Below are 72,089 nucleotides of genomic sequence, written 5' to 3'. Positions count from 1 at the left end.
CTTCGCCCACCAGTCGTAGGGCGAAGGGAGATCGGCTTGACGCATCATTCTTTACTAATAACATCGAGTCTAACTCTTTGGGCTCAAACATGGACATCCTAGGCTCCCAATAGTTGACAATGTTCGTCTCAAACCTAGTTTGGATTGTGTAGTGGTCCGTAATAACACGAAACGAGCCTAAAAAGGCCAATTTCTCTTCAAACAACTTGAAATCTCAAGACACACTACATAATACATATTAGTACTCAAAATGGCTCCTAAAAGCTCATTTAACACAAAAACATACTAAGGGAAGGGAGTGAAAACTCTATATAAAATGCATATATCAAACGCATCCTAAAAGATTAATTAATTCCAAATTTTTTAATCCTTAGAATTATTCTAATCAAAAAATAATTTAATTAAAATAAAGTGTCCTACGAAAAATAATTATAATAATTATTTTAAATAATTTCTTTTAAACGACTCCCTCTTAAACCAATATTTGATTTGGACCTTTTAATTTTAAATATTTACACAGCGGCCCGACCCAAGTCAAATGAAATAAAATAATGAAAAAGTCCACCGTTATCCCCTTCGTGCAAAAATAAGCCCACATCCCGAATTGGGCCTTGTATTAAAACCGAAGTAAAATTGCACAAATCGATGCAACGAGGCTCCCTGTGCAGCTCGTTAGCATACGAGTAGCAGCACTCTAGGCCCAATGTAGGCGTTGCTTGGTTGTGTAGCGTGGCCGCATGGGCGCTAGCTTCGTGCCACACCCATCGTTGTGCTATCCAAGCATCAGTGTGCGCAACAATACAGCAACAACATCGAGTCGTACCGTACGTCATCGCATAGCCTCGCCTGGCTCGAGCAAGCATTGCCTCGCCAACATCCCTCGCTGGCTCGCAATCGGTCGCTAATCATACTCGCAGCATCCCTCGCTAGTGTGCGAGATCGCTCACTGGCCCTTAGCTTCCCCTTTGCCTTCGTATCGTCTAGCGCAAGAGATCCCTGGCTGGTGCGGGAGATCCCTCGCTGGTACGCGAGATCCCTCGCTGCCACAGGGCATCTCTCGTTGGTGCTCCCATTTCGACTCGTCCATCGCCCATGGCCCGGCATCCAATCAATGCCATAGCGCGCAGGACAGCAGCACTTGCCCAAGGGCGACGTGCTTGCTCGTTTTTCAAAACCAAAATCCAATTTGTTTCCGAGCCGAAATACGATACAAATTGTAATTTCATAAATTTAACAAAATCGAATCGTCCGAATTACGAAAATAATTAAATAGGGCGATTTATTGAAAATTTCACACAATTCAATTCATGAAATTAATAAATCTAGGCTAACGATTATTCAAAATTAACGAACGATGAACATCAAAAAAAATTTGAATAACTTTGATAATCCAATCCAACATTTAAATAGTTTTAAACATTTAAATTTCAGTTTTTTTTATCAAATTTGGTTTAGGCGAACGATTAAAATTAACGAATCCTATCAAAATTTTAATCCATGAATTTTTAAATATGCCATTTAAACATGAAATCATATTTCCCTTCTTACCTAAATAAAATTTCAGATCTAACCAATTAATAAAATTGATTTTCGATCTAAAAACCATTAATCTAGGTTAAATTAAGATTAGGGTTTTTTATGCGTCCACCTTTATAGAAAACTTACGACAAGAGACCATTTTAAACTTTTACATTCAAGTTCACTTGATAGAAGTTTCTTAGTCACAGGCCGGACTGGTGTAATAACCCTTATTTTTTAAGTAATTATAGATATATTTTATTATAGTTATAAAGCATTTTATAGATTTTATAAATTAAAGTTGTATTTAAATATTGATTTAAATGTATTTTTTAATTAAAAATATTTTTAATTTTTAATTAATTTGGGGAATTTAAATTGGGTTTTATGAAGTAAAATAATTTTTTTATTCAAGCTATCCCATTCTAATTTCAATTTCAAGTCCAAACAAATTAAGCAAGTCCGGTTTATGTTTAATGAAGCCCAAAAGGGAATCATAAAGCGTAGCCCATCTTGAAATTTCCTAAGCCTATAAAGATAGGTGATCATCTTCAAAACCCCTTACTATTATTCATTAAACACAAAAGCAAAACCCTAACCCTAATTCTCTGTTTTTCGTCAAACTTCTATTTGAAATTAATTCACCTACCCGAGTTCGTTTTTAGACAAAAATTACTTCTTAAGAGTTGTAGATCTGAAAAAGTTCTTCAATTTTTTGTAGGGGTTTACAATTAAATACATAACATGATAGCGGAATAACCCCAAACCAGGAAGCATGTATAAAGTACAAATTAAGCATAACTTACGTTTGTAGCGTGTTTTCCCTTTAGTTCAATGAACACGAACAAGAACTCCAAATGTCGTTCCTTTACTTAGTTCACCGACACGTTCAGATCCATCTTGGGATTGATGGATTAGACCTCCTTCAAGATATTTTTGCCTTTTGGGAAGAACACACTAATGGAGGCAAAGAGAGAATTAGGGTTTCTCTTTTCTCCTAGGGTTGTGTGTATAATCTGAATTGTGTGTGTTGGAAAAGTGTACTAAGGTTATTAAAATAAACTAGTAATAATAATAAGCAATCCAACCAACTTGGTCGGCAAGCCACCCAAGGTGGCCGGCCAAGCCCACACGCGCAGCAAACAGCAGGCGCGCATAGTTGAGCCGTGCGTGGGCCGTTGCTGCTCCCTTCTCCTTTGATTAGCGCGCTCCACACAGCCAAAGCCTTTGGGCCAGCGCCGCATTGTCATGAGCGATGCGCCATGGCCTTGCGCTTGTGCGCTCCGGCTCGTGGGTTGTTTTCGTGTTGCGATTAAATTATCCTAGGACAATTTATTTACCGTTTTGCACTTGACGATTCAACGTCGTACGATACGATTATTCGTTTCTCCTAGCTTACGAATACACGCAATACAATATACGATTTCACGAGCCAATGATAAATCGTATAATTATGTTTTCCGAACTAATTTCCCGAAAACTTATTAAATGAATTTCCTATTCATTTAATCCGATGATCTGTTACATGCAATGGTTTGACCTTATAGGTTAAGTCAAAAGTAAGCTGTGAGCCTAATTAGGATTAGTACTCACTAATCGGAAGCATTGCTCCAGCCAGTTATGCCGATCCCTTGATCTCACTGAATTAGTTGTTTGTAAATAATCTGAACCTTGGTATTGGACCAATGCACCTTGGGTGAAGGATATATTTCCTTCATTTTGTTTCAAGAATCATTTGATTTTGAAATATATATTAGGATTTATGGCCGTTTTAAAATCCTGCAGCACTATTTCTTTTCTCTCTCTTTTTCTCTCCTATCCCCTTGGCCGCGAGCCACGACGAACAGCCCAGCCGTTGCTGCTGCCTTCTCGCCTTTGCCTTGCAGTCGTGCACCAGCACTTCTTGCCTTGCCATGCCCCTTTACTGTTGGCCGACCGGTGTGTTTTCTTTCTTCCTAATTTCTCCTCTATTTCAAATTATCAATATTTTAGTTAATTATTTTGGGATTATTAATGTTGATGATTAAAATTATTGTTTTTATGTTAAATTTTGGATATTTAAATTATTTAAAGGAGTTTTAATTTTCAGATTTGGTTAAATTATTAAAGCATGGATTTTAATGATTCTCTAAGGGTTTTAATTATAAACAATGATTAGGGTTTTAATTAAAACTATATGATTGATTGATTAGCATAAGTAGACATTAATTTTAATTATGATAATCGATTATAATTTTCAGATTGGTTTATGAACTTTAAAGTGTTGATTTTAAAGGTTTTATGCATGCCATAAATTAATTTTTATGCTAGGATTTTAAGTAATTAATAAGAATTATTATTTACGTTAATAACGTTTAATTTCTAATGAATTAAGACGACTTAAAGTTAAATAATGTTGCTTAAAGTTTAATGAACATGATGATTCATTAAGATTATTTATTTTATGATAGGAGGAGGTTTCTAGTTAAGTGGAATTAAACAACAAAGTGACCCCACTACTTAGGTACACAAGGTACGTACAAGTCTAGGGCAACCCAAATTATTCATGTGAGTACGTGTTATGTGTATGATGTTGTGATTCATGTTTATTTAGATTTTTAATTCATGTTTATTTGGATTATTAATATATTTTTTAGTATTTGAGCAAGCATGTTAGTATGAATTATGTTTGTTGAATTTAAATAGCAAGCATGTTGTCCAAGTATGAATTATGCATTAAAGATTTTACGCACGTAAGGAGTTTTATTTATTCTTTGTACGTAAGGTCAAGCATGTTAAGAAGTTTTTTTTATTACTAAGTACGTAATATCTAGCATTTAAAGAGCCTAAGTTATTCGTGCCTCGTAGCACAAACCACATGCTTTGATTGTGTCTTGAGTCGCTTTTGAATAAAATATTAATAAACGTAAAGTAAAACCGAAAAAGCTTCAAAACTCTTGGAACATATATACCTTTAGTATGAACATGGGGGAAGTACAAGACCAGAGGGTAGTTGCTTCTAACGGTGATACAAGATGTTGTATTACTATTTTATGCGTAGAGAATTCCGTCATAGAGGTGACACAGGGTTACTATTATATCTTTTAGTGGTTGGTTGGCTCCCAACACTCGTCCACTAGACATTTAATTTTTAGAATCCCGTTCGATGCTTATTATAATTAATTTATAAAGTCAAGAGTCGTGTCATGAGTCGAGTCTTGTCTTTATGATTTAATTTTTATTTAGTGGCTTTTGCATGTGAACTTATTAAGGTATTCAGGAGTGAAGCTTGTTTATTTATAGGCTTTGTTTTAGCTTGTAGTACTCAACTTTTGCTAATTACGTGCTTTCATGTCTTTTGGTCATGACCTTTGCCATAATGGCACTATCATGATCCATCAATTGCACTTGCGTGGTTGTGGAGTAGCATCTTCTAAGCAGGACTCGTAGAGGTGACTTGCAATCCAAGTAATCTTTCAGGAGGGGATTGAATGAGAGAGTTTATATTGCTTGCATTGTTTTAAACTCTACTTTTAATAAATAGTCTAGACTATAATTAGTTAATGGATTGTTTTAAATTGGATTTTGGTTTGGGCCTATACGGTTCTAACTTGTAGTAGAGGCCATTAACTATTTAATTATATTTTAAAAGTTATTTATTTCCGCTGCGTAATTTTGGTACTAGCCTTAACCATTATCACGGTGGCGGTAATATTCTACTAATTCCTTAATTTAAGTTGGAAAATAGTTTTGTAAAAGCAAGGAATACTATTAGGGTGTTACAACTGGTCCTGATAGTCTATCTTGAATATATTGTCAAAATGAAAGGACTCATCATTCAATACTAAACCAAGATTAAATGGAATATGAAAATTACATTTATGTTAATACCCCGAATGTTTTACAACCACGGGCCTCTAACCCATCTTTGAAACATTTAATGAAATTCAACGCTATGCTTGATTTCCGGTGCCACCATGTGAGTGTTACATCTCACTTGTTGCATATGTTTAGTTATCATGCTTTGCCAATCTTAATATCTTTTCATAGAATGCATATTGAGATAGGATGATAAGATATTTGAGTCTACTTGTTTTGTAATCTTGTCTTTCTTGCTTCATTAGTAATTCTACACATTTTACAATGAAGAATAATCAAGTTAGTAGATGTTTGATTCACACAAATTCAGTTAAGAACTCATAAACAACTATTTTATTACTTCTTAGGCAATAATTACTTTACTTCAACTATATAGGTTACTAGTGAAGATTTGTTTGGATTTTACTTATCCAAGCAGTTCACAAATATGTGGAAGACTCTCCATCTGTATCTTAGAACATAGAAATTAATTAATATTTTATTTCCTAAGCAACAACACATGGTCTTCAATTCATGTTGCCATTTCAAACCACGGTGCATGTAGCTCGTCTTTTCCAATGGTTACCTCCAACGAGATCTTGCTTGATCCTTTGCCAGGGTTATGCATGTAGCATCGATCATTACTTAGCCTATCTTCATTTCCTTGAATCAAGAACTATTCCTATTGCCTTTTCAAGTACCGTAGGATTTTCTTGATCTTAATCTAGTTGAACTTGACTTAGATCAATTAGAGATTGATATATGTTCGTCATGCCTAAAGCCACACAACAAATTTTTGGCGATCCTCATATTATATCATACATGATACATTCTTTTGCAGAATAATTCCCAATTGAATCCATGTGAATTTAGCTCATCCAGTTTCAGTAGATACTGAATCCAACTAAATTCTTTGGCATATAATATGGGTGAAGAATCTCATTTAGATCATTTGATGTTTAACTAAGTAAATGCTTATACATAGTTCAAATATTCAGTACTTAGATTTATTCACATGGGTCGAATATCTCCAATAGAGTCTTTCATGTTTGAGTTAGTAAATGTCATTACTTAATCCAAAACAATTTTAAGATCTTTGTAAATAGATCTTAAATACCCAATATTTACTAAGTTTATCCTTGGTCCTACATTGATAAATAATTTCAAATCTAAGTCATTAGCATTTGATTGTTATTTTACAATAGAGAGATATGTGTGATACACATATGGCCAATTGAGTTTTACTCCAACTAAACTTCTTACACGTCTATAAGATTCATGTACATTTTATGAAACTAGAATGCTTATTAGTTTCACTAAAATACAGTTCCAATTCCAAATTGCTTGCTTAAATCCATGAGGTTTCAACACAATACAGTTCCAATTCCAAATTCGCTGACTGAAGCTTTTCGATTATGCATGAGGTTTCAACACAATCAACACAGTGGATTTGTTTGTAACCTTTAGCAACTAATCTAGCTTTGTGTGAAAACACAATTCCATGTTTGATGGTTTTAATCCTTAAAACCAATTTTCAACCAATAGGTGTAAATCCATTCTTGTAAATCAACAAAATTTCAATTTTGTCATCAAAACACTGATTGTGTTTCATAGCCTCTAACTATTTAAAACATTGAGTCTATAACCTCTTGTTAGGTTATGATACATATGACAATTCATAAATCATGCAGAAAAACCATAAAGCCAGGAAAGCATATTATTTACACATAATCATTTAGCATAGTTTAGATGCATACACTTTGTTGCGTGCCTTCCCTAGCTGCGCCCGAACCGAACAAGAACAAGTCTTTAGGACTCCAAGTGTCGTCCCTCCGTAGATAGTCCACAACACGTCCGGATCCGACTTAAGCTTGACCAACTAGGATCGCCCTTAAGGTAATTAGAATTTTCGGCACATATAGGCAATTGTATGACTGAATTTTTGCTCTCAAAAATCACTTTGAATACTTGAATACTCGATATAAATTGTGAGCATTGATCACCTATTTATAGGGCATGGGTATCGGATATTAGAATCCTACTAGGAAACGATTTAGTGAATCTGAATTAATCAAAAATTCAATCACTTAATTTATCTAGTAGACTTAGGAAATCAATCTTATACGAATCCTAACCGATCAAGGTTTCGTACGCACGCACAAACACACACGCAGGCGCAGCAGCCCATGAGGGGCGCCATGCGCGCGCGCGCGCTGAGCCCAGGCCCAGCAAGTGCTCGCAGCCCACGAGGGGCGCGCGCCTGCTGGCCTTGCTCTAGCGTTTGGGCTTTGCTTGCTTTGGTCGCGCGCGGGCTTTGCTAGGCGTTGGGCCTAGCTTCGTGCTAGGCCTTGCGTCTAGCAAGCTCGTCCGATGTTTATTCGTACAATACGCTTCCGATTAAATTCCCGGTTCCGGAATTCATTTCCGATACGAACAATATTTAATATTTCCGATTCCGGAATCAATTTCCGTTTCGAACAAATATTTAATATTTCCGTTTCCGAAATTATTTTCCGATTCTGATAATATTTCCGATTCTGACAATATTTCCGTTTCCGGCAATATTTCCATTTCCGATAATATTTTCTGATACGTACCATGTTTCCGTTTCCGGCAACATCTACGACTTGGATAATATTTATATTTCCGATACGATCCATATTTCCGTTTCCGGCAATATTATCGTTTCCGGAGTATTCATTTCTTGCCTGTGACGATCTCAGCTCCCACTGAAACCAAGATCCGTCGATTCCGAATATCCATAGATGGAGTATTTAATGCCATTAAATACTTGATCCATTTACGTACTATTTGTGTGACCCTACGGGTTCAGTCAAGAGTAAGCTGTGGATTAATATAATTAATTCCACTTGAACTGAAGCGGCCTCTAGTCAGGCATTCAGCTCACTTGATCTCACTGAATTATTAACTTGTTAATTAATACTGAACCGCACTTATTGGACTTAACATAGAATGCATACTTGGACCAAGGGCACTATTTCCTTCAGTCTCCCACTTGTCCTTAGGGACAAGTGTGTATTTCCTAATTCCTTTGTCGCTCGATGCTTGCTCTTGAACATAAGGTAAGAGTTGTCATCCTTATTATGTCCAGAGGTGTTCCTCGGTTTCAGAGTTCAACTGATCAAATAAACAGATAATCATAGCCTATGATTCATCCGAGCACGGCCATGCATTTCACAGTTTCTAGCTCTCCGAGTGGCCTTGTACAACTTTTAAGCATCTCATCCCGATTTATGGGAGGACAATCCCAATCTTGCGATCTTGAGATTAGACTTCGTTTGATAGGTGATTACCTGAGCGTTGCCTTTATAGCCTCCTTTTACGGTGCGACGGTTGGTCAACGTCAAAGCAACCAGTTCTCAAACAAGTAATCTCAAATCACTCAGGTATTGAGGATTTAGTGTCTAATAATTTTAATGAAATTTACTTATGACAGATTTTCATCTCTTACATTAAAGTTTCATAGGTCTGTCCGATACTACTCTTCTCAAAGTAAGTATCTATGCAAATGATTATGACATTGCCATGTCCACATAGTTCAAGAAACAGAACTACTAGTCATCTTGCATTCTAGTCGTCTAACGTTTTCTATGCGTCCAATTTTATAGAAAACTCCGACCAGGGAACATTTTCAACTTTTGACATTCAAGTTCACTTGATAGACATTTCTTAGTCACAGGACTGGTCCTGACAGTCTATCTTGAATATTTCGTCAAATTGAAGGGACTCATCATTTAATACTAAACCAAGATTAAATGGAATATGAAAATACATTTCATATATGATAAATGTTCAACCCCAATGTTTTATAACCATGGGCCTCAAACCCATCTTTAAAACAGTTCATGGAATTTCAAAGCTATGCTTGATTTCCAGTGCTACCACGTGAGTGTTGCTTCTCACTTGTTGCATAGGTTTAGTTATCATGCTTTGCCAATCTTAATATCCTTTTTATCGAATGTTCTTCGAGATATGATGATAAGATGTTTTGAGTTTGTTTATTATGTGATCTAGTCTTTCTTACTTCGATAGTGGTTCTACGCATTTTGCAATGAAGAACCATCAAGTTAGCAGACATGTGATCCACCCAAGTTCAATGAAGAACTCATTAATATAAACAATTCTGTTTTATTGTTTCTTAGGCAATAAGTACTTTTACTTCAACTGTTTAGGTTGCTAGTGATGCTTTGTTTGGATTTGCTTATCCAAGCAGTTCACAGATATGTGGAAGACTTTCCAGCTGTATCTTAGAACATAGAAATTAATATTTAATTTCCCACGCAACAATTCATGGTCTCCAATCCATGTTGCCATTTCAAAACACGATGCTCTATAGCTCGTGTTTGTCAATGGTTAACTCCATAGGGTCTTGCTTGATCCTTTGCCAGTGTTTATGCGTGTAGCATCAATATTTAGCACATCTTTATTTACTTGAATCAAGAACTATTCCTATGTACCTTTTTAAGTACCATAAGTATTCTTGATCTCAATCTAGTTGATCTTCACTTAGATCAATAGAGATTGGTATATGTTCGTCATACCTAAAGTCATACGATACATTTTTGGCGATCCTCATATTATATCATGTATGATAAATTCTTTTGCAGAATAATTCTCAATTGAATTCTATTCATATAACTTTAGCTCATTCAATTTCAGTAGATACTGAATCCAGCTAAATTCTTTGACATATAATATAGGTTAAGAATCTCACTTAGATCCTTTGATGTTTTAACTTAGTAAATGCTTATACATAGTTCAAACATTCTTTACTTAGATTTATTCACATGGGTCGAATATCTCCAATGAAGTATTTCGTGTTTGATTTAGTAAATGCCATTACTTAATCCAAAACAATAATATAAAATCTTTGTAAATAGATCTTAATACCCAGTATGTACTAAGTTCCGCCATGGTCCATCATTGATGAATAATCTCAAATATAAGTCATTAGCATTTGAATGTTATTTCTCAATAGAGAGATATGTGTGTGATACACATAGGACCAATTAAGTTTTACGTACTCCCACTAAACTTCTTATATATCTATAAGAATCATGTATATTTTATGAAACTAAAATACTTATTAGCTTCACTAAAATACAATTCCAATTCCCAATTGCTTGCTTAAATCTGTACTTAGATTTTATAAGCTAGCTTTCCTTTTCAAGCATTTATTTGGATCCACAAATCCTATGACATACCATGTACATAGTTTATTCCAACATTTGATTGAGGAATACGTTTTGTCATCCAATTGCTATATGTACCAATATGCAATCATTGCTTGAATTATAGACTTGAGCATTACGATTATGCATGAGGTTTCAACACAATCCATGTCATGAATTTGCTTGTAACCTTTAGCAACTAATCTAGCTTTGTGTGTAAACACAATTTCATGTTTGATGGTTTTTATCCATAAAACAAACTTGCAACCAATAGGTGTGAAACTATTCTTGCAAATCAACCAAATTTCAATTTTGTCATCAAAACATTGGTTATGTTTTATGGCCTTTAACCATCTAAAACATTTGAGTCTATATATGGCCTCTAACCATTTTAGGGAATCTGGGTCTCGTCATAGCTTTCTTACAGGTCACAAACTCATTAATAGTTTGACTGCAAGTTGTAGGTTTCTTCACTATTAATAGAAGAATCTCATAGTTTCATTGACCTGAACTCTATGCCTACTTGGGTATAGAACATCAAACAATAGAATATCAACAGGCAATTTGAGAGTCCTTTGAATATTCTGTTCTCCTTGAAGCACTTGTAAAGTCTTCTAAGAGATGTCTATTCTTTAAAGCCACTTCTAAAGTCCTTAAAGAATACGTGTTCGGATTTTCTAAAGAACTTCGAAAAGCCTCCGGAATGTCCGTTTATGTTTGTTGTTCGCCTCGAAGACTTTCGAGGTCTATTTTCTCCCACTTGTCATTTTGGAAACGAATCTCCAAAAGGACATTATTTCGAGCAAACAAACATTATGTTCTCAAAAATTTGTGGTAGAAACAATACCCTTGTGTCTCATTTGAATAAATCACAATGAAACATATATCTATACTTGGGCCTTAGTTTGTCGAATGACAAACACTAAGCTCCCACTGAGTTTCTCTAGATATATTTTATGAAAAGTTATTCTGAAATTACTTTTCAATAGCTTTGACGAATTTGGTTTAGTTTGGTGGTAGTTGAGCATTTTGTTTTAGAAATTATAGGAAAAGTCCTTATGATTCATCATTAATCGAATCAAGTACTAATTGACTTCGATTATTCCAACTAAGATATGCCATATCTTATGGACCTAGGTTGTGAAATTACAACACACAACCATTGATGATCATATTTGGTCTCAAGTAATCATCAACATGATCTAACCTAGATCTTTATGATTTCTTGCCAAGTGGATTTTATACTTCTGAATCTTGGAACTACCCAAACAGATTCAACTTATATCACACTTGAGTCAATAAACCTATATTCACTCAAATCCATGTGAAATAATAAAGTCATAAAATCTTTCTTTAGCTTTGAACTCTATTGTCTAGGCGTTCTAACAATAGTTCATATCTTTTGTTACTTTCAACAAGTAAGACTAGCTTGTCTTGAATGATCTAGAAATCAATAAACTTTCAAAAAGTCCATCAAAATAGAGCTTATGAATGTTAACTTGTTGATATGGTCTAAGCAACAATGCCAAAGGTTAGTGGAACTCAAATCAAGAGATTGATTTGAACCTAGTAAAGTTTTATTGTTAAAGATTTGTTTGTTTTAATCAAGCATAATGACTCAACCCGTAAATGACCATTTCATTCAAATAAACAAACAAACATTGTTTTTGTTCTTCTGAATGTGAGTCTTTCTGTGTTTGAAAACAGAAATTTAGGTATGCTGATTGTGGAACAAAATAGCCATTAAGTTCCAGCCTTTGAAAGGACTTTAAAACAAACTAGATGACCCTACAACTAATGTAGCATTGCCATGCTTCATTTCCTACTTGTAGGCCATTAGTGTACACTAGCTTCCATTGTTTGAGTTATTACGGAAGTAAGAACCTCAAGCGGTATATGATACCAAGGAAGTTTGATTGCTAGGTCACTTCTCTTTAAACATTAACTTTTAGGTAGAAACGGAATTGTAAATTCCTTTCATTTGTTCCTTTGTTTTCCTATTTCTTGTACCCTTTCTTATAGTCTTAAGAATTGAATTCTCTAGTGTTTACTTTTATACTTTGTTAGACATGTCCAATGTCATTTTATCAAAGTTCTTACCATTTATGTTGAATATTCTGTTTCAACTAGATGATCTTACCAGAAGCTTCTAAAGTTCTCTAAGCATCGATCTATTCGAATGTCTAGGAACTAGACTCATTCGAGAATTAAATGGGAAAAGGATTTTAGGTTGTTAACCATTGGTAAAGCTGAGCGTTTAAACTCAATGCTTTATGATCTCAAAACTACATTGTATTTTGAATTCACAAGCACCAATCGGTTTGTCATTCGACTTTGATACTCGAAAACAACCATAAAAGTCGATATAAGAAACGTACATTTTAAATTGCTCACTTTCTCTCATTTCCGTGAATCGTTCTTAGATTCACTACCAATCGAGGAAATTTACTGTTACCTTTCTAAAAGGATTTATCGCAGTGCAAGATATTCAATTATAAACAATAATTAAAACATACATTGAAGCATGCAAAGTCTAAACATTTATCATGAGTAATAACTTGAAAAGCAATCATGTAATTTAAACAAGTTATTAGCATTTTATTCGAATTTATTGTTCCGGCAGGTGTGAATAAAATGATTCCAAGACCCTAAAATCATTGAAGAATTAAGCACAGTTTGTCGACTCAATCCTAAAACATTTTAGGTAAGCAAAAACCTTTTGCTAATAGTCTAGAAACTATTCTTGGTTGATAGGTACGTCTAAGAACTTATTAGGTAAACCTATCGATTTTGCCACGACATAAAAGGACTCCTTACTTATATCGTTGAGTTTCACCAAAACTAACATGTACTCACAATTATTTGTGTACCTTGCCCCTTTAGGACCAATAAGTAACACCTCGCAGAGCGAAAACTATTACTAGATTGATGTAAAGGATATCCAAGCAAGTGTATATTTTGGCATGGCACCTTTTAACTCAATTTTTAAGTTTGGAACTTAAGGCTCTTACTATGTTGGTTAGATTTTAAGTGAACTAAAATCCTTAATCATGCAACATAATCAAGCTTTGATCTCATGCATTTGAAGACATATTTAAAAGCAATAAATAACTTAAAACATGCATAAGATAAATGTGATCTAGTATGGCCCGACTTCATCTTGAAGCTTTAACTTCAAAGTCCGTCTTGAAAATCTCCGTGGGAGGCACCATTTTCTTCAAATAGGATAAGCTATAATTAAAACTAATTACAACTATTTGATGGTACACAGACCATATTTGTATTGAAAAACAACTTTGGTACTTTAGACCAATTACATTCAAATTAATGGTACGCAGACCATATTTTCTATCCTATTTGGGCCATACTAGTCACTTCATAACCTGCAAAACAGTACATATACAATATATACCATTCACCCATTCATTATCATGAATGGCCCACATAGCTGGTTAGTAAAACACATTATGCATCACATAAACATTTGCAGCAATTAATCAAGGGCACCAATAATCTACAAATTATTCAGTTCTTATTAATTCTAATCAAGTTGTTTTAACCTTAAGGATTTGTAGACCTAATCAAGAGTTTATGACTAAAAGGGGCTCCCACTTAAACTAATAAATTCATATGCTTTACTAATTTTAAACATAAAAATGTATTTCTAGTCTAACCGGAAACATACAAATTTAATTAAAATTTAAAGCTCATATAAATTTATAATTGAATCCAAAAGTTTAATTTAATTTCAGTCGTATTTAAATTAATTCATGATTTTAATTTTAGTAAAATAATTAGAATAAATAAAATTTATTATAATTACAATATTCAAAATTAAAATCCAAGAAAATAATTTAAATTATCAATTTTAAAATTAATTAAAATTACATAAACTGAAAATTTCAAATTAAAATTTCAAAACGATCTAATCGCAACGCAACAATCCCACGCATCGCACGCCCATGGGCCACACGCACACAGCCATCGCTGGCCATGTACGCGCAGCCCATGCGCTGCGTCGCATCGCTGCTGCTCACCATCGCAAGGCATCACGCGAGCTGGTGCTCGCTGCGCGCGCCAGCGCGCGACGCACGAGCATGCTGCCGCAGCCCATCGCTGGGCGCAGCGCTCGTCGCACGTCGCAACAAGCAAGCTGCTTGCCATCGCTGGGCGCAGCGCTCGTCGCACGTCGCAACAAGCACGCTGCACGCTATCGCCGGGCGCAGCGCTTGTCGCACGCACAATAGCGCTCGCTGCGCGCGAGCGACCGATGCTCGGGCGTAGCATTCGTGGCACGCGAGCTTGCGCTCGCTGCGCGCGAGGCTCCTCACGCTTGCGCGAGGCTGTGCGCGCTGTGGCGCAGCTCGCTTGCTGCCCACACGCGACTGCTCGTGCCTTGCTCTCGCCCTCGCCCATTCGCCCATCGCACACAGCCCACGACACAAGGCAGGGCTGCTGCCTTGTGCTCGTGCACCATGGCCTTGCTCATTGCATTCGTACCGCATGGGCGACGAGCTCCCTTGCTCGTCGTCACATGCCCGCACTTATACAACACCCCTTAAGGGTAACACGTAGCGTCCATTCCTTTGTGCGTGCAAGTTATATGAGCGAATCGCATAAAAAATTAAAATTTATATTCAAAATTAATGACAAATTAATAAATAATATTAATTTCATAATTTTAGGGCGAAAATTCGAAAATTTTGTTATTCAATTGATTTCCGATTAACATGGATTCAAGTCTAGGTCATAAAAATTTAAAATTTAACATAAATTTACAATTTTTATGGTGGTTTTTAATCATAGGTATCTAATTAAATTATAACTAATTATGAAAATCAAATTAAATCTAAATTATTTCAATTTTGAACAAATTAACCATAATTACAAATTAGATTGCATAATTAACAAGGCTAGGCATTCAAACTTGTTAAACATATACAGTAGGTCAATCAAAAATTCAAGATTTATCAACAAGAATCGCAAATATTTAATTTAACATCTTAAATTTACGAAATTTTGCATTCGAAAAACTAAAACCTCCGAAAAGTCATAGTTAGGCTTCGAATTTGAGAATTCTGGGTTCGGCCGAAAATGTAGAATGCCTTTTACATGCGGAATTGACACAAAAATCACTCGATTTGGATGAGTAACGAAGAAACTGCCGAAAAACTGCGTACGTATAATTAAATAAACGCAATTTGCAATTAATTAACAATTATGAAAACTAATCACCCCTTTTAATTCTTGCAAATTTGTAATATTTAACCATGTTCATGCAATTTAGATTATGAAAATAATAAGAGGCTCGTGATACCACTGTTAGGTTATGATACATATGACAATTCATAAATCATGCGGAAAAACCATAAAGCCAGGAAAGCATATTATTTACACATAATCATTTAGCATATTTTAGATGCATACACTTTGTTGCGTGCCTTCCCTAGCTGCGCCCGAACCGAACAAGAACAAGTCTTTAGGACTCCAAGTGTCGTCCCTCCGTAGATAGTCCACAGGACGTCCGGATCCGCCTTAAGCTTGACCAACTAGGATCGCCCTTAAGGTACTTAGAATTTTCGGCACATATAGGCAATTGTATGACTGAATTTTTGCTCTCAAAAATCACTTTGAATACTTGAATACTCGATATAAATTGTGATCATTGATCACCTATTTATAGGGCATGGGTATCGGATATTAGAATCCTACTAGGAAACGATTTAGTGAATCTGAATTAATCTAAAATTCAATCACTTAATTTATCTAGTAGACTTAGGAAATCAATTTTATACGAATCCTAACCGATCAAGGTTTCGTACGCAAGCACAAACACACACGCAGGCGCAGCAGCCCACGAGGGGCGCCATGCGCGCGCGCGCGCTGAGCCCAGGCCCAGCAAGTGCTCGCAGCCCACGAGGGGCGCGCGCCTGCTGGCCTTGCTCTCGCGTTTGGGCTTTGCTTGCTTTGGTCGCGCGCGGGCTTTGCTAGGCGTTGGGCCTAGCTTCGTGCTAGGCCTTGCGTCTAGCAAGCTCGTCCGATGTTTATTCGTACGATACGCTTCCGATTAAATTCCCGGTTCCGGAATTCATTTCCGATACGAACAATATTTAATATTTCCGATTCCGGAATCAATTTCCGTTTCGAACAAATATTTAATATTTCCGTTTCCGGAATTATTTTCCGATTCTGATAATATTTCCGATTCTGACAATATTTCCGTTTCCGGCAATATTTCCGATTCCGGCAATATTTCCATTTCCGATAATATTTTCCGATACGTACCATGTTTCCGTTTCCGGCAACATCTACGACTTGGATAATATTTATATTTCCGATACGATCCATATTTCCGTTTCCGGCAATATCATCGTTTCCGGAGTATTCATTTCTTGCCTGTGACGATCTCAGTTCCCACTGAAACCAAGATCCGTCGATTCCGAATATCCATAGATGGAGTATTTAATTCCATTAAATACTTGATCCGTTTACGTACTATTTGTGTGACCCTACGGGTTCAGTCAAGAGTAAGCTGTGGATTAATATAATTAATTCCACTTGAACTGAAGCGGCCTCTAGTCAGGCATTCAGCTCACTTGATCTCACTGAATTATTAACTTGTTAATTAATACTGAACCGCACTTATTAGACTTAACATAGAATGCATACTTGGACCAAGGGCACTATTTCCTTCACCTCTAACCATTCTATTAAATATGGGTTTTGTCATCACTTCCTTACAAGTTACAAACTCATTACTATTCATGATAATAGTTTGACAATAAGTTGTAGATTTCTTCACTATCTAATAGAAGAATCTCAAAGCTTCAGTGACCTGAACTTTATGCCTACATGGTATAGAGCATTAAACAATAGAATATCAAAAACCACTTCGAAATTCCTTTGAATATTCTATTCTCCTTGAAGAACTTGTAAAGTCTTATGAGATGTATTCTTTAAATGCACTTATAATGTCCTTAGAGAGTATTCGGATTTTCTGATGAACTTCTAAAAACCTCCAGAATGTAAGTTTATGTTTGTTGTTCGCCTCAAAGAATCTTAAGGTCTATTTTCTCCCACTTGTCATTTTGGAAACTATTCTCCAAAAGGACACCATTTCGAGCAAACAAACATTATGTTCTAAAAAATCATGGTAGAAATAATACCCTTCTGTCTTATTTCAATGAAACATATATCTATAAAAATTACTCTTCAATGGCTTTGACGAATTTGATTTAGTTTGGTGGTAGTTCAACATTTTTTTTAGAAATTATATATAGGAAAAACATTTATGATTCATCATTGATCGAATCAAGTACCAACTGACCTCGATTATTCCAATTTTGACATACCATGTCTTGTGCAGTTGGCAGGCTTAAGTCGAATCACCTAATCAAAGATAAACCTAAAATCACTAGCTAGGTAGAAATGGAACTCAGGATCGAATCCACAGGGAAACAACGTTCTTTCTACTACTAATCGGCAAGTCTAGACTATTGGGAAACAAGAGTTTGGTTGATTTGTGTACTAAGACTACGACAATAATTAAACAAATAAGAATTCAGATATTAAAAGATCTAGGGCATAGGTTCACCAACGAATAAAAGTCTAGGATAATAAACAATCGACAATAATCAATAAAGCAATTAATTAGACTAGCATGTTCTCTCGAATCGATACTAATCATAGACTTAGACTTAACGGGCTCTCGCTACGTATTAATCCTAATTCCACCTATTGACACAAGCCTAAACATCAAAATGCATCTCTCGAATCTTAACTTGATATTACTTGACTAATACAATTAAACCTGCGCAAATCTAATTGCATAGTAAATGAAACCAATCAATAGGAATTAATCACAATACCAACAATCAACAATATTCAATCATCCCTTCATATTAATTCATGGATCCCCAAACCCTAGAAAATAGACTACTCACACATATTATCAATGAACAAAACAATTAATATTATGGAAAACATGATCAAAGCAAAATAATGATTCAAGGTAAGAAGAAATACCTAAATGAAGAACAATAGAAAATGAAAGCTTGAATTTTGATTGCAAATAAAAACTAAGTCTTCGAACCAATTTAGAGAGTCAAAACTAGATTAAGAGAAATAAACTAAGGGTTCAATACTAGAATGAAAGATGTCTCTAAAATTAATTAAGGCTAGTATATATAGTTTTCCTAAAATAAAGCCCAAAAACCGGAAAACAAAGCACGCGCATAACAGCCCAGGGTTGTCGTTGCCCGGTCGGGCAGACGGCCGCCCGCCGGGCAAAAAGCTCGAAAACCGCCCGTCGGGCGCAGGTCTGCCCGCCAGGCGGACTGTGACGTTCCATGCATTTTCTCTTCTCGCCCGCCGGGTCGACGCACGCCCATCGAGCGGTTGAAAGTCCTTGGTTTCTTCAGTTTTGCTCACCGCCCGATGGCAACCGGGCGAAGGCTGCCCGTCGGGCGCCCATCAAGATCACAGCGGCTGACTATCCTTGCCCGGTGGGCAAAAGGAGATCGACCGGGCGGAAAGCTAAATGTACTGTTCTTCGCCCGTAACACCGAGTCTACTTCCGGGGCTAAACCGTAACCATCTAAGGCTCCCGCAAGTTGACGATAGTCGTCCCGAACTCCCTCGGGATCGCGTAGTGGCCTAAATCACCATGAAACGAGCCTAAAAAGGCCAATTTCTCACCAAGTAATCCTGAAACTCAAGGCACACTTAATAACATATATTAGTATTAAAAACGGCTCCTAAGAGCTCATTTGATGCATAAAAAGTACTAAGGGACGGGGGAAAAGCTCTATATAAAATGCACATATCAGCAGTTCTATCGTGAAATTACAAAAATCACTAGTAGAAAAAACCTCATTTGCACCATATCAAGTGCAAGCGCCAGCCCATCACTCGACATGCCAGCACACGAGCAAGCGCAGCACCTGGCACAAGGCCCGTCTCTAGTGCGCAAGGCACAAGCCCTACGTGCTAGAGCCAGCGCAGAGGCCCAGCGCCCAACGTGCCAGTGCCAGCGCACAAGCCCAGCGCCCGCGCCAGCGCACAGGCCTAGTGCCTAATGCGCATGGGATGTGCACTTGCCTTGTGTGCCAAGTTTACTTGCACGATAAGTAACTTGGGCCATAAGCCTTGTGTTGGCCAGCTTTGTTAGTGAATTAGGGTTTTGGGACTCTTCCTAAAACTGCCTAATTCTAAACTATGGTTTTGGCCTCCTAGGGTTTTTATATTTCCTATAAATATACGTTCTATGATCATAGAACACACACGAGTTTTCATACTTTGCCTATCACATTAAAAGTGAGATCCCCGATTCCTTATACCTTAAATTGAGATCCTAGTGGTTAAATTTAAGGCGGATTCGAACATATTATGGACTTTTTACGGAGGGACGACACTTGGAGCCCTTGAACTTGTTCTTAAAGGGAAGGCATGCAATCATTTATTGTATGTCGCCTAAATTATGCTAATTGATTATGTGATTTACATGGATTATGGAAATTATGGTTTTTCTGCATGTCAATTAGATTGTTCATACCTAAAAGTGGTATCAGATCCACTTGTTTTATTGCATAATAAATAATCAACATGTATTAAAGTTTATAAATTTGCAAGGTATTAAAGGGGTGAATTGATTTAAATTCGTGGTAATTAATTGCAAATTGTATGCGATTATTTAATTATATGTTCGCAGGAATATCGACAGTTTTGTCAATAATCATCAGAATCTTATGATTTTATGGTGAATTCCGCATGTAAACGATATTTTAAAATTTTGACAAAAAGGATTAATTTTCGACCAAACCGAGAATTCCCAATTTCGAAGCCTAACAATGACTTTTCGGAGGTTTTAGTATTTCGAACGCAAATTATGAATGTTTACTGATGTTGGTTTAATATTTGCGAATCTTGATTTAAGAATTTACCTATTACATACATATGATTAACAATTTTAAGTTTCAAATTCGTTAATTATGCTACCTAATTTGTAATTATAATTAATTTGTTGAATTTACGAAAAATTGGATTTTGATTCGATTTCCACAATTAGTTGATAATTTAAATCGGATTTAAAGAACAAAAGGCCACGTAAAATTGTTAAAGGTTAAAACTTTTAAAATTTTACAAACCCTAATTTTAATCCGTAAAATTATATGTAATCGGAAATTAATTGATTAATGAACTTTTGCCCCAAATTCATGAAATTTATATGATATTTATTTGTCACGAATATTTAAAATTTTAAAAAATTTTGATTTTTGTAAATACGTTCACGAATTTACACACACAAGCAATGGAAGCAAGTGTGGCCCTAGGGGCTGTTGTGATGGTACTGTTAGGTTATGATACATATGACAATTCATAAATCATGCGGAAAAACCATAAAGCCAGGAATACATATTATTTACACATAATCATTTAGCATAGTTTAGATGCATACTCTTTGTTGGGTGCCTTCCCTAGCTGCGCCCGAACCGAACAAGAACAAGTCTTTAGGACTCCAAGTGTCGTCCCTCCGTAGATAGTCCACAGCACGTCCGGATCCGCCTTAAGATTGACCAACTATAATCGCCCTTAAGGTACTATTATTTTCGGCACTTTTAGGCAATTGTGTGACTGAATTTTTCTCTCAAAAACTCACTTTGAATACTTGAAAAATCGATGTAAATATGTGACCCTAGGCACTTATTTATAGAGTTTATGGAAAGGAATTATAATCCTATTAGAATACAAATCTATTTAATTATAATCCTATTAGGACTCTAATTAAACAAACTTTATCTATTAGGATTAGATTTAATCATATTCCGAATCCCGGTAGCCTTAGGATTCGAGTAGCACACACGAGTGGCGCACAAGCACCGCACACCCGCACGCAGGCCTTGCGGCCCACGCCGAGCGCACAGCGCAATGCCCACTGTCGCAGCCTTGTCCGCGCGCGCGCCCAAGCTTCGGCTGGGCCTGGCTTTTGCGCTGGTCCTGGTCGTATGCTTGGCGTGTGGTTGTTGCGCTTGGCTTGTTGGGCGATGGCCCGGCTTCGTGCTGGGCCTTCGTCTGGCAGGCCTCGTCCGATGCTAAATCGTACGATACGCTTCCGATTAAATTCTCGATTCCGGAATTCATTTCCGACACGAACAATATTTAATATTTCCGATTTAATTTTCGTTTCGAACAAATATTTAATATTTCCGTTTGCGGAATTATTTTCCGATTTCGATAATATTTCCGATTCTGACAATATTTCCGTTTCCAGCAATATTTCCGATTCCGGCAATATTTTTATTTCCAATAATATTTTCCGATACGTACCATGTTTCCGTTTCCGGCAACATCTACGACTTGGATAATATTTATATTTCCGATACGATCCATATTTCCGTTTCCGGCAATATCATCGTTTCCGGAGTATTCATTTCTTGCCTGTGACGATCTCAGCTCCCACTGAAACCAAGATCCGTCGATTCCGAATATCCATAGATGGAGTATTTAATGCCATTAAATACTTGATCCATTTACGTACTATATGTGTGACCCTACGGGTTCAGTCAAGAGTAAGCTGTGGATTAATATCATTAATTCCACTTGAAATGAAGCGGTCTCTAGCTAGGCATTCAGCTCACTTGATCTCACTGAATTATTAACTTGTTAATTAATACTGAACCGCATTTATTAGACTTAACATTGAATGCATACTTGGACCAAGGGCATTATTTCCTTCAGTCTCCCACTTGTCCTTAGGGACAAGTGTGCATTTCCTAATTCCTTTGTCGCTCGATGCTTGCTCTTGAACATAAGATAAGAGTTTTCATCCTTATTATGTCCAGAGGTGTTCCTCGGTTTCAGAGTTCAACAAATCAAATAAACAGATAATCATAGCCTATGATTCATCCGAGCACGGCCATGCATTTCACAGTTTCTAGCTCTCCGAGTGGCCTTGTACAACTTTTAAGCATCTCATCCCGATTTATGGGAGGACAATCCCAATCTTGCGATCTTGAGATTAGACTTCATTTGATAGGTGATTACCTGAGCGTTGCCTTTTTAGCCTCCTTTTACGGTGCGACGGTTGGTCAACGTCAAAGCAAGCAGTTCTCAAACAAGTAATCTCAAATCACTCAGGTATTGAGGATTTAGTGTCTAATAATTTTAATGAAATTTACTTATGACAGATTTTCATCTCTTACAGTAAAGTTTCATAGGTCTTGTCCGATACTAGTCTTCCCAAAGTAAGTATCTATGCAAATGATTATGACATTGCCATGTCCACATAGTTCAAGAAACAGAACTACTAGTCATCTTGCATTCTAGTCGTCTAACGTTTTCTATGCGTCCAATTTTATAGAAAACTCCTACTAGGGACCATTTTCAACTTTTGACATTCAAGTTCACTTGATAGACATTTCTTAGTCACAGGACTGGTCCTGACAGTCTATCTTGAATATTTCGTCAAATTTGAAGGGACTCATCATTTAATACTAAACCAAGATTAAATGGAATATGAAAATACATTTCATATATGATAAATGTTCAACCCCAATGTTTTACAACCATGGGCCTCTAACCCATCTTTAAAACATTTCATGGAATTCAAAGCTATGCTTGATTTCCAGTGCTACAACGTGAGTGTTGCTTCTCACTTGTTGCATAGGTTTAGTTATCATGCTTTGCCAATCTTAATATCCTTTTCATCGAATGTTCTTCGAGATATGATGATAAGATCTTTTCGAGTTTGTTTATTATGTGATCTAGTCTTTCTTACTTCGATGGTGGTTTTACTCATTTTGCAATGAAGAACCATCAAGTTAGCAGACGTTTTTCTTGCTTCAAGAGTGGTTCTACGTATTTTTCAATGAAGAACCATCAATCCAGCAGATAGGTGATCTACCCAAGTTCAGTGAAGAACTTTAAACAACCCTGTTTTATTGCTTCTTAGGCAATAATTACTTTTACTTCAACTGTATAGGTTGCTAGTGATGCTTTGTTTGGATTTACCTATCCAAGCAGTTCATAGATATGTGGAAGACTCTCCAACTATATCTTAGAACATAGAAATTATTATTTTAATTTCCCACGCAACAACTCATGGTCTCCAACCCATGTTGCCATTTTCAAAACACGATGCTCTATAGCTCGTCCTTATCAATGGTTAACTCCAAAGGGTCTTGCTTGATCCTTTGCCAGTGTTTATGCGTGTAGCATCAATATTTAGCATATCTTTATTTTCTTGAATCAAGAACTATTCCTATGTACCTTTTCAAGTACCATAAGTATTCTTGATCTCAATCTAGTTGATCTTTACTTAGATCAATAGAGATCGGTATATGTTCGTCATGGCTAAAGTCATACGATACGTTTTTGGCGATCCTCATATTATATCATACATGATAAATTCTTTTGCAGAATAATTCCCAATTGAATTCTATTCATGTAACTTTAGTTTATCTAGTTTCAGTAGATAATAAATCTAGCTAAATTCTTTGACATATAATATAGGTTAAGAATCTTATTTAGATCCTTTGATGTTTAACTTAGTAAATGCTTATACATAGTTCAAACATCCTTTACTTAGATTTATTCACATGGGTCGAATATCTCCAATGGAGACTTTCGTGTTTGATTTAGTAAATGCCATTTACTTAATCCAAAACAATATCATAAGATCTTTGTAAATAGATCTTAATACCCAGTATGTACTAAGTTTCGCCATGGTCCATCATTGATGAATAATCTCAAATCTAAGTCATTAGCATTTGAATGTTATTTTACAATAGAGAGATATGTGTGTGATACACATAGGACCAATTAAGTTTTACGTACTCCCACTAAACTTCTTATATATCTATAAGAATCATGTATATTTTATGAAACTAAAATGCTTATTAGCTTCACTAAAATACAGTTCCAATTCCCAATTGCTTGCTTAAATCTGTACATAGATTTCATAAGTTAGCATTCCTTTTCAAGCATTTATTTGGATCCACAAATCCTATGACATGCCATGTACATAGTTTTCTTCCAACATTTGATTGAGGAATACGTTCTGTTATCCAATTGTCATATGTACCAATATGCAATCATTGCTTGAGTTATAGACTTGAGCATTACGATTATGCATGAGGTTTCAACACAATCCATGCCATGAATTTGCTTGTAACCTTTAGCAACTAATCTAGCTTTGTGTGTGAACACAATTCCATGTTTGATGGTTTTTATCCTTAAAACAAACTTGCAACCAATAGGTGTGAAACTATTCTTGCAAATCAACAAAATTTCAATTTTGTCATCAAAACATTGGTTATGTTTTATGGCCTTTAACCATCTAAAACATTTGAGTCTATATATGGCCTCTAACCATTTTAGGGAATCTATATTTCGTCATAGCTTTCTTACAAGTCACAAACTCATTAATTTATATGATGATAGCTTGACTGCAAGTTGTAGGTTTCTTCACTATTTAATAGAAAAATCTCATAGTTTCATTGACCTGATCTCTATGTTTCTTCACTATCTAATAGAAGAATCTCATAGTTTCAGTGACTTGAATTCTATGCCTACTTGGGTATAGAACATCAAACAATAGAATATCAATAGCCACTTGAAAGTCCTTTGAATATTCTGTTCTCCTTGAAGCACTTGTAAAGTCTTCTAAGAGATGTCTATTCTTTAAAGCCACTTGTAAAATCCTTACAGAATAAGTTCGAATTTTCTGAAGCACTTCGAAAAGCCTCCGGAATGTCCGTTTATGTTTGTTGTTCGCCTCGAAGACTTTCGAGGTCTATTTTCTCCCACTTGTCATTTTGGAAACGAATCTCCAAAAGGACATTATTTCGAGCAAACAAACATTATGTTCTCAAAAATTAGTGGTAGAAACAATACCCTTGTGTCTCATTTGAATAAATCACAATGAAACATATATCTAGACTTGGGCCTTAGTTTGTTGAATAACAAACACTAAGCTCCCACTGAGTTTAGCAACTCTTTAGATATATATAATTGAAAAGATATCCTGAAATTACTTTTCAATAGCTTTGACGAATTTGGTTTAGTTTGGTGGTAGTTGAGCATTTTGTTTTAGAAATTATAGGAAAAGTCTTTATGATTCATCATTGATCGAATCAAGTACTAATTGACTTCGATTATTCCAACTAAGATATGCCATATCTTATGGACCTAGATTGTGAAATTACAACACACAATCATTGATGATCATATTTGGTCTCAAGTAATCATCAACATGATCTAACCTAGATCTTTATGATTTCTTGCCAAGTGGATTTTATACTTCTGAACCTTTGAACTAGCCAAACAGATTCAACTTATATCACATTTGAGTAAATAAACCTATATTCACTCAAATTCATGTGAAATAATAAAGTCATAAAACCTTTCTTTAGCTTTGAACTTTATCGTCTAGGCGTTCTAACAATAGTTCATATTCTTTGTTACTTTCAACAAGTAAGACTAGTTGTCTTAAATTGATTTAGAAATCAATAAACTTTCAAAAGTCCATCAAAATAGAGCTTATGAATGTTAACTTGTTGATATGGTCTAAGCAACAATGCCAAAGATTGGTGGAACTCAAATCAAGGGATTGATTTGAACCTAGTAAAGTTCTTTTAAAGAGTTGTTTGTTTTAATCAAGCATATTGACTCATCCCGTAAATGACCATTTCATTCAAATAAACAAACAAACAAGCATTGTTTTTGTTCTTCTGAATGTGAGTCTTTCTGTGTTTGAAGCAGAAATTTAGGTATGCTGATTATGGAACAAAATAGCCTTTTAGTTCCAGCCTTTGAAAGGTCTTAAAACAAACTAGATGACCCTACAACTAATGTAGCATTGCTTTGCTTCATTTCCCACTTGTAGGCCATTAGTGTAGCCTAGCTTCCATTATTTGAGTTATTACCGAAGTAAGAACCTCAAGCGGTATATGATACCAAGGAAGTTTGATTGCTAGGTCACTTCTCTTTAAACATAAACTTATAGGTAGAAACGGAATCGTAAATCCCTTTCATTTGTTCCTCGTTTTCCTATTTCTTGTACCCTTTCTTATAGTCTTAAGAATTGATTTCTTTAGTGTTGACTTTTATACTTTGTTAGACATTCCAATGTCACCAACAAGGTTCTTTACCATTTTAATTTATGTTGAATATTTTGTTTCAACTAGATGATCTTACTAGAAGCTTCTAAAGTTCTTCTAAGCATCGATCTATTCGAATGTCTAGGGACTAGACTCATTCGAGAAATAAATTGACAAAGATATTAGGTTGTTCCATTGGTAATGCTGAGGGTTTAAACTCAATGCTTTATGATCTCAAAACTACAGTGTATTTTGAATTCACAAGCACCAATTGGTTTGCCATTCGATTTTGATATTCGAAAACAACCATAAAAGTCGCTATAAGAAACATACATTTTAAATTGCTCACTTTCTCATTTTCCTTGAATCGTTCTTGGATTCACTACCAATCGAGGAAATTTACTGTTACCTTTCAAAAAGGATTTATTGCAGTGCAAGATATTTAATTATAAACAATAATTAAAACATACATTGAAGCATGCAAAGTCTAAACATTTATCATGAGTAATAACTTGAAAATTAAAGCAATCATGCAATTTCAACAAGTTATTAGCATTTTATTCGAATTTATTGTTCCGGCAGGTGTGAATAAAATGATTCCAAGATCCTAAAATCATTGAAGAACTAAGCCTAGTTTGTCGACTTAATCCTAAAACATCTTAGGTAAGCAAAAGCCTTTTGCTAATAGTCTAGAAACTATTCTTGGTTGATAGGTACGTCTAAGAACTTATTAGGTAAACCTATCGATTTTGCCACGACATAAAAGGACTCCTTACTTATATCGTTGAGTTTCACCAAAACTAACATGTACTCACAATTATTTGTGTACCTTGCCCCTTTAGGACCAATAAGTAACACCTCGCTGAGCGAAAACTATTACTAGATTGATGTAAAGGATATCCAAGCAAGTGTATATTTTGGCATGGCACCTTTTAACTCAATTTTTAAGTTTGGAACTTAAGGCTTTTACTATGTTGGTTAGATTTTAAGTGAACTAAAATCCTTAATCATGCAACATAATCAAGCTTTTGATCTCATGCATTTTAAGACATATTTAAAAGCAATAAATAACTTAAAACATGCATAAGATAAATGTGATCTAGTATGGCCCGACTTCATCTTGAAGCTTTAACTTCAAAGTCCGTCTTGAAAATCTCCGTGGGAGGCACCATTTTCTTCAAATAGGATAAGCTATAATTAAAACTAATTACAACTATTTGATGGTACGCATACCATATTTGAATTGAAAAACAACTTTGGTACTTTAGACCAATTACATTCAAATTAATGGTACGCAGACCATATTTTCTATCCTATTTGGGCCATACTAGTCACTTCATAACCTGCAAAACAGTACATATACAATATATACCATTCACCCATTCATTATCATGAATGGCCCACATAGCTGGTTAGTAAAACACATTATGCATCACGTAAACATTTGCAGCAATTAATCAAGGGCACCAATAATCTACCAATTATTCAGTCCTTATTAATTCTAATCAAGTTGTTTTAACCTTAAGGATTTGTAGACCTAATCAAGAGTTTATGACTAAAAGGGCTCCCACTTAAACCAATAAATTCATATGCTTTACCAATTTTAAACATAAAAATGTATTTCTAGTCTAACCGGAAACATACAAATTTAATTAAAATTTAAAGCTCATATAAATTTATAATTGAATCCAAAAAGTTTAATTTAATTTCAGTCGTATTTAAATTAATTCATGATTTTAATTTTAGTAAAATAATTAGAATAAATAAAATTTATTATAATTACAATATTCAAAATTAAAATCCAAGAAAATAATTTAAATTATTAATTTTAAAATTAATTAAAATTACGTAAACTGAAAATTTCAAATTAAAATTTCAAAACGATCTAATCGCAACGCAACCACCCTACGCGACGTACGCCCATGGGCCACACGCACACAGCCATCGCTGGCCATGTGCGCGCAGCCCATGCGCAGCGTCGCATCGCTGCTGCTGCTTTCCTTCGCAAGGCCTCATGCGAGCTGGTGCTCGCTGCGCGCGCGCCAGCGCTCGATGCACGCGAGCCATCGCTCGCTGTGTTCGCTCGCCAGCGCTCGCTTGATGCGAGCCAGCGCTCGCTGCGCGCGCTCGCCAGCGCTCGCTTGATGCGAGCCAGCGCTCGCTGAGCGCGCTCGCCAGCGCTTGCTTTGTGCGAGCCAGCGCTCGCTGCGCGAGGCATCGACGCTGGGCGCAGCACTCGTGGCACGCGAGCTTGCGCTTGCTGCGCGCGAGGCTGCGCGCGCTTGCGCGAGGCAATGCGCGTTGTGGCGCAGCTCGCTTGCTGCCCACATGCGACTGCTGTGTCTTGCATTCGCCCTCGCCCATTCGTCCATTGCTCATAGCCCACGACACAAGGCAGGGCTGCTGCCTTGTGCTCGTGCACCATGGCCTTGCTCATTGCATTCGTGCCGCATGGGCGACGAGCTCCCTTGCTCGTCGTCACATGCCCGCACTATACAACACCCCTTAAGGGTAACACGTAGCGTCCATTGCTTTGTGCGTGCAAGTTATATGAACGAATCGCATAAAATTTTAAAAACTTATATTTAAAATTAATGACAAATTAATAAATAATATTAATTTCATAATTTTAGGGCGAAAATCGAAAATTTATTATTCAATTGATTTCCGATTAACATGGATTCAAGTCTAGGTCATAAAAATTTAAAATTTTATCATAAATTTACAATTTTTATGGTGGTTTTTAATCATAGGTATCTAATTAAATTATAATTAATTATGAAAATCAAATTAATTCTAAATTATTCTAATTTTCAACAAATTAATCATAATTACAAATTAGATTGCATAATTAACAAGGCTAGGCATTCAAACTTGTTAAACATATACAGTAGGTCAATCAAAAATTCAAGATTTATCAATAAGAATCGCAAATATTTAATTTTACATCTTAAATTTACGAAATTCTGCATTCGAAAAACTAAAACCTTCGAAAAGTCATAGTTAGGCTTCGAATTTGAGAATTCTGGGTTCGGCATTCAAACTTTTGCCCCAAATTCATGAAATTTATATGATATTTATTTGTCACGAATATTTAAAATTATAAAAAATTTTGATTTTTGTGAATACGTTCACGAATTTACACACACAAGCAATGGAAGCAAGTGTGGCCCTACGGGCTGCTGTGATGGTACTGTTAGGTTATGATACATATGACAATTCATAAATCATGCGGAAAAACCATAAAGCCAGGAATACATATTATTTACACATAATCATTTAGCATAGTTTAGATGCATACTCTTTGTTGCGTGCCTTCCCTAGCTGCGCCCGAACCGAACAAGAACAAGTCTTTAGGACTCCAAGTGTCGTCCCTCCGTAGATAGTCCACAGCACGTCCGGATCCGCCTTAAGATTGACCAACTAGAATCTCCCTTAAGGTACTATTATTTTCGGCACTTTTAGGCAATTGTGTGACTGAATTTTTCTCTCAAAAACTCACTTTGAATACTTGAAAACTCGACGTAAATATGTGACCCTAGGCACTTATTTATAGAGTTTATGGAAAGGAATTATAATCCTATTAGAATACAAATCTATTTAATTATAATCCTACTAGGACTCTAATTAAACAAACTTTATCTATTAGGATTAGATTTAATCATATTACGAATCCCGGTAGCCTTAGGATTCGAGTAGCACACACGAGTGGCGCACAAGCACCGCACACCCGCACGCAGGCCTTGCGGCCCACGCCGAGCGCACAGCGCAATCCCCACTGTCGCAGCCTTGTCCGCGCGCGCGCCCAAGCTTCGGCTGGGCCTGGCTTTTGCGCTGGGCCTGGTCGTATGCTTGGCGTGTGGTTGTTGCGCTTGGCTTGCTGGGCGATGGCCCGGCTTCGTGCTGGGCCTTCGTCTGGCAGGCCTCGTCCGATGCTAATTCGTACGATACGCTTCCGATTAAATTCTCGATTCCGGAATTCATTTCCGACACGAACAATATTTAATATTTCCGATTTAATTTTCGTTTCGAACAAATATTTAATATTTCCGTTTGCGGAATTATTTTCTGATTTCGATAATATTTTCGATTCTGACAATATTTCCGTTTCCGGCAATATTTCCGATTCCGGCAATATTTCCATTTCCAATAATATTTTCCGATACGTACCATGTTTCCGTTTCCGGCAACATCTACGACATGGATAATATTTATATTTCCGATACGATCCATATTTCCGTTTCCGGCAATATCATCGTTTCCGGAGTATTCATTTCTTGCCTGTGACGATCTCAGCTCCCACTGAAACCAAGATCTGTCGATTCCGAATATCCATAGATGGAGTATCTAATGCCATTAAATACTTGATCCGTTTACGTACTATTTGTGTGACCCTACGGGTTCAGTCAAGAGTAAGCTGTGGATTAATATCATTAATTCCACTTGAACTGAAGCGGCCTCTAGCTAGGCATTCAGCTCACTTGATCTCACTGAATTATTAACTTGTTAATTAATACTGAACCGCATTTATTAGACTTAACATAGAATGCATACTTGGACCAAGGGCATTATTTCCTTCACTCTCCCACTTGTCCTTAGGGACAAGTGTGCATTTCCTAATTCCTTTGTCGCTCGATGCTTGCTCTTGAACATAAGGTAAGAGTTGTCATCCTTATTATGTCCAGAGGTGTTCCTCGGTTTCAGAGTTCAACTGATCAAATAAACAGATAATCATAGCCTATGATTCATCCGAGCACGGCCATGCATTTCACAGTTTCTAGCTCTCCGAGTGGCCTTGTACAACTTTTAAGCATCTCATCCCGATTTATGGGAGGACAATCCCAATCTTGCGATCTTGAGATTAGACTTCATTTGATAGGTGATTACCTGAGCGTTGCCTTTATAGCCTCCTTTTACGGTGCGACGGTTGGTCAACGTCAAAGCAACCAGTTCTCAAACAAGTAATCTCAAATCACTCAGGTATTGAGGATTTAGTGTCTAATAATTTAATGAAATTTACTTATGACAGATTTTCATCTCTTACAGTAAAGTTTCATAGGTCTTGTCCGATACTAGTCTTCCCAAAGTAAGTATCTATGCAAATGATTATGACATTGCCATGTCCACATAGTTCAAGAAACAGAACTACTAGTCATCTTGCATTCTAGTCGTCTAACGTTTTCTATGCGTCCAATTTTATAGAAAACTCCTACTAGGGACCATTTTCAACTTTTGACATTCAAGTTCACTTGATAGACATTTCTTAGTCACAGGACTGGTCCTGACAGTCTATCTTGAATATTTCGTCAAATTTGAAGGGACTCATCATTTAATACTAAACCAAGATTAAATGGAATATGAAAATACATTTCATATATGATAAATGTTCAACCCCAATGTTTTACAACCATGGGCCTCTAACCCATCTTTAAAACATTTCATGGAATTCAAAGCTATGCTTGATTTCCAGTGCTACAACGTGAGTGTTGCTTCTCACTTGTTGCATAGGTTTAGTTATCATGCTTTGCCAATCTTAATATCCTTTTCATCGAATGTTCTTCGAGATATGATGATAAGATCTTTTCGAGTTTGTTTATTATGTGATCTAGTCTTTCTTACTTCGATGGTGGTTTTACTCATTTTGCAATGAAGAACCATCAAGTTAGCAGACGTTTTTCTTGCTTCAAGAGTGGTTCTACGTATTTTTCAATGAAGAACCATCAATCCAGCAGATAGGTGATCTACCCAAGTTCAGTGAAGAACTTTAAACAACCCTGTTTTATTGCTTCTTAGGCAATAATTACTTTTACTTCAACTGTATAGGTTGCTAGTGATGCTTTGTTTGGATTTACCTATCCAAGCAGTTCATAGATATGTGGAAGACTCTCCAACTATATCTTAGAACATAGAAATTATTATTTTAATTTCCCACGCAACAACTCATGGTCTCCAACCCATGTTGCCATTTTCAAAACACGATGCTCTATAGCTCGTCCTTATCAATGGTTAACTCCAAAGGGTCTTGCTTGATCCTTTGCCAGTGTTTATGCGTGTAGCATCAATATTTAGCATATCTTTATTTCCTTGAATCAAGAACTATTCCTATGTACCTTTTCAAGTACCATAAGTATTCTTGATCTCAATCTAGTTGATCTTTACTTAGATCAATAGAGATTGGTATATGTTCGTCATGGCTAAAGTCATACGATACGTTTTTGGCGATCCTCATATTATATCATACATGATAAATTCTTTTGCAGAATAATTCCCAATTGAATTCTATTCATGTAACTTTAGCTTATCTAGTTTCAGTAGATACTAAATCCAGCTAAATTCTTTGACATATAATATAGGTTAAGAATCTTATTTATATCCTTTGATGTTTAACTTAGTAAATGCTTATACATAGTTCACACATCCTTTACTTAGATTTATTCACATGGGTCGAATATCTCCAATGGAGACTTTCGTGTTTGATTTAGTAAATGCCATTTACTTAATCCAAAACAATATCATAAGATCTTTGTAAATAGATCTTAATACCCAGTATGTACTAAGTTTCGCCATGGTCCATCATTGATGAATAATCTCAAATCTAAGTCATTAGCATTTGAATGTTATTTTACAATAGAGAGATATGTGTGTGATACACATAGGACCAATTAAGTTTTACGTACTCCCACTAAACTTCTTATATATCTATAAGAATCATGTATATTTTATGAAACTAAAATGCTTATTAGCTTCACTAAAATACAGTTCCAATTCCCAATTGCTTGCTTAAATCTGTACATAGATTTCATAAGTTAGCATTCCTTTTCAAGCATTTATTTGGATCCACAAATCCTATGACATGCCATGTACATAGTTTTCTTCCAACATTTGATTGAGGAATACGTTCTGTCATCTAATTGTCATATGTACCAATATGCAATCATTGCTTGAGTTATAGACTTGAGCATTACGATTATGCATGAGGTTTCAACACAATCCATGCCATGAATTTGCTTGTAACCTTTAGCAACTAATCTAGCTTTGTGTGTGAACACAATTCCATGTTTGATGGTTTTTATCCTTAAAACAAACTTGCAACCAATAGGTGTGAAACTATTCTTGCAAATCAACAAAATTTCAATTTTGTCATCAAAACATTGGTTATGTTTTATGGCCTTTAACCATCTAAAACATTTGAGTCTATATATGGCCTCTAACCATTTTAGGGAATCTATATTTCGTCATAGCTTTCTTACAAGTCACAAACTCATTAATTTATATGATGATAGCTTGACTGCAAGTTGTAGGTTTCTTCACTATTTAATAGAAGAATCTCATAGTTTCATTGACCTGATCTCTATGTTTCTTCACTATCTAATAGAAGAATCTCATAGTTTCAGTGACTTGAATTCTATGCCTACTTGGGTATAGAACATCAAACAATAGAATATCAATAGCCACTTGAAAGTCCTTTGAATATTTTGTTCTCCTTGAAGCACTTGTAAAGTCTTCTAAGAGATGTCTATTCTTTAAAGCCACTTGTAAAATCCTTACAGAATAAGTTCGAATTTTCTGAAGCACTTCGAAAAGCCTCCGGAATGTCCGTTTATGTTTGTTGTTCGCCTCGAAGACTTTCGAGGTCTATTTTCTCCCACTTGTCATTTTGGAAACGAATCTCCAAAAGGACATTATTTCGAGCAAACAAACATTATGTTCTCAAAAATTCGTGGTAGAAACAATACCCTTGTGTCTCATTTGAATAAATCACAATGAAACATATATCTAGACTTAGGCCTTAGTTTGTTGAATAACAAACACTAAGCTCCCACTGAGTTTAGCAACTCTTTAGATATATATAATTGAAAAGATATCCTGAAATTACTTTTCAATAGCTTTGACGAATTTGGTTTAGTTTGGTGGTAGTTGAGCATTTTGTTTTAGAAATTATAGGAAAAGTCTTTATGATTCATCATTGATCGAATCAAGTACTAATTGACTTCGATTATTCCAACTAAGATATGCCATATCTTATGGACCTAGATTGTGAAATTACAACACACAATCATTGATGATCATATTTGGTCTCAAGTAATCATCAACATGATCTAACCTAGATCTTTATGATTTCTTGCCAAGTGGATTTTATACTTCTGAATCTTTGAACTAGCCAAACAGATTCAACTTATATCACATTTGAGTAAATAAACCTATATTCACTCAAATTCATGTGAAATAATAAAGTCATAAAACCTTTCTTTAGCTTTGAACTTTATCGTCTAGGCGTTCTAACAATAGTTCATATTCTTTGTTACTTTCAACAAGTAAGACTAGTTGTCTTAAATTGATTTAGAAATAAATAAACTTTCAAAAGTCCATCAAAATAGAGCTTATGAATGTTAACTTGTTGATATGGTCTAAGCAACAATGCCAAAGATTGGTGGAACTCAAATCAAGGGATTGATTTGAACCTAGTAAAGTTCTTTTAAAGAGTTGTTTGTTTTAATCAAGCATATTGACTCATCCCGTAAATGACCATTTCATTCAAATAAACAAACAAACAAGCATTGTTTTTGTTCTTCTGAATGTGAGTCTTTCTGTGTTTGAAGCAGAAATTTAGGTATGCTGATTATGGAACAAAATAGCCTTTTAGTTCCAGCCTTTGAAAGGTCTTAAAACAAACTAGATGACCCTACAACTAATGTAGGATTGCCTTGCTTCATTTCCCACTTGTAGGCCATTAGTGTAGCCTAGCTTCCATTATTTGAGTTATTACCGAAGTAAGAACCTCAAGCGGTATATGATACCAAGGAAGTTTGATTGCTAGGTCACTTCTCTTTAAACATAAACTTATAGGTAGAAACGGAATCGTAAATCCCTTTCATTTGTTCCTCGTTTTCCTATTTCTTGTACCCTTTCTTATAGTCTTAAGAATTGATTTATTTAGTGTTGACTTTTATACTTTGTTAGACATTCCAATGTCACCAACAAGGTTCTTTACCATTTTAATTTATGTTGAATATTTTGTTTCAACTAGATGATCTTACTAGAAGCTTCTAAAGTTCCTCTAAGCATCGATCTATTCGAATGTCTAGGGACTAGACTCATTCGAGAAATAAATGGACAAAGATATTAGGTTGTTAACCATTGGTAATGCTGAGCGTTTAAACTCAATGCTTTATGATCTCAAAACTACAGTGTATTTTGAATTCACAAGCACCAATTGGTTTGCCATTCGATTTTGATATTCGAAAACAACCATAAAAGTCGCTATAAGAAACGTACATTTTAAATTGCTCACTTTCTCATTTTCCGTGAATCGTTCTTGGATTCACTACCAATCGAGGAAATTTACTGTTACCTTTCTAAAAGGATTTATTGCAGTGCAAGATATTTAATTATAAACAATAATTAAAACATACATTGAAGCATGCAAAGTCTAAACATTTATCATGAGTAATAACTTGAAAATTAAAGCAATCATGCAATTTCAACAAGTTATTAGCATTTTATTCGAATTTATTGTTCCGGCAGGTGTGAATAAAATGATTCCAAGATCCTAAAATCATTGAAGAACTAAGCACAGTTTGTCGACTTAATCCTAAAACATCTTAGGTAAGCAAAAGCCTTTTGCTAATAGTCTAGAAACTATTCTTGGTTGATAGGTACGTCTAAGAACTTATTAGGTAAACCTATCGATTTTGCCACGACATAAAAGGACTCCTTACTTATATCGTTGAGTTTCACCAAAACTAACATTTACTCACAATTATTTGTGTACCTTGCCCCTTTAGGACCAATAAGTAACACCTCGCTGAGCGAAAACTATTACTAGATTGATGTAAAGGATATCCAAGCAAGTGTATATTTTGGCATGGCACCTTTTAACTCAATTTTTAAGTTTGGAACTTAAGGCTCTTACTATGTTGGTTAGATTTTAAGTGAACTAAAATCCTTAATCATGCAACATAATCAAGCTTTTGATCTGATGCATTTTAAGACATATTTAAAAGCAATAAATAACTTAAAACATGCATAAGATAAATGTGATCTAGTATGGCCCGACTTCATCTTGAAGCTTTAACTTCAAAGTCCGTCTTGAAAATCTCCGTGGGAGGCACCATTTTCTTCAAATAGGATAAGCTATAATTAAAACTAATTACAACTATTTGATGGTACGCATACCATATTTGAATTGAAAAACAACTTTGGTACTTTAGACCAATTACATTCAAATTAATGGTACGCAGACCATATTTTCTATCCTATTTGGGCCATACTAGTCACTTCATAACCTGCAAAACAGTACATATACAATATATACCATTCACCCATTCATTATCATGAATGGCCCACATAGCTGGTTAGTAAAACACATTATGCATCACGTAAACATTTGCAGCAATTAATCAAGGGCACCAATAATCTACCAATTATTCAGTCCTTATTAATTCTAATCAAGTTGTTTTAACCTTAAGGATTTGTAGACCTAATCAAGAGTTTATGACTAAAAGGGCTCCCACTTAAACCAATAAATTCATATGCTTTACCAATTTTAAACATAAAAATGTATTTCTAGTCTAACCGGAAACATACAAATTTAATTAAAATTTAAAGCTCATATAAATTTATAATTGAATCCAAAAAGTTTAATTTAATTTCAGTCGTATTTAAATTAATTCATGATTTTAATTTTAGTAAAATAATTAGAATAAATAAAATTTATTATAATTACAATATTCAAAATTAAAATCCAAGAAAATAATTTAAATTATTAATTTTAAAATTAATTAAAATTACGTAAACTGAAAATTTCAAATTAAAATTTCAAAACGATCTAATCGCAACGCAACCACCCTACGCGACGTACGCCCATGGGCCACACGCACACAGCCATCGCTGGCCATGTGCGCGCAGCCCATGCGCTGCGTCGCATCGCTGCTGCTACTTTCCTTCGCAAGGCCTCATGCGAGCTGGTGCTCGCTGCGCGCGCGCCAGCGCTCGATGCACGCGAGCCATCGCTCGCTGTGTTCGCTCGCCAGCGCTCGCTTGATGCGAGCCAGCGCTGGCTGCGCGCGCTCGCCAGCGCTCGCTGAGCGCGCTCGCCAGCGCTTGCTTTGTGCGAGCCAGCGCTCGCTGCGCGAGGCATCGACGCTGGGCGCACCACTCGTGGCACGCGAGCTTGCGCTTGCTGCGTGATATATGCGTTTTATATAGAGTTTTTACCCCCGTCCCTTAGTACTTTTTGATCTCAAATGAGCTCTTCGGAGCGATTTTAGTACTAATGTGCTCCTTGTAGTGTGTTTTTAGTTTCAGGTTCATCATTGTAGGAATTAGCATATTTTTGTGCATTTCCTACTCGTTTGAATCAATACAAGAGATTATATACTTTCGAGAGCGCAAACATTGAGTTGGAAGAATTTTCATGCAAAGCGAATAGTGAAAGAAGTAGAAAACTGAATGTCGTCCACTCTTTTGATCATAACTCGAGTTATACAACTCCAAATGCAGCGATTCAAATTGGTTTGGATTCTAGACTTCAAGAGCTTTCCAACGAGTGGTCACTCGCCTCATTCCGACTTATAACAAAGGAGATATGGTGTTTTTAAGATAGAGGATCGTGCAGTTTCAACACGCGCCCGATCGGGCGGGCTTCGCCCGATCCGGATCGGGCGGTCATTCTGGGCGCTGTTCTGGGCATTTTGCAACCGCCCGATCGGGCGGAATTTCGCCCGATCGGGCCGACTATCGAGCACATCGCCCGATCGGGCGAAGCGTCGCCCGATCGGGCCACGCCAACCTCCAGCGTATTTCGCGAGATTTTATTTCCGATTTTGGGCTCTATTTTGGGTAAACTATAAATACTAGCCCCTTATATTTTTAGTGACATCTTTTAATTCTAGTTTTCTAATTACTTAGTCTATTTTAGTTCTCTCTATTTTCTCCAAACACTTAGTTTTAATTTTAATCAAAGATTCAAGCTTTATTATTCCATTGTTCTTCAAGTCGGTATTGTTTCTTGCTTTAATTTATCTTATTGCTTGATCATGTTTTCTATTATGTTAATTGCTTTGTTATTTATTATCATGAGTGAGTAGTTTAATTTCTAGGGTTTAGGGGATCCATGAATGCATGATTGGGATTATATGTGGACTTGATTATTGATTGATTGATTATAATTTCTATAGCTTATTATTATTGCTCGTCGATTCTGTTCGGCCGGACTATTTTGATTTGAGTTTGATTAACCTTGGATTATGCGCCGAGAGGTATAAATCTGATGTTTTTGGTCTGTGGCTATTAGATAGGAATTATTTCTAGTACGTAGCGAGAGCCCGCTAGTTGTTCTATCCTAAGGAATTCATAAGATTCGAGAGATGCATGTTTTCCTAATTATGATTGTTCATAGATTGTTATTGTCCGTTGTCCAATCCCGCTCTGCATTTATGGTGAACCGTTGCCCTAGATTCCTTTAATATTGTTATTTTCCGATTTGATTATTTGCTTTAGTTTAATATACAAACCAATCCAACTCTTTGTTACCAGTAGTCTAGATTAGTTAATTAATAGTAGAAAGAACATTGTTTCCCTGTGGATACGATCCCTGCTTCCCTTACTATATTTTTAGTTGGTGAACGTTAGGTTTATCTTTGATAGGAGTGCGATTTAGCCTGTCAAATTTTGGCGCCGTTGCCGGGAAAACGGTTTAATTTTCTGCTACTAATTTTATGATCTAGATTATTTTCTTGAGTCTCATAGAACTTCCTGTTCTTTGAGACCATGTGTATATTTTATTTTCTTTAGTTTATTTTTTTATTATATTTTTCTTTTAATTTTTTTAATTTTTTTTTTCCCTGAAAAAAATGGATTATTATTCTTTCCCTCAATTCTTAAATGAGCCTTTTTGGGTGTATTTCGATAGGCTAAATGATTTTATTGGTTACCACAATTTTAATCTTTGGGATTCTTGTGGTTTTGCTTATGGTGGTTTAAATGAGTATACAAGGAATGTGATAGAAAGTAGATTTAATGGTGATTTTCGAGCCTTGTCTTTGGATGATACGTGGGATTACTATATGTGGTTTGCAAGGGATTTGTATGAGCGTGAAATGGCGATTCATGTTACATGTGCTAATCCAAATTATGAGCATAATCTACATGTTTCTACCCCCTCTCCCTTGAATGCTTGTTATAATGAGGTGCATTCTAATGTTTATGATAATCATGTATATTCTAACGACTTATCTAACCCTTGCATGGATATCAATGTTTTGCCTCATAATTCCACTGTTGCTTCTCCCGTGTATTATTGTGAACCCTTGCTCAATCCTGTTCAACCCGAATCAGAAATCAGAGATAGCTTCTTAGAGGAATTAAGAAGATTAAACTCTGAGATTGAGATTCAGTGTACTAGATCTCAAGAGGCTACTAATGAGATTATTAAAGCTAGTAAGGCTACTCTTGAGAGATTTAGAAAAGTTCAAGAAATTATTGAAAATAATGATTCGAGTTGTGTTGGGGATGGGGGTCAACTGAGTGAACCCATAGGCAACCAAGAGTGGGAGGAGCTTATAACAGAGGCTGAGGATGAGTGGGAGGATGATGATTTGACGGTTGGATCAATGGATGAAGGATTTGTTGAAACTGAAAAGCCATATGTCATAGAGCAATTCCATGAGGAAGTTGAAGTTGATAAAACCCTTGTTGTTGTGTCAACCCCTACCCCTCATATTCCAAGTCCAAGAAGGGTTATTCTTAGCCCCGTTTACACCGTCTCACTCCCCTTCTCTTTCCCCATAAAACCTTTACTTGAGTATCTTCCTCCTCCCCATGAAAATCAAAAGCCCAATGACCCAATAGAGTATGTTCCTCTTTGTGAATCTTTCGCAGGTACTTACAATACTTACAAAGAAGAGGTGGATGCTTTGCAGAGAGCTCTATATGGTGAAGAGCCTATCCACCATGAATTCCAAAACACAGAGAGAGCTATTTCATTGATCATTGAGGTTGAAGAATCAATAGTCCGTAAAAACAACTTCCATAAGGAGAGTATGCCTACTTTCTCTTTTCCTTCCTTTTCTTATTCTTCTTTTATTGTTATTTTTTCTTTTTGTTCTTCTTCCTTTAGGCATCCTATTCCTTACTGGCATAGAGTTCATTCGGACTTTATGCAAATGTTGTTGTTGATTATCGTGCATGTCTTGTTGCACGAAAGTTGTGCGAGTGCGCATGACAAGCTTCTGCGCTCGTTCGTTGGTTATTTACTAACCAATCTCTTTGCGGGAGGCACGATTTGATGATGCTGAGACCCGAAAGGCCGAAAGCTCGGTGAACGGTGGGCACCGTATTCATGATCGGGGTCGTGGTCTGTCACTTCCCGCGCCACATAGCTCATCCAAGGCAATTGATTCGACACCAGATGGCACCATCTTTGGTGCCCCCATTCGATGAGTTGTCGTGGCTCTCATCCCCTTCCTTTCGTTGTCTGTACATAAACTAAGATTGTGTAATGGGGACATTGCATCAATCTAATAGGAGATGAGTATTTCACTATCCATTTATTGCTTTTCGTAGTGTATTTTTCGCTTTTGTTTGTGTGTTTTAGTATAATTTTTGAGCAAGTGTGTGTTTCATTGTAGTTTTTGGTGTTAGAGAGGTGAGAAGAGGGTATTTTACGGTTTGGACGTTCAATGCTGTGCAGGTCTAAGGCTCCAAGTTCGAAAAAGTTGAATTCAAGCTCAAACGGAGTAGTCTGCGTTTTGCCCGATCCGGATCGGGCGAGGAGCGCCCGATCGGGCGCGTGTCGATTCAAGGAAAATGTTGGAAAATCGCCCGAACGGGCGACGGTTGCCCGATCCACACAAAAGGCGAGTGAAATGCCCGATCGGGCGAAATTCCGCCCGATCGGGCGGTTGATGATGACGTCGTAGGAAGGTCAAGGAAGGATTCTGGGCTGAGAAAAGTCAATAAAAAAAGGCATTGCATTTCGCCCGATCCGGATCGGGCGAGGTGCGCCCGATCGGGCGCGCACAGATTCAACGGAAAGGTTCGAAATTCGCCCGATCGGGCGATCTGCTGCCCGATCGGGCGAAATGCTGCCCGATCGGGCGATCTGCTGCCCGATCGGGCGATTTGCGAATCAGCGACAAATAAGCCACGGTTTGCTCACTTTCCTCATGATACCCCTTGAGCCAATGAGGACATTGTCTGATTTAGCTTGGGGGGTGTTTCACTCACTTGTACATATTAGGTATGTTTTTCCTTTTATTTTTGCATTTACTTATTTTTGTGTGTTTATTTTGGTGTGTTTAATGTTTTCTAGAGTAGTTTATTGCTTTGAAAAAAAAAAAAAAAATACAAAAATACGTTCCGATGAATACAATATCATGCTTCCCTGTGCCCCTTGAACGAAAATTGTTTTGATTCTTGGTATTTGATGATGGGCAATGTAGATGTGTTAGCCATGATTTGATATTCGATTGCTTTGATGCCTTAACATGAGTCAACTCCGACTAACTATTTGTGGACTTGGTGCTTGACTAGTTGATTTGGTTAGGATGTGTGATAGCTTCCTGGTGTGTCATTGATTTTGAGTATTGATTTGCAACTATTAGTAGTGTTTTATGACTCATATACATGCACATTGTGGAGGACGAAGGCATTTTTCTATTTAGGTAGCCTTCAGATGAAATTAGATACATTTGTCCCCTCCTTTTCTACCCATGTTGTTGCTTGTGCCCTTTTATTCGGTGACTAGCCATATTACAAGCCCATGAAAAACCCCATTGGTTACTAGTCCCAAGCCTAGCTTGGGGGAGCTAATAGTAGTGAGGTGAGGGAGTTGTAATGTGCTACATTTTGAGCACAAAGTAGGTATTGAAAAAGGAGTTCGTCTTATCATGTTTGTTGTTGAAAATGAGTTGAAAATGAAAAGAGATGAAAGAACAAAACAAATGTGAAGGTTTCTAAAAAGAAAGAAAAAAAGAGAGATTGAAAAGGAAAAGAAAGAGAAAAATCTATTACTCTCATAAAAAGTTCAAAGTGTTGTTTCAATCAAGTTCTGCAAATTCATATCCTTATGAGTGATTGGTTACAATTGTGAAAAAAAAAATGCAAGAAAGTATGGTGTTGGCTATTTGTTGTTTTGTCATGTGTTGAGTGGGAGATTATGGTCATTATGTTGATTGATCACGGTTGTTTTTAGGATTTATGCTCCCCAAAGCCAAGGCTTTAAAGCTCACATTATACCCAAATTTACCGCACCTCTACCTAAGCCTATCATTACAAGCTTTGAAGACCTTCCGACCTTTGTGCATAGAGTCATATTAATGTGAAAGTAGTTGTTTATCAATGCAAGTTATGACATGACACATTCCGAGTCGACTACTAGGTTGAGTGCATGTTTTTCTAGACACACGAGTGTTGTGAGTTTGGGAGGGCATTGTATACATATATGTTGGGAGGGGAGCGAACGGGTACAATTTTTATCCGCCACATGAATGAGTGACGAGTGTGTGAGCACTAGTCTTGAATTCCATTGTACACTTGTGGTTCGCTTTGCGTGACGATTGTTGAGGTGGATTGGCGGCTGAATGAATTTGATTGGTTGACATTGATGCATGCTTGTTGGATTTTGCCTTGAATCGTATCCATTGTTTTAAGATGTGTTTGGGGTGAAGTTGATTTATGTATTCATCGATGATTTCTTTGCTTAGGGGCAAGCAAAGATCTAGCTTGGGGGAGTTTGATATATGCGTTTTATATAGAGTTTTTACCCCCGTCCCTTAGTACTTTTTGATCTCAAATGAGCTCTTCGGAGCGATTTTAGTACTAATGTGCTCCTTGTAGTGTGTTTTTAGTTTCAGGTTCATCATTGTAGGAATTAGCATATTTTTGTGCATTTCCTACTCGTTTGAATCAATACAAGAGATTATATACTTTCGAGAGCGCAAACATTGAGTTGGAAGAATTTTCATGCAAAGCGAATAGTGAAAGAAGTAGAAAACTGAATGTCGTCCACTCTTTTGATCATAACTCGAGTTATACAACTCCAAATGCAGCGATTCAAATTGGTTTGGATTCTAGACTTCAAGAGCTTTCCAACGAGTGGTCACTCGCCTCATTCCGACTTATAACAAAGGAGATATGGTGTTTTTAAGATAGAGGATCGTGCAGTTTCAACACGCGCCCGATCGGGCGGGCTTCGCCCGATCCGGATCGGGCGGTCATTCTGGGCGCTGTTCTGGGCATTTTGCAACCGCCCGATCGGGCGGAATTTCGCCCGATCGGGCCGACTATCGAGCACATCGCCCGATCGGGCGAAGCGTCGCCCGATCGGGCCACGCCAACCTCCAGCGTATTTCGCGAGATTTTATTTCCGATTTTGGGCTCTATTTTGGGTAAACTATAAATACTAGCCCCTTATATTTTTAGTGACATCTTTTAATTCTAGTTTTCTAATTACTTAGTCTATTTTAGTTCTCTCTATTTTCTCCAAACACTTAGTTTTAATTTTAATCAAAGATTCAAGCTTTATTATTCCATTGTTCTTCAAGTCGGTATTGTTTCTTGCTTTAATTTATCTTATTGCTTGATCATGTTTTCTATTATGTTAATTGCTTTGTTATTTATTATCATGAGTGAGTAGTTTAATTTCTAGGGTTTAGGGGATCCATGAATGCATGATTGGGATTATATGTGGACTTGATTATTGATTGATTGATTATAATTTCTATAGCTTATTATTATTGCTCGTCGATTCTGTTCGGCCGGACTATTTTGATTTGAGTTTGATTAACCTTGGATTATGCGCCGAGAGGTATAAATCTGATGTTTTTGGTCTGTGGCTATTAGATAGGAATTATTTCTAGTACGTAGCGAGAGCCCGCTAGTTGTTCTATCCTAAGGAATTCATAAGATTCGAGAGATGCATGTTTTCCTAATTATGATTGTTCATAGATTGTTATTGTCCGTTGTCCAATCCCGCTCTGCATTTATGGTGAACCGTTGCCCTAGATTCCTTTAATATTGTTATTTTCCGATTTGATTATTTGCTTTAGTTTAATATACAAACCAATCCAACTCTTTGTTACCAGTAGTCTAGATTAGTTAATTAATAGTAGAAAGAACATTGTTTCCCTGTGGATACGATCCCTGCTTCCCTTACTATATTTTTAGTTGGTGAACGTTAGGTTTATCTTTGATAGGAGTGCGATTTAGCCTGTCACTGCGCGCGAGGCTGCGCGCGCTTGCGCGAGGCAATGCGCGTTGTGGCGCAGCTCGATTGCTGCCCACATGCGACTGCTGTGCCTTGCATTCGCCCTCGCCCATTCGTCCATTGCTCATAGCCCACGACACAAGGCAGGGCTGCTGCCTTGTGCTCGTGCACCATGGCCTTGCTCATTGCATTCGTGCCGCATGGGCGACGAGCTCCCTTGCTCGTCGTCACATGCCCGCACTATACAACACCCCTTAAGGGTAACACGTAGCGTCCATTGCTTTGTGCGTGCAAGTTATATGAACGAATCGCATAAAATTTAAAAAACTTATATTTAAAATTAACGACAAATTAATAAATAATATTAATTTCATAATTTTAGGGTGAAAAATCGAAAATTTATTATTCAATTGATTTCCGATTAACATGGATTCAAGTCTAGGTCATAAAAATTTAAAATTTTATCATAAATTTACAATTTTTATGGTGGTTTTTAATCATAGGTATCTAATTAAATTATAATTAATTATGAAAATCAAATTAATTCTAAATTATTCTAATTTTCAACAAATTAATCATAATTACAAATTAGATTGCATAATTAACAAGGCTAGGCATTCAAACTTGTTAAACATATACAGTAGGTCAATCAAAAATTCAAGATTTATCAATAAGAATCGCAAATATTTAATTTAACATCTTAAATTTACGAAATTCTGCATTCGAAAAACTAAAACCTTCGAAAAGTCATAGTTAGGCTTCGAATTTGAGAATTCTGGGTTCGGCATTCAAACTTTTGCCCCAAATTCATGAAATTTATATGATATTTATTTGTCACGAATATTTAAAATTATAAAAAATTTTGATTTTTGTGAATACGTTCACGAATTTACACACACAAGCAATGGAAGCAAGTGTGGCCCTACGGGCTGCTGTGATGGTACTGTTAGGTTATGATACATATGACAATTCATAAATCATGCGGAAAAACCATAAAGCAGGAATACATATTATTTACACATAATCATTTAGCATAGTTTAGATGCATACTCTTTGTTGCGTGCCTTCCCTAGCTGCGCCCGAACCGAACAAGAACAAGTCTTTAGGACTCCAAGTGTCGTCCCTCCGTAGATAGTCCACAGCACGTCCGGATCCGCCTTAAGATTGACCAACTAGAATCGCCCTTAAGGTACTATTATTTTCGGCACTTTTAGGCAATTGTGTGACTGAATTTTTCTCTCAAAAACTCACTTTGAATACTTGAAAACTCGACGTAAATATGTGACCCTAGGCACTTATTTATAGAGTTTAAGGAAAGGAATTATAATCCTATTAGAATACAAATCTATTTAATTATAATCCTACTAGGACTCTAATTAAACAAACTTTATCTATTAGGATTAGATTTAATCATATTACGAATCCCGGTAGCCTTAGGATTCGAGTAGCACACACGAGTGGCGCACAAGCACCGCACACCCGCACGCAGGCCTTGCGGCCCACGCCGAGCGCACAGCGCAATCCCCACTGTCGCAGCCTTGTCCGCGCGCGCGCCCAAGCTTCGGCTGGGCCTGGCTTTTGCGCTGGGCCTGGTCGTATGCTTGGCGTGTGGTTGTTGCGCTTGGCTTGCTGGGCGATGGCCCGGCTTCGTGATGGGCCTTCGTCTGGCAGGCCTCGTCCGATGCTAATTCGTACGATACACTTCCGATTAAATTCTCGATTCCGGAATTCATTTCCGACACGAACAATATTTAATATTTCCGATTTAATTTTCGTTTCGAACAAATATTTAATATTTCCGTTTGCGGAATTATTTTCTGATTTCGATAATATTTCCGATTCTGACAATATTTCCGTTTCCGGCAATATTTCCGATTCCGGCAATATTTCCATTTCCAATAATATTTTCCGATACGTACCATGTTTCCGTTTCCGGCAACATCTACGACTTGGATAATATTTATATTTCCGATACGATCCATATTTCCGTTTCCGGCAATATCATCGTTTCCGGAGTATTCATTTCTTGCCTGTGACGATCTCAGCTCCCACTGAAACCAAGATCCGTCGATTCCGAATATCCATAGATGGAGTATTTAATGCCATTAAATACTTGATCCGTTTACGTACTATTTGTGTGACCCTACGGGTTCAGTCAAGAGTAAGCTGTGGATTAATATCATTAATTCCACTTGAACTGAAGTGGCCTCTAGCTAGGCATTCAGCTCACTTGATCTCACTGAATTATTAACTTGTTAATTAATACTGAACCGCATTTATTAGACTTAAGATTGAATGCATACTTGGACCAAGGGCATTATTTCCTTCAGGTACGGGCATGAGGTAACGAGCAAGATCGCTTATGCGGTGATGTACAACATGCAACAACACAGGGTTGTGCGCGGTGTGTGGGCTTCAGCCTACGGGCTGCCCTTTGCATCGTGCAACAACATGGGGTGCGCGCGGTGTGTGGGCTAAGGCTGCACGATGCATGTGCGTGTGTGTGTGGGCGAGAAACTGGGCAGGCGAGGCATGAAGCCATGCACACTGTCCAACACTGCTGCGATGGCTTAGGCCTTGCGCCTTGGGCCATGTACGGCGGTGCTGTTGTTGCTGCCTTGGCGAGGCATGGACTTTGCGCCTATGGGCCTACATTGGCAGCACGCGCATTCGTGCTATGGCTTGGGCCATCGTGCACGTGTGTGTGATTTTGATTTTCCTTTGAGCGACAAACTTAATTATTTTTTAAATCGTGCTTATAGTTTTTCGCGAAATTTAATTTTATTATTTTAATTATTATAATCAATTTTATTCTAATTATTTAAGAAAATTAAAACCTTGAATAAATTATAATTAATTCAATATTAATCAACTAAAATCAAATAATGGGATTAAAGTAAATATGAGCTTTAAATTTTAATTAAATTTGTGGTTTCCGATTGAACTTGGAAAAATAATTTTATGTTTAAAAATTAGTAAAGCATATAATTCTTGGTTTGAGTGGGAGATTTTATTCATGATTGGTTAAATCCTTGATTGGGTCCTTATTTCCTTAATATTAACAACTTGGTTAGAACTAATAAGGTCAAATAATTGGTAGATTCTTAAACCTTAATTAGTTATTGCGAATATTATGTGATGCGTTTGTGAGGGGGCCAAAAAAAGACGAGGCACTTTTCCTAAGGAATGGATGAATCAACTGTCATCGAGGATGTGGAAATCATATTAAGTAAAATGGGACTAACTATGGGCATTAGCCTCTTTTTTACTAGACTTTGGAGTTGCCATTTAGTTTTCAACGACATTGAGGAAAACTAACAAAACCGGTTATTGTCATACGCAAGTCAAGTCGAAGCCCATGCGAACGTATTTGACCACAACAACCTTAGGTTCCCATGTGATCCCTGTTATGGAGATCGCTCAACGTACATCCTACGGATTAGAGATTGAGAGTTTGGGGGACGTTTACTAATACGGGGAGTGCCAAGTATTAGCCCACGCGGTCCTTACTAGTTCAATGCGACGACGAAAGGGACATGCGTTAGACTACATTACTAATGAGTTGATTTTAATGAAAATATATTAACTAAACTGAAGGAAATAATGCCCTTGGTCCAAGTATGCATTCTATGTTAAGTCTAATAAATGCGGTTCAGTATTAATTAACAAGTTAATAATTCAGTGAGATCAAGTGAGCTGAATGCCTAGCTAGAGGCCGCTTCAGTTCAAGTGGAATTAATGATATTAATCCACAGCTTACTCTTGACTGAACCCGTAGGGTCACCCAAATAGTACGTAAACGGATCAAGTATTTAATGGCATTAGATACTCCATCTATGGATATTCGGAATCGACGGATCTTGGTTTCAGTGGGAGCTGAGATCGTCACAGGCAAGAAATGAATACTCCGGAAACGATGATATTGCCGGAAACGGAAATATGGATCGTATCGGAAATATAAATATTATCCAAGTCGTAGATGTTGCCGGAAACGGAAACATGGTACGTATCGGAAAATATTATCGGAAATGGAAATATTACCAGAATCGGAAATATTGCCGGAAACGGAAATATTGTCAGAATCGGAAATATTATCGGAATCGGAAATATTGCCGGAAACGGAAATATTAAATATTTGTTCGAAACGGAAATTGATTCCGGAATCGGAAATATTAAATATTGTTCGTATCGGAAATGAATTCCGGAACCGGGAATTTTAATCAGAAGCGTATCGTACGAATTAGCATCGGACGAGGCCTGCCGGACGAAGGCCCAGCACGAAGTCGGGTCATCGCCCAGCAAGCCAAACGCGCGCCACAAGCCCAGCCAAGGCAGCGCCCAGGCCTACCGCAAGGCAGGCCCAGCGCGCGCCAAGGCCACGGCTGCGTGGGCCTCGCTGCGTGGGCTGCTGCTCGCACGCACACGCATGGGCGGCCCTTGTGGCTGCCGTGTGTGTGTGAGTTTGTGTTCATGCATGATTCCTAAAACTATTAGAATTAGTATATGATTAAATTCCTATTCCTAAAAGGATAAATTAATTAATTAGAGTTCTTGTAGGATTCTAAGTTTAATTAATTCGTATCCTACTAGGATTCCAATTCCCTTTCCATAACTCTATAAATACGTGCCTAGGGTCACATATTTTCAAGAGATTAATTCAAGTATTCAAAGTGAGTTTTGAGAGAAAAATTCAGCCACATTCCTTGCTCAATAGTGCCGAAAATTCTAGTACCTTAAGGGCGATTCTAGTTGGTCAATCTTAAGGCGGATCCGGACGTGCTGTGGACTATCTACGGAGGGACGACACTTGGAGTCCTAAAGACTTTTTCTTGTTCGGTTCAGGCGCAGCTAGGGAAGGCACGCAACAGAGAGTATGCATCTAAATTATGCTATATGATTATGTGTAAATAATATGTATTCCTGGCTAAATGGTTGTTTCCGCATGATTTATGAATTGTCATATGTATCATAACCTAACAGTGGTATCACGAGCCCCTTATTATTTTCATAATCTAAATTGCATGAACATGGTTAAATATTACAAATTTGCAAGAATTAAAAGGGGTGATTAATTTTTGTAATTGTTAATTAATTGCAAATTGCGTTTATTTAATTATACGTACGCAGTTTTTCGGCAGTTTCTTCGTTACTCATCCAAATCGAGTGATTTTTGTGTCAATTCCGCATTTAAAAGGTATTCTAAAATTTTGACAAAAATAGTGTTTTTCTGCCGAACCCAGAATTCTCAAATTCGAAGCCTAACTATGACTTTTCGAAGGTTTTAGTTTTTCGAATGCAAAATTTCGTAAATTTAAGATGTTAAATTAAATATTTGCGATTCTTGTTGATAAATCTTGAATTTTTGATTGACCTACTGTATATGTTTAACAAGTTTGAATGCCTAGCCTTGTTAATTATGCAATCTAATTTGTAATTATGATTAATTTGTTGAAAATTAGAATAATTTAGAATTAATTTGATTTTCATAATTAATTATAATTTAATTAGAAACCTATGATTAAAAACCACCATAAAAATTGTAAATTTTTGATAAATTTTAAATTTTAATGACCTGACTTGAATCCATAACAATCGGAAATCAATTGAATAATAAATTTTCGATTTTTCGCCCTAAAATTATGAAATTAATATTATTTATTAATTTGTCATTAATTTTAAATATAAATTTTAAAATTTTATGCGATTCGTTCATATAACTTGCACGCACAAAGCAATGGACGCTTCGTGTTACCCTTAAGGGGTGTTGTATAGTGCGGGCATGCGACGACGAGCAAGGGAGCTCGTCGCCCGTGCGGCACGAATGCAATGAGCAAGGCATGGTGCACGAGCACAAGGCAGCAGCCCTGCCTTGTGTCGTGGGCCACGAGCTATGAACAAGTGGGCATGGGCGAAAGGCAAGCCAAGGCAGTCGCGTGTGGGCAGCAAGCGAGCTGCGCCACAACGCGCACTGCCTCGCGCAAGGCCGCGCAGCCTCGCGCGCAGCGAGCGCAAGCTCGCGTGCCACGAGCGCTGCGCCCAGCGTTGATTGCGCGGAATTGCTCGCGCACAGCGAGCGATGGCTCGCGCGCACAGCGAGCGATGGCTCGCGCGCACAGCGAGCGATGGCTCGCGCGCACAGCGAGCGATGGCTCGCGCGCACAGCGAGCGATGGAGCGCGCGCAGCGAGCGGTGGCGAGCGCGCACAGCGAGCGATGGCTCGCGTGCGTCGAGCGATGGCGCGCGCGCAGCGAGCACCACTTGTGCGATGGCTTGCGATGGGAAAATGCAGCAGCTATGCGACGAGCGCATGGGCTGCGCGCACATGGCCAGCGATGGCTGTGTGCGTGTGGCCCATGGGCGTGCGATGCGTAGGGTGTTTGCGTTGCGATTAGATCGTTTTGAATGTTTAATTTGAAATTTTCAGTTTACGTAATTTTAATTAATTTTAAAATTAATAATTTAAATTATTTTCTTGGATTTTAATTTTCAATATTGTAATTATAATAAATTTTATTTATTCTAATTATTTTACTAAAATTAAAATCATGAATTAATTTAAATACGACTGAAATTAAATTAAACTTTTTGGATTCAATTATAAATTTATATGAGCTTTAAATTTTAATTAAATTTGTATGTTTCCGGTTAGACTAGAAATACATTTTTATGTTTAAAATTGGTAAAGCATATGAATTTATTGGTTTAAGTGGGAGCCCTTTTAGTCATAAACTCTTGATTAGGTCTACAAATCCTTAAGGTTAAAACAACTTGATTAGAATTAATAAGGACTGAATAATTGGTAGATTATTGGTGCCCTTGATTAATTGCTGCAAATGTTTACGTGATGCATAATGTGTTTTACTAACCAGCTATGTGGGCCATTCATGATAATGAATGGGTGAATGGTATATATTGTATATGTACTGTTTTGCAGGTTATGAAGTGACTAGTATGGCCCAAATAGGATAGAAAATATGGTCTGCGTACCATTAATTTGAATGTAATTGGTCTAAAGTACCAAAGTCGTTTCTCAATTCAAATATGGTATGCGTACCATCAAATAGTTGTAATTAGTTTTAATTATAGCTTATCCTATTTGAAGAAAATGGTGCCTCCCACGGAGATTTTCGAGACGGACTTTGAAGTTAAAGCTTCAAGATGAAGTCGGGCCATACTAGATCACATTTATCTTATGCATGTTTTAAGTTATTTATTGCTTTAAATATGTCTTAAAATGCATGAGATTACGGCTTGATTATGTTGCATGATTAAGGATTTTAGTTCACTTAAAATCTAACCAACATAGTAAGAGCCTTAAGTTCCAAACTTAAAAAAAATTTGAGTTATAAGGTGCCATGCCAAAATATACACTTGCTTGGATATCCTTTACATCAATCTAGTAATAGTTTTCGCTCAGCGAGATGTTAGTTATTGGTCCTAAAGGGGCAAGGTACACAAATAATTGTGAGTACATGTTAGTTTTGGTGAAACTCAACGATATAAGTAAGGAGTCCTTTTATGTCGTGGCAAAATCGATAGGTTTACCTAATAAGGTCTTAGACGTACCTATCAACCAAGAGTAGTTTCTAGACTATTAGCAAAAGGCTTTTGCTTACCTAAGATGTTTTAGGATTAAGTCGACAAACTGTGCTTAGTTCTTCAATGATTTTAGGATCTTGGAATCATTTTATTCACACCTGCCGGAACAATAAAATCGAATAAAATGCTAATAACTTGTTTGAATTGCATGGTTTCTTTAATTTCAAGTTATTATTCATGATAGATGTTTAGACTTTGCATTCTTCAATGTATGTTTTAATTATTGTTTATAATTAAATATCTTGCACTGCAATAAATCCTTTTAGAAAGGTAACAGTAAATTTCCTCGATTGGTAGTGAATCCAAGAACGATTCACGGAAATGAGAGAAAATGAGCAATTTAAAATGTACGTTTCTTATATCGACTTTTATGGTTGTTTTCGAGAATCAAAATCGAATGGCAAACCGATTGGTGCTTGTGAATTCAAAATACAATGTAGTTTTGAGATCATAAAGCATTACCAATGGTTAACAACCTAATATCTTTGTCCATTTAATTCTCGAATGAGTCTAGTCCCTAGACATTCGAATAGATCGATACTTAGAGAACTTTAGAAGCTTCTGGTAAGATCATCTAGTTGAAACAAAATATTCAACATAAATTAAAATGGTAAAGAACCTTGTTGATGACATAGGACATGTCTAACAAAGTATAAAAGTCAACACTAAAGAATTCAATTCTTAAGACTATAAGAAAGGGTACAAGAAATAGGAAAACAAAGGAATAAATGAAAGGAATTTACAATTCCGTTTCTACCTAAAAGTTAATGTTTAAAGAGCAGTGACCTAGCAATCAAACTTCCTTGGTATCATATACCGCTTGAGGTTCTTACTTCCGTAATAACTCAAAAATGGAAGCTAGTGCACACTAATGGCCTACAAGTAGGAAATGAAGCATGGCAATGCTACATTAGTTGTAGGGTCATCTAGTTTGTTTTAAGTCCTTTCAAAGGTTGGAACTTAATGGATATTTTGTTCCATAATCAGCATACCTAAATTTCTGTTTTCAAACACAGAAAGACTCACATTCAAGAAAAACAAAAACAATGTTTGTTTGTTTATTTGAATGAAATGGTCAATTACAGATTGAGTCAATATGCTTGATTAAAACAAACAACTCTTTAAAGAACTTTACTAGGTTCAAATCAACTTCTTGATTTGAGTTCCACTAATCTTTGGCATTGTTGCTTAGACCATATCAACAAGTTAACATTCAAAAGCTCTATTTTAATGGACTTTTGAAAGTTGGTTGATTTCTAGATCAATTTAAGACAAGGTAGTCTTACTTGTTGAAAGTAACAAAGAATATGAACTATTGTTAGAACGCCTAGACGATAGAGTTCAAAGCTAAAGAAAGGTTTTATGACTTTATTATTTCACATGGATTTGAGTGAATATAGTTTTATTTACTCAAATGTGATATAAGTTGAATCTGTTTGGCTAGTTCAAAGATTCGAAGTATAAAATCCACTTGGTAAGAAATCATAAAGATCTAGGTTAGATCATGTTGATGATTACTTGAGACCAAATATGATCATCAATGATTGTGTGGTGTAATTTCACAATCTAGGTCCATAAGATATGGCATATCTTAGTTGGAATAATCGAAGTCAATTAGTACTTGATTCGATTAATGATGAATCATAAAGACTTTTCCTATAATTTCTAAAACAAAATGCTCAACTACCACCAAACTAAACCAAATTCGTCAAAGCTATTGAAAAGTAATTTCAGAATAACTTTTCATAAAATATATCTAGAGAGTTGCAAAACTCAGTGGGAGCTTAGTGTTTGTCATTCGACAAACTAAGGCCCAAGTATAGATATATGTTTCATTGTGATTTATTCAAATGAGACACAAGGGTATTGTTTCTACCACGAATTTTTGAGAACATAATGTTTTTTTGCTCGAAATAATGTCCTTTTGGAGATTCGTTTCCAAAATGACAAGTGGGAGAAAATAGACCTTGAAAGTATTCGAGGCAAACAAACAAACATAAACGGACATTCCGGAGGCTTTTCGAAGTGCTTCAGAAAATCCGAACTTATTCTATAAGGACTTTACAAGTGGCTTTAAAGAATAGACATCTCTTAGAAGACTTTACAATTGCTTCAAGGAGAACAGAATATTCAAAGGACTTTCAAGTGGCTATTGATATTCTATTTGTTTGATGTTATATACCCAAAGTAGGCATAGAGTTCAAGTCACTGGAACTATGATATTCTTCTATTGGATAGTGAAGAAACATGGAGTTCAGGTCACTAAAGCTATGCGATTCTTCTATTAGATAGTGAAGAAACCTACAACTTACAGTCAAACTATTATCATGTAGATTAATGAGTTTGTGACCTGTAAGAAAGCTATGACGAAACCCAGATTCCCTAAAATGGTTAGAGGCCATATATAGACTCAAATGTTTTAAATGGTTAGAGGCCATAAAACATACTCAATGTTTTGATGACAAAATTGAAATTTTGTTTATTTGCAAGAATAGTTTCACACCTATTGGTTGCAAGTCTGTTTTAAGGATAAAAACCATCAAACATGAAATTGTGTTCACAACACAAAGCTAGATTAGTTGCTAAAAGGTTACAAGCAAATTCATGGCATGGATTGTGTTGAAACCTCATGCATAATCGTAATGCTCAAGTCTATAAATCAAGCAATGATTGCATATTGGTACATATGGAAATTGGATGACAAAACATATTCCTCAATCAAATGTTGGAAGAAAACTATGTACATGGCATGTCATAGGATTTGTGGATCCAAATAATGCTTGAAATGAATGCCAGCTTAGGAAATCTAAGTACAGATTTAAGCAAGCAATTGGGAATTGGAATTGTATTTTAGTGAAGCTAATAAGTATTTTAGTTTCATAAAATATACATGATTCTTATAGATATATAAGAAGTTTAGTGGGAGTACGTAAAACTTAATTGGTCCTATGTGTATCACACACATATCTCTCTATTGTGAAATAACATTCAAATGCTAAATACTTAGATTTGAGATTATTCATCAATGACGGACCAAGGCGAAACTTAGTACATACTGGGTATTAAGATCTATTTACAAAGATCTTATGATATTGTTTTGGATTAAGTAAATGGCATTTACTAAATCAAACACGAAAGTCTCCATTGGAGATATTCGACCCATGTGAATAAATCTAAGTAAAGGATGTTTGAACTATGTATAAGCATTTACTAAGTTAAACATCAAAGAGTCTAAATGGGATTCTTAACCTATATTATATGTCAAAGAATTTAGCTGAATTTAGTATCTATTGAAACTAGATAAGCTAAAGTTACATGAATAGAATTCAATTGGGAATTATTCTGCAAAAGAATTTATCATGTATGATATAATATGAGGATCGCCAAAAACGTATCGTATGACTTTAGGCATGACGAACATATACCAATCTCTATTGATCTAAGTGAAGATCAACTAGATTGAGATCAAGAATACTTATGGTACTTGAAAAGGTACATAGGAATAGTTCTTGATTCAAGGAAATAAAGATATGCTAAATATTGATGCTACACGCATAAACACTGGCAAAGGATCAAGCAAGACCCTTTGGAGTTAACCATTGATAAGGACGAGCTATAGAGCATCGTGTTTTGAAATGGCAACATGGATTGGAGACCATGAGTTGTTGCGTGGGAAATTAAAATAATAATTTCTATGTTCTAAGATATAGTTGGAGAGTCTTCCACATATCTATGAACTGCTTGGATAGGTAAATCCAAACAAAGCATCACTAGCAACCTATACAGTTGAAGTAAAAGTAATTTTTGCCTAAGAAGCAATAAAACAGGGTTGTTTAAAGTTCTTCACTGAACTTGGGTAGATCACCTATCTGCTGGCTTGATGGTTCTTCATTGAAAAATGCGTAGAACCACTCTTGAAGCAAGAAAAACGTCTGCTAACTTGATGGTTTTTCATTGCAAAATGAGTAAAACCACCATCGAAGTAAGAAAGACTAGATCACATAATAAACAAACTCGAAAAGATCTTATCATTATATCTCGAAGAACATTCGATGAAAAGGATATTAAGATTGGCAAAACATGATAACTAAACCTATGCAACAAGTGAGAAGCAACACTCACGTTGTAGCACTGGAAATCAAGCATAGCTTTGAATTCCATGAATTGTTTTAGAAGATGGGTTTGAGGCCCATGGTTATAAAACATTAGGGTTGAACATTTATCATATATGAAATGTATTTTCATATTCCATTTAATCTTGGTTTAGTATTAAATGATGAGTCCCTTCAAATTTGACGATATATTCAAGATAGACTGTCAGGACCAGTCCTGTGACTAAGAAATGTCTATCAAGTGAACTTGAATGTCAAAGGTTGAAAATGGTCCCTAGTCGGAGTTTTCTATAAAATTGGACGCATAGAAAACGTTAGACGATTAGAATGCAAGATGACTAGTAGTTCTGTTTCTTGAACTATGTGGACATGGCAATGTCATAATCATTTGCATAGATACTTACTTTGGGTAGACTAGTATCGGACAAGACCTATGAAACTTTACTGTAAGAGATGAAAATCTGTCATAAGTAAATTTCATTAAATTATTAGACACTAAATCCTCAATACCTGAGTGATTTGAGATTACTTGTTTGAGAACTGGTTGCTTTGACGTTGACCAACCGTCGCACCGTAAAAGGAGGCTATAAAGGCAACGCTCAGGTAATCACCTATCAAACGAAGTCTAATCTCAAGATCGCAAGATTGGGATTGTCCTCCCATAAATCGGGATGAGATGCTTAAAAGTTGTACAAGGCCACTCGGAGAGCTAGAAACTGTGAAATGCATGGCCGTGCTCGGATGAATCATAGGCTATGATTATCTGTTTATTTGATCATTTGAACTCTGAAACCGAGGAACACCTCTGCACATAATAAGGATGACAACTCTTACCTTATGTTCAAGAGCAAGCATCGAGCGACAAAGGAATTAGGAAATGCACACTTGTCCCTAAGGACAAGTGGGAGACTGAAGGAAATAATGCCCTTGGTCCAAGTATGCATTCTATGTTAAGTCTAATAAATGCGGTTCAGTATTAATTAACAAGTTAATAATTCAGTGAGATCAAGTGAGCTGAATGCCTAGCTAGAGGCCGCTTCAGTTCAAGTGGAATTAATGATATTAATCCACAGCTTACTCTTGACTGAACCCGTAGGGTCACACAAATAGTACGTAAACGGATCAAGGATTTAATGGCATTAGATACTCCATCTATGGATATTCGGAATCGACGGATCTTGGTTTCAGTGGGAGCTGAGATCGTCACAGGCAAGAAATGAATACTCCGGAAACGATGATATTGCCGGAAACGGAAATATGGATCGTATCGGAAATATAAATATTATCCAAGTCGTAGATGTTGCCGGAAACGGAAACATGGTACGTATCGGAAAATATTATCGGAAATGGAAATATTACCAGAATCGGAAATATTGCCGGAAACGGAAATATTGTCAGAATCGGAAATATTATCGTAATCGGAAAATAATTCCGGAAACGGAAATATTAAATATTTGTTCGAAACGGAAATTGATTCCGGAATCGGAAATATTAAATATTGTTCGTATCGGAAATGAATTCCGGAACCGGGAGTTTTAATCGGAAGCGTATCGTACGAATTAGCATCGGACGAGGCCTGCCGGACGAAGGCCCAGCACGAAGTCGGGCCATCGCCCAGCAAGCCAAACGCGCGCCACAAGCCCAGCCAAGGCAGCGCCCAGGCCTACCGCAAGGCAGGCCCAGCGCGCGCCAAGGCCACGGCTGCGTGGGCCTCGCTGCGTGGGCTGCTGCTCGCACGCACGCGCATGGGCGGCCCTTGTGGCTGCCGTGTGTGTGTGAGTTTGTGTTCATGCATGATTCCTAAAACTATTAGAATTAGTATATGATTAAATTCCTATTCCTAAAAGGATAAATTAATTAATTAGAGTTCTTGTAGGATTCTAAGTTTAATTCATTCGTATCCTACTAGGATTCCAATTCCCTTTCCATAACTCTATAAATACGTGCCTAGGGTCACATATTTTCAAGAGATTAATTCAAGTATTCAAAGTGAGTTTTGAGAGAAAAATTCAGCCACATTCCTTGCTCAATAGTGCCGAAAATTCTAGTACCTTAAGGGCGATTCTAGTTGGTCAATCTTAAGGCGGATCCGGACGTGCTGTGGACTATCTACGGAGGGACGACACTTGGAGTCCTAAAGACTTGTTCTTGTTCGGTTCGGGCGCAGCTAGGGAAGGCACGCAACAAAGAGTATGCATCTAAATTATGCTATATGATTATGTGTAAATAATATGTATTCCTGGCTAAATGGTTGTTTCCGCATGATTTATGAATTGTCATATGTATCATAACCTAACATAAACGACCTCAAAATAGTGATTTAGATTGATCATCGGTGCTTAACAATAACATATTTGTTTTGATATTATCTTATTAGGCGTGATCAATACCACAGATTTTTATGAACAGGTTTATGCTGTGATGAAAGCAATAAAAATGCAATTTCAGGTTACAGTATTACTTAGGCTATACTTCGGTTCTCAGGAACACTAACCACTTGTCTTTACTATCTAGATTTCATGTTATGCTTCGAACTTCCTGGTAACTGACTGACTGTTCTCGATTTCTGACACGATTTCTCTAGAGTTTCCCCTTAGATTCATCGGTTTAGGCTTATGAATTGGCTATAATTCCGGAAGTAATTGAGACAATTTTGGGTGTTTAGACAGACAGAGTTCTGCTTAACAACAGTTAATACGGAAGAATGGTCACAGATACGGGACGGGATTAAAGCTTGGTTAATACTCAAGCTTAAGGGGTTATTTGGCTGATTTCTGGTACCGATTTCATGAGTTTAGAGGGTTGTATTTATAGTGTAACCGATCTAAATAAAATAGACGTTTGAAGATATTGAGTTTTTATGAAACTAAAATAGTTGCGCCACATATTTCCAACATTGGCCTGGTTAGCGCTGGAAATAACCAACGCTTATTAGGCTGCGCCAATTCCTACTTTATAATTAAACGAATAATACTAGCTTCTTAGTCGAAGTTTGAAGAGTCAGTCGTTTCCGGAGCACCATCTTGGTTATCTGGTGCACGATCATATTCCCAAGCGGTTATTGCATCAATCATCTCGCCCTCCAAGTGGACAAGATCCAAGAACCATCATCCCATATAATAGTACCTTTGCGTAATAGGCTCCCCGTTAACAAAAATACGACTATGCCTTCTCTTTACTTGAGCTAGTGGTCCTACTATAGGAAGGGTTCTTATTAAACTTCACCTTGCCTAGTTGGAGTATGAAAATCATTATCCTCTGGCAGGTCATTCAACCTGTAGCTTTCAATGCAAGCTCTTAGCCGGTTAATAAAACGCGGGACATATTCTCCATCACGAATTCGTAGCTCATACGGGGTCGATGCGCGAACACCCGGACCTCTCCTAGAAGTTTGTTTCCTTGCAGTTACTCTAGTACGAACGATCTAATAACAGACAAAAGAAAGAAAGAAAGAAACAACATAATGTAAGTACTAAACAAGTACTTTCAAATGAGTCATAACATCCCCTTAACGTATTTCCACGCTCACATCTTTTACTTAACTTAGTACTTATTTTATCCTATTTAATTAAGCAATCCATATACAATTTTTAACCTATTCTTATTAATTCTAATTTTCCTAAGAGAAAATTATTTTAATTTTTTTTTTTATTAAAACAAACCTAAGCTCTGATACCAATTTGTAACAACCCCAAAATTTGGATCTTTTATATAATCAAAAACCATGTGTTTATTTCATAAAATAATCGTCCAAATCTTGGGAGTGCCACTACTACATTTATTCTCCATAGAAAATAAATGCAAAGCAATAAGACAATTCAAAATCATTAAAGTCAAAATTAACTAAGTGCTGTAAAAGGTGGCCAATAAAATATTACAACAAATCCCCATAAAATAAATAACAAAATCCCACTTAAACTGAAATAGAAATAGTCTCTTGACTCGGTGGTTATTCTAAGCGTCTTCTCACTCGTAGCCAAGTACATTTACGAACCTGCAAAAATAAATAGAAAAGAAACAAGAGAGACGAACTCACAAAAATCAGATAAACTAAATAATTCCAACTCCATCCCGTAAAACAAATAATTTTAGTTTTGAAAACGTTTTGAGTATATAAAATAGGTAATTTAAACAACAAGTACAAATTTAATAATTTCATTATTAAACTTATCACACAAGATCAATATTAATTAAGTGAGGGAAAGAGAACGCTAAGGGTAGCGTGTAACCCTTGAAAATGGCCAAAGTAAGATGAGTACAAAACGTCCCTAGTGTGCACACCCCTCACTAATTGACTATGGGTCTCCGCGACCGCGCACCGATAAAATTAGGAGGAAGACTAAACAGAAAGTTTAATACAGAATAATAGAAACCTACTAGAAGCCTACCAGGTCTCCACTAAAGTGCACCGATAGAACAACATCTAGAAGGGAAACCTGCTCCTAACCCTTACGGGATTTTCCCTCTGAGATTACCCTTTACGTTATCTGTAATTTAATAAGGTTCAGACACATAAACAAGTAAACATACAGAACCAAAACAAGGACTGTCGCTTATCCTTTCACCATCCACCATTATACTCATTTAGAATCATCAATAAGTGTAACTATGTCTGATATAATCAACTTTACTGCATTTCCAGAGTATTATCCACGATTATATTAGTGCATATCCACATCACCAGGTACCCATTTTATCGAAAATTAACTATAAAATAGAAAACATATTTGACAAGTAATTATACATAGTATTACAAGTACGTACGAAGATCAACGCTATCAAGTAGTAGCAGTATAAAGCCAGCTTCATTATTAACACATTATTACTTATATATTTATGGTCTATCACATAGTAGCACATATACATATCCGAAACATATTCCTAGCGGGATACTATATATGATTGACATTGAAAATTACCTTGAACGCGCACGTACTTAAACTAGTAGTCTCCTTGCGTGTCTCCTAAGTAGCTTCCGTCTACGATTAAACAAAATTAACGAGCCTAAATTAGTGTACGCTTAGTACCTAACCAAACCAACTACTTTGAAACAACAATGGAGGCTTCAAACTTATGCAAACTCCTTCGATTAAATGACCAAGCTACTTAATTGTTAACCCATTTTTACAAAAGACACGAGAATAAGTGGGTATTAGTGGTATCTTCAATACCGTAAAAGAAACAAGCAAAGGGACAAATAGTAAATCAAGTAAACCTTAAAAAACTTTAAATGTATGATTTTTACTATAAAAATATATGATTTTACTCAATTTTTGTCATTAATTATATTATTATGAGATTATTATATATAATTAAGAGATAACAAATATATGAGGATGACTTGTCCAAATTTAGTAAATTATGGTAATATAGTAATGTCTCAATAATCGTTTGCACATAATTTAGAAGTCCATCTCACTTACTATGTTTGTTAGTATTATATTTTTGATTCTTTACTAACTTTTAGGGACTTTTCTATTAATCAAGGAGATATATTCTCCTCCTTGATTATAGACTTAGTGTGTATATACTGATTGATTACAATCATTCAATATGAGAGTGATGGATAGCTCAGTTGGTTAGAGCTTCCATCCCGGTTCCAGGTGATCCTGGGATCGATTCTCATCCCCGCCCTTGTGGCTCATTTGCACTAAAAAAAAATTACAATCATTCAATATAACTTAATTTTAATATAGATTTTATTCTTTTATTTGATATTTAGAGTAAAGGTATATATATATGCTAAACTCACCTCCTTAGAGCATCCTTAACAATGAACGTTTTAATTGTTCATGACCATTAACATTTTTTTGGGTCTTAATTAACAATAAACTTATAAAAGTTCTTTGAACAAACGTTATAAACATGAGTAATTGGATGAACCTTCATCAACCAATATACAATTTCCATGAGCACATAGATGAGACAAAATTAACAATCAAACTTGTATTTTTTAAAAATACAATTAAAAAAAGCTACAAAAAGATTTATTAATTATTAAAAATTTAAATAGGCACCCATTACGCTATACTACCCATTGTTAAATAATGCGGTGCTTAATGCTGCAGTGTCAAGGCCTTAACGTAACCTTGTGAGTATAGATTATTATATCTACAAGCATCATCTGAAAATCAAATTAGGTTAACTATTACTATATACTAAAAGACACACCAGGAATGCCACGTGTCACGTCCTGGTGAGTCCTTAGTATTTTATTCTTTTTTTCTTCTTAAGAAAAAATAATTTTATTTAAGAATGCGCAAATTAGCTTTCGCGAGGGTTCGGAGAGGGTCTCTCTCTCCTTCGCCGCCATGGCTAACACTCGCCGGCAAGCTCGGCGCGCCTCCAATGGCGGGAATTCAAAGCAATCTTCACAGAACAATAAGAAAGTGTCCAATAACAAGAATCTTGACAAAAACCTCGAAACTAACTCATTAATGGTGGATTTCGATGCAATTTCTGCTCACTCAAAACCATACCCAGAAACTCCGATTACTGAAAATGATATCTTGACTCCGAAATCTGGTCTAGCTCGATTACAAAAACAAGCGCAAGTCAGACAGGATTTCAATGCGTGGCTAAGTGGGCTACATGGGGGTAAGAATGCTCGACCTCACTTTCAATCAAATTCAATATTTGGCGGGAGTGAGACTGATTTGATTACTTCCTTTAATGATTGTGATCATGTGGTTCCGATGATTCATAATGATAATGACACCCCCCAATCCCCTATTTCTGAACCTGCGATTGCTCAAATTGATTTAGATGACATTAAGGATGAAATAGAATTTTGGGAAGCTGCTGTGGTGTGTTATGTTGTTGGTGCAAACCCTCCTCAACATGTGATGGAAGGATATGTGCGAAGGTTTAGGAGAAAACTAGGTGTTGATAAGGTGTCTCTGGTAGGGAGGGGCATTTACCTTGTGAGGTTCACAACAATGGAGAATTGTCATAAAGTCATCCATGGTGGAGCAGTGTTCTTTGATTCAAAACCAGTAATAATAAAACCTTGGTCTGCTAATTACATGAATATCACAAAGGAACCAGTTAAAAAACTCCGACCAATTTGGATACAATTGCCTGGCCTTGATGTTAAATATTGGGGGAGGAAGAGTCTGGATAAAATTGCAGGACAATTAGGCATTGTTATCAAAGTTGATCAAGCAACACAAAATAGAGATGAACTCATGTTTGCTAAGATCATGATATAGGTGGCTATTGATCAACCATTCCCTAACCTGATTCACTTTCTCAATGAGAAAGGTATCAAAGTTGACCAGAAAGTCAACTATGAGTGGTTGCCTATCACCTGCACTGCCTGTAAAGGGTTAGGCCATACCTTGGCTAACTGTACCAAGCAACCAGCTGGTAAAATGAAGAGATTTTAGGTTATGAAACCTAACCAAAAGGACACTGTTATGCCTGCTGAGACATGAAAAACATAGGAGAAGACTTCTACTGTTGATGATGATGGTTTTACACAGGCTGTGAGTTTCAGCAGAAGTAGGGGTCAACTTCTTAGACTTGTAGTCACCACTAATTCATTTCAAGCACTTAGTGAGGTGATTAAAAATGTCAATGATGAGGAGATTGAGTCTCCAAGGGGAATGAGAAGGAATTCATTAGGGAGGGGAGTGAGATCCCTTATTCCTAATGGATAAGTTTTTGTGCTGGTGTGAGGGGGTCGAAAAAAGCACGAGGCTAATGCGTGACCTCGTCCCTCGTGGGCGTGACGTTGTCAAATCAAGTGTAATTGGATTTCCTGTGAGTTTACACGCAATCGACTAGTAATATAGGAGTCGCCATTCAGTTTTTAACGACAATGAGAAAAACTGACAAAACCCGGTTATCGTGACATAAAGGGAGTGCAATTATGTTCGACCACAACGGCCATAGGTTCCCTTGTGATCCCTGGTGTGGGGATCGCTCAACGTACAACCACTGGGCAGAGATTGAGAGTTCGGGGGACTGTAACTACCGAGAGGAGTGCTCATCGATAACTCCAGAGGCAGGTTATCCTTACTAGCTCAGCATAAATAATTGAAGGGACATGCGTTAACTATTAAACTATTCTGAATTGATTTTAGCAATATGCAACACATAATACTAAATCGATCGTGATTATCTTATTTAGATTGATTTAGGGTATTTAGCATGATAATTCAATTGTCCAAGGTATTATCTTATTAGGCGTGATAGATCAATCAAATTAATAGTTTAACAATATTATAAAAGGGTGATGAAAGCGATTAAATCATACGAAGGGCCACATTACAACGTACCCTTGATAGGTGCGTTGTGGTTCTCAGAAAACTAACCACTTTGGCTTTGCTATTTCTCCTTTTATTTAACGAATCTCGGGTTTCCAAGCAATGTTCCAGTATCCGGGCTTAATTCTTCAGCTACAAGGGACAGGATACGTTCTGTTCGACTTTTGGGTCGATTGCGACAGAACGCGGGATCAATTTCGCAGCGTGAGGCTTAGGCTTAAGGTTGGAGTCAATACTCAGATTATGAATTGTGTGTTCTCCTTCACGTCAGTTTTTAGGCTGTATTTATAAGGAAGAGTTTGTGGAAAGATAGATTTTTAGAGCACGAATCCAAGAAGAATTCGGAGACAACACAATCCCCAGGTATTTTCAGCGCCCAGGGCTGGGCGTCGAAGATTTTGGCGCCCAGAACCAGGCGTTGAAAATAGGATCTGGGCCGAGTTCCTTGTCAGATTTGGACTCGTAGAACGCGGAGCCTTTTGAGTCTTATCCGAGTCTTTTAGTGCGTATTAACTTTATGACGGAATGCGTCTGGGCCCGTTACGAACTCTAGGTTCGTTAGGAATTTAATTAATACGTGACTGTTATTTTTGAATTATATCAGGAATAGAATTCCTTTGTAATCTCTATCTCTTTTAGGATTTATGTTGGAGTGCAACACCTAATTCTGACAGGTTTCTATCTTTTATGTCTTGCTACTTTTAACAACTACCCGTTATGGAAGTTACTATTTTTAGCAGGTTACTATAAATAGCAGGTTTGGCTGAAATGAAAAGGGTGATCGAGAATCGTTATTTTATAGGAGATGTGTTGCCAAGTGGAGATTTATTTTCTCATCATCGAACCTTCCCTTTCGGGAATGGGGACAAAAGTAGGTGTCTACAGTTAGCCCCCACTTTGACTGAGTCTCGAGATGAGACGATGGTCAAAGTACAAGTCGCAGTGCGTCATACAAGTCATGGTGTATGTGACCTGTTTTGCGAGGGTCTCACGAGCCCCCGAGTGATAACATTTGACTTAAGGGTCATCACTTGAAGTGTTAACATATCCCTCATGTGTCATTGGGATTTGTCAACTGATAGTATAGAAAGTCCCTCACTTTGTCATTGGAAGTATCTAAAGATGTTTTCGAAATCAGAGCTTTAAAGTGTAACTGGGCCTGGCCAAGCCCAATCACGAGGTAAAACGTTTTTAAAGATTCTCATTTTCAGGGCTAGCTAAACGAGAAAACCCCCTTGTTTTTGTAGGACGTAAAACGAAGGAAAATCCAGCACATCGCTCGTTTTTGGAAAAACGGAAAACCAATCCTTTAATTTTTGGAAAAAGGGAAAACCAGAAAAGTTATCGCTGCAGCGACTAAGGACCTGCGCGGTTAGTGACGCAGAGCCCGCCGCCTAAAGATGGCGAGCCTGTCCGCTAAGGGTGGACACCCGTCCGATAGAAGTGGACGAATCTGTTTTGAAGTTTTTGAAAATAAGGACCTACGCCGTTAGTGACGTAGACCCCGCCGGATGAAGATGGTGAGCCTGTCCACTAAGGGTGGACACCCCGTCCGATAGAAGTGGAAGAATCTGTTTTGATGTTTTGAAAATAAGGACCTACGCGGTTTGTGACGTAGACCCCGCCGGCTGAAGATGGCAAGCCTGTTTTATGTTTTTTTTTTTTTTTTTTAAGAATTCATTTTCGAAAGCTGAGGACCTGCGCGGTTAGTGGCGCAGACCCCGCCCGCTGAAGGTGGGCGAGCCCTGTCCGCTGAGGGTGGACGCCCCTGAATTCATTTTTTCGATTTGGAACTCGCGTGGTTCGTGGCGCGATCTTGCCCGATTGAGGAGGGCAAGTCCCTATTTCTTTTGTTCATTGTGATTTCTTTTGAGATTTCTTTTTATTCATTCTTGTAGGAGCGAAGTCTTTCGAGGGACGCTCGGATTTAGTTGTAACCTGAATGTGGGTTGATAACATGCTTAGACAGACCATTGTCTTGTGGTCATCATCTTTCATGGTTTTGAGCTAGTCTTTACGGCACAATTTTTCCACTACTTGGGTCTTTGATCAGGGGACCATGTATAAGTATCAACGGTAACCTTTGACTTGAGGTTGTAATCCGGTTTTATCTTTCGAGATTATCCAAACACGGGACTTTGTACAGCGTAGTCTGGGAATATTATTTTAACTTCGCATACTCTCTTTTGAAATATATATTTTCTTTCAAGCCCCCAAGCACTCGCGCTTGATGGTCATTTCTTGCCAAGAGAAGTACGTATTTTATAACGTCCTTTAATCATGTTTGGGATCGTGCTCGTATGTGCGAGCGATCTTTGTAGTGGTATGCTACTTTGATGAAGTCGTGGAGTGCGACTTCATTTTCCGGCCGACAAAGTTTATTTTATTTTTCAATAATATCGGGCTTACCTTGGCCCGGATTGATCTTTTGACAAATAAACATTTTTTTAATTTGAGAAACCAACGACTTAATGAATTTTTTGTGTTTCGAAGAATGACCTTGATATTTATTTTTTGCTTATAATGCTTTGAAAAATGTACACATATTTTTTCCTTGAGATGAGTCTAAGTTTCGACAAGCTTTAACATTCATTTTCACTATTCGGGCTCTAAAGGTGCTTTGGGCTTGATCTTGATTACAACAGGGCCTCGTGTCTACCAACACGGTTTTAAGTCCTTTCCTGCTCCGCATTTTGTAAGACCCGGACCTTGGGCCGCATTTTCGGCGCCCATGGCCAGGCGTTAATTATTTAGGCCCCCAGCCTTGGGCACTGGAAGTCCTATCCTAGCAGTTTTTTCTCGTTTCCGGATTTCTTAACGCGTTTCCGAATGGGATGAGGATGTCACTTGATGTCTTCGGGTATATATAGGGGTTAGATACGTCTTTCTTTTTCATCACTCTCAATCTTCCTCTCCTTTGCAATTGCTTAGCTTTTATTCTTCCTTGCTCTTGTCATGTCAATTCCTCCCTTCTCCCTCCAACGAGTTGTTAGGCGCTGGCTAAGAGCCCTTACTCCTACAGAAAAGGCTTTGTTGAAAGGATACCACTTAGAGGCACTCTTAGGCTTACAACAAATTAATATTGATTATAACTTTCTGTATGCAGCCCTGAGCTTTTGGGATTCCGATCACCATGCTTTTTTCTTTCGGGGTAATGAAATATGCCCTTTGCCAGATGAATTTGCTGCGATCCTTGGTTATCCTACCAATGCTACTCCTGCCACCCCTGGCACTATTGAAGAGGGTAAAATAACTATAGGGGCTTTCCTAGGACTAGATGCTAACATGCTCGCTGAGATCGTTGTGGGTGATAAGGTTAATTTGGCAAAGCTTGTAAAACATCACTTTAGACCTAGTAAAAATATGACCGAACAGAAAATGAATATTCGAGCACTTGTATTCTGCTTGTTGAACCACTAATTGCTGTCGAATAACAATGGCAAGTTTCGTGACATAAGGTTGATCCCCTTGATCAGTCAGATGGAAAGTTGTTATTCCATCATGCCGTTGGTTGTTGTCGAGACCTTGCTGAGTGCGGATGAGTTGAAGAAGGATGCCAAATCTGAATATTTTAAGGGGAGCCCCCTATTTCTGCAGGTAATCGATCGTTCATTTGCGCACATAATTTTTTTATATATTTTTTGTTTGTCTCGATAGCACCCTGCCTGGAGCTGATTTTCAGCGCCCAGGGCTGGGCGTTGGAATTTTTCGGCGTTGAAAGTGCGCCCCAGGTTTCGTTTATTATTATTTTTCGGATCGTACCTGTTTTTTGCAGATTTGGCTCATGGAACGACTTAGGCTTTTAGAAACTCCTGCCAATCCTAAACATTATCGCCATATAGCCTTGGGTAACCGAAAGTATTAATTTGCACCGAGGCCAGGACGAGGCCGAGTGAGCCTCTTATTTCACTCATGGCATATGTTCTATTAAGTGGGTGGTACCGTGGTGGGGTTTGACTAATATGACGGGGGGTTCCGAGGTGTCAGTTTACGTTTCTTTGTTTGGGCTATCTCAGCCCGTTTATATCTTTCCTTACAGAGTCATGCGTCAATACGGCTTAAGGCAGACTATCCCGTTTTCTGATACGGTACCACCTAAAGTAGCGACCTTTTCACAAGCACGGGTTCAAGCGTGGGCTAAGTATTATGATGGCCTCCAGCGTTGGACCGTGGCTACAGATGGCTTTGTGGGTCTTTCCGAAAACTACAAGTTGTGGATGAGTTCCGATGATAAAACTGTGAGGACTAAGGCTCGAAATGAGGAGCCGGCTGAGCTTTTGATACCTCGAATTCGGGCTAGGTATGAGGGCCGTGATTCTGCTAATCCTCGCAACCATGGTATTAAGACTGTAAAAGCTCGTCCTGATCGAAAGCGAAAGGAAGTTCCTCCCCGTTCCAGTTCTAGGCCTAAAAAGATGCCTAACATGAAGGGGCCTGCCGTTCACAAAAGGAATGCAAGCTCTCGCGGAGATCGTCGCCAGAATAATGTATAGGTTAGGAAGGTTCAGCCCCTAGTAGAACCAGTGGCTAATCCAGTTGATGTTGATAATCCTTCCCCCACCATTGTTTGTGCCCTTGAGGCTGAGCGGGCTATAACTGTTCAAACTGAGAATGTTTCTGAGGCCTTGGCATCCTTGGAAGTTAGTGTCCAGGGGCCTGTTCTTATGGAGATTGATATAGGGGCAGCGCAGAAGCCTGTGGGGGTGGACCTTGCGAACATTGCCCTCTACAACACTTTATTTGATGATCCGGAAGAACTCGAGTAGTGTAGTTCTTGCTAGGGTGTAGGTGCCCTTTATTTATTTCAGTTGTGTTTGTTTTTCGTTCCTTAGCACTTTTGTTTTCCTTCTTATTATTTTTTAACATTAATAAAGGCGTAATTTATTTTTCTTTCTTTCGTTTTTGCTTCTCCTCTTTTTTTTTATTTGCTCATGTCTAACACTTACGCAGAATGTATATTTTTTATTTGATTGGACCGAATCCATAAATAGGATTGCCTACGTATCCTTGTTAAATAATTTTAACTTAGAATCAGGTCGCGCGTAGTTCTACCTAGAATAAATTCTAGGATGCCGAATTCGATAAGTATGCTCTGAGATGGAAACATATTATTTGAAACGGAAAAATAAGTGAAGTTTATTATTATTTTAATCTGCAGCTTTGCCGTAAGCCGTGTATTTGCACACACAAAAAAAGAAATTTTCCATGTGTTTTTTGTACGTATATTTTTTGGTACGTATATCTGGATACGTGGTGTACCCCCCCCAAGCGTTCGTTATTCTTCCGTGTATGTGCGGATAAAATGACGAGCACTTCTGGGCAAAATTTGGCAGGCAGAGAGATTCAGCGCCCAAGCTGGGGCGTTAAAGATTTCGGCGCCCAGCTCTGGGCGCATAAAATAATTTATGGACAGGTTTTTTTTAGGCGCATTGCTTCACATGTTCTTGCATTTATTTCTTTTCTTTTGTTTTACTTTTTATTCGTGTTTAAATCAATTTTGACGCTATTTTGGAAGCTTTTTTGACTGTTAGCGTGAGACGCATTTTTGTCCGGATTAATTTTTTCTATTCGTGACTCGAAACGGCTTTGAGAATGGGGTTAGGGTGCGGAAGATATGAAGATCTTTGTGTAGGCTTTTTGAGTGGACTGAGGTGCGGGTTGTTAATGATGGGGATAATGGTGTTCTGTTTTACGAATTTATTTATTTTTGAGCAACATTTGCATTGTTTGGATTTGATTTCTTTTGATTTCTTTGGGTTGCATAGGTTAGACCCTTATGTTTTGGAAATATGATGGGGATGGTGTGGTTTATTTCGGGGATTTTCGAGGATGAATTTCAATGTCACGATTCAAGACCGAGTGGGCCTTATTATTGGGCCTAGAGTGGGTCGCTTCTTTATATTTGCAAGTATGATTAGTGCTTATTTAGTGTTAGAATAAAAGTTTTTAGGAGAAATTTTACGCCTTTATTAATTTGGAAAGTAAGGAAAACATACTGAAATAAATTAGCCTATATTCTAAGGGGTCTTAGGACCATCTCTAGAGCTTTATTCTTTCTATCAATCTAAAGAACTACTAGGCGTTTTTGCTAAAGTGCTCTCTATGGCTCAAGCCTTGGGTTTAGTCTCGTAAAACTTTGGTCCTTCGCCTGTACTCATCTTGAATTCTATTCCCTTTGTGTTGACCCACTGACATATCTTCACCCATCCGTTCTCGGCCTCTTCTAGTGTTGATGTAGGAGAGATTAACCGGGTTGGATCGAAACCTTCATCTTATAAAGCTAGGGTAGTCATCACAGTCTCGTCCTCCATAGGCCTCGATTCGTTAAACAATGTCCATACAGCTTGGTTGTCCAATATTTCAGTTGTTTTGGTCTTGGTGAGGTGGGGTGCCTCATCCAAAGTATGGCAGTCATGGAAAATTTCAAATGCGGGTTTTAGCAGGCCGTCCTGAACGAAGGGTTCAGGGAAGTCACGGCATGGGTGTTCTTCTCCTTCCCGAACAAACATACCGTTAAGGGTTCTTTGATATGGGGGAAGAAGGGTGGTTTGTTTGGTCTTGGCTGGGTTAAGGCGTAGCCTAGACAAGCGGTCAGCAATATCTTCCTCCGTTGGTTCATAGCCTAGGCCAAAGGGAGCAGATTTATTGGGTAGGGGATGGAACGTTTAGTCCTTCTTCCTTATGCCCAATGGAGTTCCCGGGAAATAGCCTTGAGCTAGCAATATTTTAGGGATGACTCGGGACGCACGTGGATCTAGAAATGCTAAATTATAGTCCTCAATGAACTGGATGGCTTCATCCACTTGAAAACCGTAAAGGTCGTCTGCAGTTTCGGCCGTTCCAACCATAGTACAACTGACGTCGAGAGGAGGGGCGCGTATTTCCAAAATTACCCCCGTTATGGTTAAATTTAACCATTTGGTGCAAGGTAGAAGCCACACCTCCTAAGTCATGGAGCCAAGGGCGTCCTAAGAGGAGGTTGAAAGTGGGCTTGATGTCGATTATTTGAAACTCCGTGGTGCGTGCCACAGGCCCATTTTGTATTGTGAGGTGGATTTTTCCCAACACAGGCCTTCGAGAGTTATCATAAGCTCGTACCCCTTGCGTGGAGGTTTGGAAGTCATCGTTTCCTAGCCCCAAGCAATGGGCGGTTCGCAATGGGCAAACGTTTATCGCTGAACCGTTATTTACGAGTTCTAGGGGGTCGTTTTGTCCTTTGCATCCAACCACTGGATAGAGGGCCTTGTTGTGGGCGC

The sequence above is a fragment of the Spinacia oleracea genome, chromosome 1 (assembly GCF_020520425.1).
Source record: "Spinacia oleracea cultivar Varoflay chromosome 1, BTI_SOV_V1, whole genome shotgun sequence".
In the NCBI taxonomy this organism is placed as follows: Eukaryota; Viridiplantae; Streptophyta; class Magnoliopsida; order Caryophyllales; family Amaranthaceae; genus Spinacia; species Spinacia oleracea.
This window is presented reverse-complemented; position numbering follows the sequence as displayed.